Source organism: Petromyzon marinus, chromosome 63 (genome assembly GCF_048934315.1).
Source record: "Petromyzon marinus isolate PM22_M1 ecotype Great Lakes invasive population chromosome 63, UKy_Petmar_22M1.pri1.0, whole genome shotgun sequence".
Lineage (NCBI taxonomy): Eukaryota > Metazoa > Chordata > Hyperoartia > Petromyzontiformes > Petromyzontidae > Petromyzon > Petromyzon marinus.
Genome location: NC_133729.1, coordinates 6088990 through 6161078, shown reverse-complemented (window position 1 = coordinate 6161078; position 72089 = coordinate 6088990). Strand labels below are relative to the sequence as shown.

Sequence of the window (72089 nt, the reverse complement as noted above, 5' to 3'; positions counted from 1 at the left end):
CCCACGTGCTCACACACACACACACACATAGACCTATATAGCCCCACGTGCTCACACACACACACACATAGACCTATATAGCCCCACGTGCTCACACACACATAGACCTATATAGCCCCACGTGCTCACACACACATAGACCTATATAGCCCCACGTGCTCAAACACACACACACACAGACCTATATAGCCCCACGTGCTCACACACACACACATAGACCTATATAGCCCCACGTGCTCACACACACACACATAGACCTATATAGCCCCACGTGCTCACACACACACACACATAGACCTATATAGCCCCACGTGCTCACACACACACACACATAGACCTATATAGCCCCACGTGCTCACACACACATAGACATAGACCTATATAGCCCCACGTGCTCACACACACACACACAGACCTATATAGCCCCACGTGCTCACACACACCCACATAGACCTATATAGCCCCACGTGCTCACACACACACATAGACCTATATAGCCCCACGTGCTCACACACACACACACATAGACCTATATAGCCCCACGTGCTCACACACACACACATAGACCTATATAGCCCCACGTGCTCACACACACACATAGACCTATATAGCCCCACGTGCTCACACACACACACATAGACCTATATAGCCCCACGTGCTCACACACACACATAGACCTATATAGCCCCACGTGCTCACACACACACACACACATAGACCTATATAGCCCCACGTGCTCACACACACACATAGACCTATATAGCCCCACGTGCTCACACACACACACACATAGACCTATATAGCCCCACGTGCTCACACACACACACATAGACCTATATAGCCCCACGTGCTCACACACACACACACATAGACCTATATAGCCCCACGTGCTCACACACACACACATAGACCTATATAGCCCCACGTGCTCACACACACACACATAGACCTATATAGCCCCACGTGCTCACACACACACATAGACCTATATAGCCCCACGTGCTCACACACACACACACAGACCTATATAGCCCCACGTGCTCACACACACACACACATAGACCTATATAGCCCCACGTGCTCACACACACACACATAGACCTATATAGCCCCACGTGCTCACACACACACACACATAGACCTATATAGCCCCACGTGCTCACACACACACACAGACCTATATAGCCCCACGTGCTCACACACACACACATAGACCTATATAGCCCCACGTGCTCACACACACACACATAGACCTATATAGCCCCACGTGCTCACACACACACACACATAGACCTATATAGCCCCACGTGCTCACACACACACACACATAGACCTATATAGCCCCACGTGCTCACACACACATAGACATAGACCTATATAGCCCCACGTGCTCACACACACACACACACAGACCTATATAGCCCCACGTGCTCACACACACACACATAGACCTATATAGCCCCACGTGCTCACACACACACATAGACCTATATAGCCCCACGTGCTCACACACACACACACATAGACCTATATAGCCCCACGTGCTCACACACACACACATAGACCTATATAGCCCCACGTGCTCACACACACACACATAGACCTATATAGCCCCACGTGCTCACAAACACACAGACCTATATAGCCCCACGTGCTCACACACACACATAGACCTATATAGCCCCACGTGCTCACACACACACACAGACCTATATAGCCCCACGTGCTCACACACACACACAGACCTATATAGCCCCACGTGCTCACACACACACACATAGACCTATATAGCCCCACGTGCTCACACACACACACATAGACCTATATAGCCCCACGTGCTCACACACACACACATAGACCTATATAGCCCCACGTGCTCACACACACACACATAGACCTATATAGCCCCACGTGCTCACACACACACACATAGACCTATATAGCCCCACGTGCTCACACACACACACACATAGACCTATATAGCCCCACGTGCTCACACACACATATAGACCTATATAGCCCCACGTGCTCACACACACACACACATAGACCTATATAGCCCCACGTGCTCACACACACACACACATAGACCTATATAGCCCCACGTGCTCACACACACACACATAGACCTATATAGCCCCACGTGCTCACACACACACACACATAGACCTATATAGCCCCACGTGCTCACACACACACACACATAGACCTATATAGCCCCACGTGCTCACACACACACACACATAGACCTATATAGCCCCACGTGCTCACACACACACACATAGACCTATATAGCCCCACGTGCTCACACACACACACATAGACCTATATAGCCCCACGTGCTCACACACACACACAGACCTATATAGCCCCACGTGCTCACACACACACACATAGACCTATATAGCCCCACGTGCTCACACACACACATATAGACCTATATAGCCCCACGTGCTCACACACACACACATAGACCTATATAGCCCCATGTGCTCACACACACACACATAGACCTATATAGCCCCAAGTGCTCACACACACACACACATAGACCTATATAGCCCCACGTGCTCACACACACACACACATAGACCTATATAGCCCCACGTGCTCACACACACACACATAGACCTATATAGCCCCACGTGCTCACACACACACACACATAGACCTATATAGCCCCACGTGCTCACACACACACACACATAGACCTATATAGCCCCACGTGCTCACACACACACACATAGACCTATATAGCCCCACGTGCTCACACACACACACACATAGACCTATATAGCCCCACGTGCTCACATACACACACATATAGACCTATATAGCCCCACGTGCTCACACACACACACATAGAACTATATAGCCCCACGTGCTCACACACACACACATAGACCTATATAGCCCCACGTGCTCACACACACACACATAGACCTATATAGCCCCACGTGCTCACACACACACACACATAGACCTATATAGCCCCACGTGCTCACACACACACACACATAGACCTATATAGCCCCACGTGCTCACACACACACACATAGACCTATATAGCCCCACGTGCTCACACACACACACACATAGACCTATATAGCCCCACGTGCTCACACACACACACATAGACCTATATAGCCCCACGTGCTCACACACACACACACATAGACCTATATAGCCCCACGTGCTCACACACACACACACATAGACCTATATAGCCCCACGTGCTCACACACACACACATAGACCTATATAGCCCCACGTGCTCACACACACACACATAGACCTATATAGCCCCACGTGCTCACACACACACACACATAGACCTATATAGCCCCACGTGCTCACACACACACACACACAGACCTATATAGCCCCACGTGCTCACACACACACACATAGACCTATATAGCCCCACGTGCTCACACACACACACATAGACCTATATAGCCCCACGTGCTCACACACACACACATAGACCTATATAGCCCCACGTGCTCACACACACACACATAGACCTATATAGCCCCACGTGCTCACACACACACACATAGACCTATATAGCCCCACGTGCTCACACACACACACATAGACCTATATAGCCCCACGTGCTCACACACACATAGACCTATATAGCCCCACGTGCTCAGACACACACATATAGACCTATATAGCCCCACGTGCTCACACACACACACATAGACCTATATAGCCCCACGTGCTCACACACACACACATAGACCTATATAGCCCCACGTGCTCACACACACACATAGACCTATATAGCTCCACGTGCTCACACACACACACACACATAGACCTATATAGCCCCACGTGCTCACACACACACACACATAGACCTATATAGCCCCACGTGCTCACACACACATAGACCTATATAGCCCCACGTGCTCACACACACACACATAGAGCTATATAGCCCCACGTGCTCACACACACACACATAGACCTATATAGCCCCACGTGCTCACACACACACACATAGACCTATATAGCCCCACGTGCTCACACACACACATACACATAGACCTATATAGCCCCACGTGCTCACACACACATACACATAGACCTATATAGCCCCACGTGCTCACACACACACACATAGACCTATATAGCCCCACGTGCACGGCTGCCCTGTGTCACGTGGCCGCAGGCAACAACAGCAGCAGCGGCAACAGCAGCGGCGGCGGCCCTGTGGCGCGCGTCTGTGGCGACCACGTGGGAGGAGCGGCCACCCCCAGGGCCATCATCGCGTCGAGCGGCCGCGAGCTCACGGTCTCGTTGCTGCTGCTGAGCATCAACGCCACGAACCTCAACCTCAGCGTGGCCTTCAGCGCATTCACGGCCGGTACGGGGCAAGTGCCGTGCAACGTTGCCATGGTGGGGGGTGGTGGTTCATCATGCCTCGTGGTACCCGTTACGGTTTTTTTTCGCCAGCACTATCAAGAGTATGAAAGAGATGATGAGCAAAAATAACAATGATAGGCGTCAACCCTTTTCTGGCAATCACGTAGGGATGTGTTTGGTTTTAAAAGCGATTATACGACGTTACTGGCGACACGTCGTACTCAAGATTTAAAATGCTGTGGCTTGGCTCTCCAACACACAACCGGCGGTGCTGTACTAGTATACTACACTATACACTACTATACACTACACTATACACTACACTATACACTACACTATACACTACTATACACTACACTATACACTACTATACACTACTATACACTACACTATACACTACTATACACTACACTATACACTACTATACACTACTATACACTACACTATACACTACTATACACTACACTATACACTACTATACACTACACTATACACTACTATACACTACACTATACACTACTATACACTACACTATACACTACTATACACTACACTATACACTACTATACACTACACTATACACTACTATACACTACACTATACACTACTATACACTACACTATACACTACTATACACTACACTATACACTACTATACACTACACTATACACTACTATACACTACACTATACACTACTATACACTACACTATACACTACTATACACTACACTATACACTACTATACACTACACTATACACTACACTATACACTACACTATACACTACTATACACTACACTATACACTACTATACACTACACTATACACTACTATACACTACACTATACACTACTATACACTACACTATACACTACTATACACTACTACACTACACATTAGTGCTGTACCAGCGACGAATTGGCCACGTTCTGTTTACGTGACAAACCTTACTAATTGGCCGTGTCGGGTGGCGGCGGGTTTAACGACACATTTGTGCATCTACGCGATCGAACCCAAAACAAAACCCTCAAAAATGAATATATAGGTTTTTGTTTTTTTACCAGGTAAGGGGCCCAACTGAGCTATGTAGCTCTCTTTTTCAGACACCGCCAATGATAGCTCAACGAAGCTGGCGTGTCGTCGTCTTCGGCACGTGGAGATTTTATCGGGGCCGAAATGCTCGCAACGCGTACCGACTGTGACGACTCCCGTGTTCTCAGAGTCATAAGACGCTCCAGAAAGTTGAAGACGCGCCCAGAAAGTTAGTGTCCCACCCCCCCCCCCCCCGCCTCACTCCCCGGTGTCTAACACATTCCTGCGGAGGGAGCTGGTAAGAACGTTGGGTTGCTCGGTCAATGGCCAGGGTCAACGGCGGCACCACGTGGTGTATTCCGCAAATATGCCCGACTGTGAAGGCGGGCACAAGACGGCGTGAGTAGGTTAAACGTTGAGTTTTATAAGGGCACCACGGGGTGACCAGCCCCTCCCCACCCTCCCCTCCCCACCCAGCCCTTCCCTCCCCACCCTCCCCACCCAGCCCCTCCCCACCGTCCCCTCCCCACCCAGCCCCTCTCCACTCAGCCCCCCTCCACCCAGCCCCACCCCTCCCATTTTTGGATGCACGACGGACGGACAGAATAATCCCCTGTGGGCTGGTGGTGTAACCAGGAGGTTCCTACCAGTATAAAGTTAGACAAATATAAACGAACAAAAAAACTACACATTTTATTTTGCCAGGTAAGGCCCACTGAGCTGTTGGCCTCTTTTTCAGAAGCGACCTGGCTACCACAAATTACAGCTCAGCGAAGCGGCTTATCATCATCATCATCATCACCATCATCACCACCATCATCATCACCATCATCACCATCATCACCATCATCACCATCATCACATGGACAATGTTATAGCGCTAGCCAAACACCAGAAATCCAGGCGACCACGGGGGAAGGGAAGAGAGCGAGAGAGAACGAGAGACACCGCAGACTCCAAATATACAGCAGCTGGGAGGCAAAGTGCACGAATGATGTTCTAATGCAAAGAACCAACGCAAATTTTCGACAGCCGCATGCACTTCCGCAGCTCCAAAGAGAGATGAGAGAGAGAACACGCCAACTCCAAATACAAAGCAGGCATCGTCAGGGTCGTATGTACGCATGTATGTTGAACTTCTTTCGCACTGTACGTAATCGTCAGGAGTCGGGAATGGAACTCCTCACGTGAGTGATACAAATAAAAAAAACACAACTCATCGTCATTAATTGGCTGAAAACATCTTTAAAAAAGAAAAACCGAATGTATTTAAAAAAAAAAACTATCTTCATTTTATTTTACCAGGTAAGGACCCACTAAGCTATAAAACGTTTTTTTTTTCAGAAGCGATCTGGCAACCACAAACGTTAGCCCAACGAAGTGGCTCGTCCCGTGCAAAATGTATACCACTTTGATTATAAATGTGGAGGTGGAAAGCCGGAGGACACTAGCGCAAAAAATCCACGCGACCACGCGGGGAGAGAGAGACACGCAAACACCAAATACACAGCAGGCGTCAAAGGTTGGGATCGAACCCACGGACTCCTGCATACCAGGCGAGGTAGTCAACATCTCACCACGCGGAGAGAGAGAGAGAGAGACACGCAAACTCCAAATACACAGCAGGCGTCAAGGGTTGGGATCAAAACCACGACCTCCTGTGAACCAGGCGAGGTAGTCAACATCTCACCATGCGGAGAGAGAGAGAGAGAGACACGCAAACACCAAATACACAGCAGGCGTCAAAGGTTGGGATCGAACCCACGAACTCCTGCATACCAGGCGAGGTAGTCAACATCTCACCACGCGGAGAGAGAGAGAGACACGCAAACTCCAAATAAACAGCAGGCGTCAAGGGTTGGGATCGAAACCACGACCTCCTGTGAACCAGGCGAGGTAGTCAACATCTCACCACAGGGAGAGAGAGAGAGAGCGAGACACGCAAACTCCAAATACACAGCAGGCGTCAAGGGTTGGGATCGAACCCACGACCTCCCGCGAGCCAGGCGAGGTAGTCAACATCTCACCACAGGGAGAGAGAGAGCGAGACACGCAAACTCCAAATACACAGCAGGCGTCAAGGGTTGGGATCGAACCCACGACCTCCCGCGAGCCAAGCGAGGTAGTCAACATCTCACGTGTGCACGTGCATGGGTGATTCATTGCAGGCATTGGCTGCCTGGCGGATGAGTTCGCGTGCACCAACGGGCGATGCGTGAGCGTGGCGTTGCTCTGTACCGGGATCGACTTCTGCGGGGACGACTCCAACAATGGGGCGCCGGCCTGCCACGCCAATACCTCCATGGGAGGCAGCGGCAGCAGCAGCAGCACGGGTAGACGACACACGCCTAAGGCGGCGTAGCGGTGGCACGACTGCCTCAGGGCACACTATACACTACACTACTATACACTACACTACTACACTACACTATACACTACACTATACACTACACTACTATACACTACACTACTACACTACACTATACACTGCACTATAGACTACTACACACTACACTATACACTACACTACTACACACTACACTACTACACTACTACACACTACACTATACACTACACTAGACTACACAATACACTCCTATAAACTACACTATACACTACTACACTACTACACACTACACTATACACTACACTACTACACTACTACACACTACACTATACACTACACTATACACTACACTAGACTACACAATACATTCCTATAAACTACACTATACACTACTACACTCTCCACTACACTACTACACACTACACTACTACACTACTACACACTACACTATACACTACACTAGACTACACAATACACTCCTATAAACTACACTATACATTACTACACTACTACACACTACACTATACACTACACTACTACACTACACTACTACACACTACACTATACACTACACTATACACTACACTATACACTACACTAGACTACACAATACATTCCTATAAACTACACTATACACTACACTACTACACTACTACACACTACACTATACACTACACTAGACTACACAATACACTCCTATAAACTACACTATACACTACACTACTACACACTACACTACTATGCACTACACTACTATACACTACACTACTACACACTACACTACTACACTATACACTACACTAAACACTACACTATACACGACACTAGACTACACAATACACTCCTATAAACTACACTATACACTACTACACTATACACCACACACCACTACAAACTAGACTATAGTCAGTTCAACACGTGGTAGGCTTTCGCGACCAATATGATCCATCATGGAGGTTTTTAGGTTAGATCGCGTAAATATATAAATGTGTCGTTAAACCCGCCACCACCCGACACAGCAAACTAGTAAGGGTTGTCACGTAAACAGAACATACCTGTACTAGTGACGAACTGGCATGTTTCGTTTACGTCACGACCCTTACTAGTTGGCCGTGTCGGGTGGTGGCGGGTTCAAACGACACATTTATTCATGCATACGATCTGACCCAAAACCTTTATTAGAACTACACTATACACTACACTACTGCAAACTACACTACACTATTACAAGCTACACTATACACTACACACTGCACTACTTTGTGTGTGCATGTGTGTCCCCTCCACCCCCCCCCCCCCGATGGCATTCCTCCGGGTTCTCTGGTTTGCTGCTCCTACAGCTGAAACAAACCCCAATGCACTGCAACTGGCATTGGCCACAACGATGGCGATGATTAGGATGACAATTTTTGACGTGAAAAGTCGTGTGTATTATTGCTACCCAGCGAGCCTGGCCACCTATCCCAGCCACCTATCCCAGCCACCTATCCCAGCCACCTATCCCAGCCACCTATCCCAGCCACCTATCCCAGCCACCTATCCCAGCCACCTATCCCAGCCACCTATCCCAGCCACCTATCCCAGCCACCTATCCCAGCCACCTATCCCAGCCACCTATCCCAGCCACCTATCCCAGCCACCTATCCCAGCCACCTATCCCAGCCACCTATCCCAGCCACCTATCCCAGCCACCTATCCCAGCCACCTATCCCAGCCACCTATCCCAGCCACCTATCCCAGCCACCTATCCCAGCCACCTATCCCAGCCACCTATCCCAGCCACCTATCCCAGCCACCTATCCCAGCCACCTATCCCAGCCACCTATCCCAGCCACCTATCCCAGCCACCTATCCCAGCCACCTATCCCAGCCACCTATCCCAGCCACCTATCCCAGCCACCTATCCCAGCCACCTATCCCAGCCACCTATCCCAGCCACCTATCCCAGCCACCTATCCCAGCCACCTATCCCAGCCACCTATCCCAGCCACCTATCCCAGCCACCTATCCCAGCCACCTATCCCAGCCACCTATCCCAGCCACCTATCCCAGCCACCTATCCCAGCCACCTATCCCAGCCACCTATCCCAGCCACCTATCCCAGCCACCTATCCCAGCCACCTATCCCAGCCACCTATCCCAGCCACCTATCCCAGCCACCTATCCCAGCCACCTATCCCAGCCACCTATCCCAGCCACCTATCCCAGCCACCTATCCCAGCCACCTATCCCAGCCACCTATCCCAGCCACCTATCCCAGCCACCTATCCCAGCCACCTATCCCAGCCACCTATCCCAGCCACCTATCCCAGCCACCTATCCCAGCCACCTATCCCAGCCACCTATCCCAGCCACCTATCCCAGCCACCTATCCCAGCCACCTATCCCAGCCACCTATCCCAGCCACCTATCCCAGCCACCTATCCCAGCCACCTATCCCAGCCACCTATCCCAGCCACCTATCCCAGCCACCTATCCCAGCCACCTATCCCAGCCACCTATCCCAGCCACCTATCCCAGCCACCTATCCCAGCCACCTATCCCAGCCACCTATCCCAGCCACCTATCCCAGCCACCTATCCCAGCCACCTATCCCAGCCACCTATCCCAGCCACCTATCCCAGCCACCTATCCCAGCCACCTATCCCAGCCACCTATCCCAGCCACCTATCCCAGCCACCTATCCCAGCCACCTATCCCAGCCACCTATCCCAGCCACCTATCCCAGCCACCTATCCCAGCCACCTATCCCAGCCACCTATCCCAGCCACCTATCCCAGCCACCTATCCCAGCCACCTATCCCAGCCACCTATCCCAGCCACCTATCCCAGCCACCTATCCCAGCCACCTATCCCAGCCACCTATCCCAGCCACCTATCCCAGCCACCTATCCCAGCCACCTATCCCAGCCACCTATCCCAGCCACCTATCCCAGCCACCTATCCCAGCCACCTATCCCAGCCACCTATCCCAGCCACCTATCCCAGCCACCTATCCCAGCCACCTATCCCAGCCACCTATCCCAGCCACCTATCCCAGCCACCTATCCCAGCCACCTATCCCAGCCACCTATCCCAGCCACCTATCCCAGCCACCTATCCCAGCCACCTATCCCAGCCACCTATCCCAGCCACCTATCCCAGCCACCTATCCCAGCCCGGCCACCTATCTCAGCAAGCCCGGCCACCCAGCCCAGCCAGGCCAGCCAGCCCAGCCACCCAGCCCAGCCAGCCCAGCCAGCCCGGCCACCCAGCCAAACCGGCCAGCCCAGCCACCTAACCTGCCCACGTAGCTCAGCTAGCCAACCAGGACTGCCCCGGCCACCCAGCCAGCCCGGACATCCCGGCCACCCAGTCCGGTCAGCCAATCTAACCAGCCGGACGATTTGAAATAATGATAACAATAAAAACAACCACAATAACAGCACATTATAATAATAATAATATACCGCATCTCTCTGTACGAATCGCGCGAACCGCGCCGTGCATTCCGGCAGCTACCCCTGGCGCCGTGGGCTCCACCGCGACCTCCTCGAGTCTCCTGCTGCCGCTGGGCGTCACGCTCGCCCTGCTGCTGCTGGGGGTGCTGCTGCTGCTGGCCGGGCTGCTGTGCCACAACAGCAGCGGCTGTGCGGCGGCCCGCCTGTGTCGCTGCTGCTGCAGCGGCTGCGCGGCCGGCACCGCGAGCCTCTGCCTCGCCGGGCCGCTCTGCGGGGCGCGGAACCGCGCCACGAGGAGACGGAGCGTGGGCTCGGCCCGGAGCGCCGCCGGTGCTGGTGGTGGTGGGGGTGCTCGTGGTGGTGGGGGTGCTCGTGGTGGTGGGGGTGCTGGTGGTGGTGGGGGTGCTCGTGGTGGTGAGGGTGCTGGTGGTGGTGGGGGTGGTGGTGGTGGTGGTGCAACAGCGGGGCCTGCACACGTGTAGATGGAGGATGATGGCTCGTGGTTGTCGCGGGGGGGGGGGGGGGGGGTGTTGGGTTTGATTGACTCATGATGACACACATCATAATGGGTGGTGGTGGTGATGATGGTGATTGGATGATAATGTTCATGATTGGTGATGATGGTGAGGATGACTGATTAACTATGACACAGATGGAAATGGGTGGTGGTGGTTGTGGGGAGCGGTAGTGTAGTGGTTAGCGCTTCGCTGCGCTACGAACCTGGCAACCTGGGTGAATTCCCGCTCACGGCTAACACCGGTGACGATTATCTGAACCGGTCCTGGGCCTCCCCTAAGTCTACTCAGCGTTAAATGAGTACCTGGTGCGGTGTGTAAACATCGTCACTAGGGAGACAAAGGCGGCGTGGTGTTGCCCACCCACTCCCTCGTGTACCGTGCCTGCCGGCCTTCATAGGTGCTCGCTAACAGCACTTGCCCCTACAGTCTGTTATACGTCACATCAAAATGCCCAACTTTGAATAAATATAGAATTGTTATAACAACACTAATTGTTATAACAACACTAATTGTTATAACAACACTCCTACAACATCAGAGTGCAGCACCACATTAAATGACAATAGTTTAAAGCGATTTGAAGCATGTTTTATTTTCAAAATGGAAATATAGTTTTTTTTGGGGGGGCAGAGCTTTGTGACGTCATATTTGAGGGGGGGGGCTGACTTTTTGTGACGCCGTGTGACGAGGGGAGGGGGTCAAAAATCGTCCAAAAATCGCGTGACGTCATTTATGGACGGCCCCTATGAAGATGGCGACGATCATTGGTGATGGGGGTGATGATTGGTGATAATGGTGCCGACGATACGAGTGTCTGATGATGACGTACAATCAAGGATGGTGTTTGCCATGACGATTACGATGATAACGAATGGATGATTATCACTGGCGATCCCGGTGATTGATTGTGAATCATGAGCGTGGTGACCGACTCGTGAATGCCACACGTGGCAAATCGATGCATTGCGATTTGAGAGAGTGGCGGTTGGGTGCCTGACAACTCGATACTACTCTTTATTAACTCGACACAAGCTAAGCCAGCAGGCGTCGCTGTGAAACAACGCAAACCCCATTACGACCCCACCACAATTTCTTTGGTTATTTCGGTAAAGTCACGTAGAATGAGATTAAAATAATTACATTTAAAATAAAATAACACAATACAATTCTCACGACGTTTCGGCCACAACACAACGTCGTGAGAATTGTATTGTGTTATTTTATCTTCTTAATTTATTATTTTATTCTCATTCTACGTGACTTTACCGAGAGAACCAAAGAAGATGAATCCTTGCAGTCACGAAAGCTTTAAATCGAAACGCAAACCCCATTACGACCCCCCCCACAACTCCTTTGGTTCTTTCGGTAAGGCCACGTAGAATGAGAATAAAATAATAAAATAAAACAATAAAATTCTCACGACGTTTCGGCCGCAATACAAGTAGCCGTCCTCAGGTGAAGAAACAGGACTGTGACATGACATCGGGCGTCCTTAGTTCTGTCAGCTAACACGTGTTTTTTTTGTGTTGTGGCCGAAACGTCGTGAGAATTTTATTGTTTTATTTTATTATTTTATTCTCATTCTACGTGACTTTACCGAAAGAACCAATGAAGATGAATCCTTGCAGTCACGAAAGCTTTAAATCGAGACCCCCCACAACTCAGGCAGGATGACTTTCATCCGTCCCACCTCATTTGTGTTGTGGTTGTTCCCCCCCACCCCTACCCCCACCGGGTTATGCTCTTGCTTTTAGCTTTAAACGTACATTTAAAATGAAACTACGTTTTGTTTTTCCAGGTAAGGCCCACTGAGCAGTATAGCTCTTCGCAGAAGCCACCTGGCCACCGCGAATGGGAGCTCAATTTCAGTGGCATATCATCACGTGGACATTTAGAGGAGCCAAATACTCAAGAAATGTAACACGAGGTTGTTTGTCGCTCGCATAGAGATCGACGTGAGTGGAGTGGTCCCGATTTTGCGACCAAAAAAATATCTGAAAATCAGCCCTAAATGAATGAATTTAGGACGATCCTCAAACAATATCGTTTTTTATTGCTCCGAAAGCGGAAGTGACGTCACTAATATGGCCTAAGATTCATCGGACGTCCTTAGTTCTGTCAGCTAACACGTGTTTTTTTTTTTTCTCCATAAGGTAATTGATCCAAAAATCTGAATTCAACTGAAAAAATCAGTGACCTCAAATGTTTTAATCCGAAACTGGTCCCGAGTTTGTGTCCATCGCGCAGAAGTGTAAAGGAGTCTTCGGATTCGGTGTGGCTTTCCTGGATGAATACGTAATTATAATTATTATTAAAGCACTAATTGTCAAACAAAATGCTGCTTCTTGTTATTTCAGTGTGTAGCCAATCGGCGACCGGGATGATCATAGGCTGTGGTGGGGTCACTGGGTGGTTGAGTGCCTGGATGGCTGGGTGGCCAGGTGGCCGGTGGCGTGTAGTTGCGTGACTAGGTGATTGGGTGGCTTGGTGGTTGCGTGGCTGAATGGATGGGTGGTTGGGTGGCTGAGTGGATGGGTGGTTGTGTGGTTGGGTGGCTGAGTGGCTGGGTGGTTGGGTGGCTGGGTGGCTTGGTGGCTGAGTGGCTGGGTGGTTTGGTGGCTGAGTGGCTGGGTGGTTGGGTGGCTGAGTGGCTGGGTGGCTGAGTGGCTGGGTGGTTGGGTGGCTGTGTGGTTGGGTGGTTGGATGGCTTGGTGGTTGGGTGGCTGGGTGGCTGAGTGGCTGGGTGATTGGGTGGCTGAGTGGCTGGGTGGTTGGGTGGCTGAGTGGCTGGGTGGTTGGGTGGTTGGGTGGCTTGGTGGTTGGGTGGCTGAGTGGCTGGGTGGCTGAGTGGCTGGGTGATTGGGTGGCTTGGTGGCTGAGTGGCTGGGTGGTTTGGTGGCTGTGTGGTTGGGTGGTTTGGTGACTGAGTGGCTGAGTGGCTGGGTGGCTGAGTGGCTGGGTGGTTGGGTGGCTGTGTGGTTGGGTGGTTGGGTGGCTGGGTGGCTGAGTGGCTGGGTGATTGGGTGGCTTGGTGGTTGGGTGGCTGGGTGGCTGGGTAGTTGGGTGGTTGGATGGCTGGGTGGCCAAGTGGCCAGTGGTGTGTAGTTGCGTGGCTGGGTGGTTGGGTGGCTTGGTGGTTGAATGGCTGAGTGGCTGGGTGGTTGGGTGGCTGAGTGGCTGGGTGGTTGGGTGACTGAGTGGATGAGTGGTCGGTTGGCTTGGTGGTTGGGTAGCTGAGTGGCTGGGTGGTTGGGTGGCCGGTGGTGTGTAGTTGCGTGGCTGGGTGGTTGGGAGGCTTGGTGGTTGAATGGTTGAGGGGATGGGTGGTTGGGTGGCTGAATGGATGGGTGGTTGGGTGGCTTGGTGGTTGGCTGGCTGAGTGGATGGGTGGTTGGGTGGCTGAGTGGTTAGGTGGCTGAGTGGATGGGTGGTTGGGTGGCTGGGTGGTTAGGTGGCTGAGTGGATGGGTGGTTAGGTGGCTGGGTGGTTGGGTGGCTGGGTGGATGGGTGGTTGGGTGGCTGCGTGGATGGGTGGTTGGGTGGCTGGGTGGTTGGGTGGCTGCGTGGATGGGTGGTTGGGTGGCTGGGTGGCTGGGTGGCTGGGTGGTTGGGTGGTTGGGTGGCTGCGTGGATGGGTGGTTGGGTGGCTGGGTGGATGGGTGGCTGGGTGGTTGGGTGGTTGGGTGGCTGGGTGGTTGGGTGGCTAGGTGGATGGGTGGTTGGGTGGTTGGGTGGCTGGGTGGATGGGTGGCTGGGTGGTTGGGTGGTTGGGTGGCTGGGTGGTTGAGTGGCTAGGTGGATGGGTGGTTGGGTGGTTGGGTGGCTGGGTGGATGTGTGGTTGGATGGCTGGGTGGTTGGGTGGCTGAGTGGCTGGGTGGCTGGGTGGTTGGGTGGTTGGGTGGCAGGGTGGATGTGTGGTTGGGTGGCTGGGTGGTTGGGTGGCTGAGTGGCTGGGTGGCTGGGTGGTTGGGTGGATGGTCTCGGGGTCAGCCACACTGAGCCGGCACCACAGGACATCTAGGTCCGAATCCAGACAGCGGGAGCAAGTTAAGGACAGTATTGTGGAGAAGTCAACAATGGTTGTCCTATGGGGTGTCTCGCCGCCCCCGCTCCCCGCCCACCCCGCCCCCCCACGGCATTCACCACGCCTCTGCCATAGGAATGTGGAATTTCCACCACTGCCTATGCCGGACTGTAAACAAGAGGTGAGCACTAATATCGCACTGTTCATTTGAGCAAGGACATCGCTTTAATAATAATTATACACAAAAAAACGCCATCACTTTCAATAAAAATGAAATCCGTAAAACTCATTTATTTATGATTTCTTTTGCAATGCACTGGGGCGATAATTAATTTTAGTCCGAGCCTCATCCCATCCCTTGCCGTCATTTAAATGGGTTGTGAAGACACTGGAGTGCCGAGCATCGCCTCCACCTCCTCCACCAGCGCCACCGCCGATGCAACTCCCGCAGCAGCTAAGGGGCCGTCCATAAATGACGTCACGCACCTGGGGGAGGGGGGTGTCAGACATTTGTGACGATGTGTGACGAGGGGGGGGGGGGGGGTTGAGAAATGTGACGTCACATCAAAATGCGCAACTTTAAATAAATGTAGATAACACGTTCTACTTAAATTTTGATTTAAAGCTTTCGTGACTGCAGGGATTCATATTCTTGGTTCTTTCGGTAAAGTCACGTAGAAGGGAAACAATACAATTGTTTTATATTTTTATTATTTTATTGTTTCCCTTCTACGTGAATTTACCGAAAGAACCAAGAATACGTTCTACTTAATTAATAAATGTTTTCTCCTACATCAGAGTGCAGCGCCACATTAAATACGCACTACAATGACAATAGTTTAAAGCGATTTGAGGCATGTTTTATTTTTTTTTGGGGGGGGGGGGCAGAGCTTTGTGACGTCATATTTGAGGGGGTTCTGACTTTTTGTGACGCCGTGTGACGATGGGGTGGGGGGGGGATCAAAAATCGTCCAAAATCGCGTGACGTCATTTATGGACGACCCCTAAATCCGGGACGTTGAACCAACAAAGCGGGCCAGGCCAGACCGAGAGGAGGACATGGATTTTCTTGGTCGCGATTTCGGTGATTCGGCTGCTGCGTTGGCAGTGGTGAACACAAGGCGCAATTAACCACAACAACGATCAACACATCAGTCAATAATAACACCGTGTGGACTTTATGGAAAAATAATTGAATCATGTATATATATAAAGTATTTGATTATATATCATGGAGAGTCACCGCTGAGTCGTACGAATCTTGATCAGCTGTCCTGCTGCCACATGGGGCGACACGTTGGCGAGATGTTGACTACCTCACCGGGTTCACAGGAGGTCGTGGGTTCGATCCCAACCCTTGACGCCTGCTGTATATTTGGGGTCTGCGTGTCTCTCTCTCTCTCTCTCTCCGTGGTGAGATGTTGACTACCTCGCTCGGTTCACAGGAGATCGTGGCTTCGATTCCAACCCGGACGCCTGTGTGTATTTGGGGTGTGCGTGTCTCTCTCTCTCTCTCCCCGTGGTGAGATGTTGACTACCTCGCCGGGTTCACAGGAGGTCGTGGGTTCGATCCCAACCCTTGACGCCTGCTGTATATTTGGGGTGTGCGTGTCTCTCTCTCTCTCTCTCCCCGTGGTGAGATGTTGACTACCTCGCTCGGTTCACAGGAGATCGTGGCTTCGATTGCAACCCTGACGCCTGTGTGTATTTGGGGTGTGCGTGTCTCTCTCTCTCTCTCTCCCCGTGGTGAGATGTTGACTACCTCGCCGGGTTCACAGGAGGTCGTGGGTTCGATCCCAACCCTTGACGCCTGCTGTATATTTGGGGTGTGCGTGTCTCTCTCTCTCTCCCTCCCCGTGGTGAGATGTTGACTACCTCGCTCGGTTCACAGGAGATCGTGGCTTCGATTCCAACCCTGACGCCTGTGTGTATTTGGGGTGTGCGTGTCTCACTCTCCCCGTAGTCAGATGTTGACTACCTCGCCGGGTTCACAGGAGCTCGTGGCTTCGATTCCAACCCTGACGCCTGCTGTATACTTGGAGTTTGCGTGTCTCTCTCCCCGTGGTTGCGTGGATTTTTTGCTCTGGGTCCTCTCCGGTTTTTCCCTTCACATTTATAATCAAAGTGCTGTACATTTCCACGTGATACGCCACGTCGTTGGGGTAACTTTTGTGGTAGCCAGGTCGGTGTGTGATCTACCAACCCTCGCTGCTGCCTCCTCCACAGTACTGGATTGCAGGCAGTCACGTGCGTAGCCACCAACCGCCCGACGTTTCGGGCGATGGCCCTTCTTCATAGCAACATGAACAGAGAGGACCGATACCAGTTGGGACACTGTAACGTGTTGAGAATTACACACAATTACATACAATAATAACGTTTGCTATGAACAGGAATAGCATGTGTTAAGTCAGTTAAGTAAGGGAATATATATAAATATGAAGGGTCACTGCCCGAAACGTTGCCTGTTATATATTTGTACGTATGTATGTTGGACGTCTTTGGCACCGTTCGTGGTAATGTCGAGGCCACGCACACAGAGTTGTTATTGACGGTCGTGATGGGTTCTTTGTTCTCAGTCCATGATGCAGGGAGCCGAAATATTTCGCCACAGCAAGGAGGCGGCGTGCGAGTAAGGGGGTGGGGGGGTGAGGGGGTGAGGGGGGACACAGATCCCAGCGCCTCTGAGATAAGCAGGCAAAACGATTTCCTGCCCAAATAAGCACTGAGCCATTTGCGCAGAACCGGTGGTGGATATTCCACGTTCCTATGGCGGGGGGGGGGGGGGGGGGGAGCGAGATGGAGAGAGGCCACTGTTGTCCTCGCCTACATTAAGTGGTATTCATTTTTATCGACCCCTTGAAGAGATGACGATGAGCTAAGTCAAGCTCCTCCCCCCCCCCACACCACCCTAACCAGGTGTCGAACCCGCAAGCGTCCGATTGCTGCGAGCCTCTGGCTCTCCTGCCTGAGCCACTGCCTCGGCCGAGTTCAAAACCAGATCTGGATTTGACCCCTCACCGGTGACCCGGCGCAGACAGCTCAACCCCTCCCCATCCCCCCGCCCCCTAGCCCCCCCCCTCCTCGCCTCGCCCCCCCCCCACCCCTCCACCGACCGACGCAAAATCCTCTCCGCCTCTCCGCATGCGTGAGCGCAATTAAACACAGGGAATATTAATTAAGGAGCTCATTACCATAATACCCACCACTCCTGCGCCCCCTCCCCCCCGCCCTTCCGCCACCACCCAGGGCCCCCCCCCCCCCCCGACGTCATTTGGAATGCAGAGCACGTGGCGATGAAGTCGATGGCGGCGCTGAGCGATGGGCCAGAGAGCGCGCGGGGAGTGCCGTGCGAAATCTGCGGCGCGTGCGATCTTGATGTGCGTCGAGAGGAATGACGCAAATGTCGAGGGCAAATAATAAGGCTCCGGCAAACGGGTTTTGCCAGCATGGGAAGAGTGGGTCAGATGCCCTCTGATGCGAGGGTGGAGCGAAGTGCCCCAAAAGTCAGGACACGTAGGTTTGTTGTAGGTGTAGTGACCTCGATTCAGCTACGCAGCAGCATAGCGCCGGTTGCTGGCGGGGAAGGGGATGGCAGCCCTGACGTCAGCAGGCCACGTGACACACCAGAGGGGATATCTGGGGGAAAGGTTACAGAAGGGGCACGTGGGGGAAGCCCGGGAACCCGCTGGTAGGTTCTAGAGAGGGGGCGTGGCCGGGGCGGAGCGAGGCCACGCTGGGAGCATAAAAGGGGGGCCCTGGGCAAGAGCTCGGGGCTGCCGTTTGGAGTGGGATCCTCGTCGTGCTGTTGAAGATCGTCGCCATCGTCGTTGTCGCCTCGTCGCCTTCATCGCCGTCGATATTGCGCTGCTAGACGCTAGTTGGCTGTCTGGGTTCAGCGCCGTCAGTGTTAGACGGCTAGCGTTGTGTATAGGCTAGCGACACACGTAGAGTTGTGTAGAAGCGAGCGACTTAAGAGTGTGGACCAGCGTAGGGTGTGTATTGTGCAGAGGGTGCTCGGTTAAATAAAATAGATGCCTCCAATTTTTAGCTTCTACAAGTCAGTCGCTACATTAGTATACGGGGTGGCCCAAATGTCAGGACATGTAGGGTTGTTGTTATTAATATACAGGGTGGCCCAAATGTCAGGACACATAGGGTTGTTATTATTATACAGGGTGGCCCAAGAGTCCGGACACATAGGGTTATTATACAGGATGGCCAAAATGTCAGAACACATAGGGTTGTTATTATTTAGGGTGGCCTAAATGTCAGGACAAATAGGGTTGTTGTTATTATTATACAGGGTGGCCGAAAAGTCAGGACACATAGGGTTGTTGTTATTATTATGCAGGGTGGCCCAAATGTCAGGACACATAGGGTTATTGTAATTATTATGCAGGGTGGCCCAAATGTCAGGACACATATGGGTTGTTATTATTATTATTATACAGGGTGGCCCAAAAGTCAGGACACATAGGGTTATTGTAATTATTATGCACGGTGGCCCAAAATGTCCCCGGCCAGAACAACTGCAGTGGTGACAAGTGGATCAGTTGCCGGCGTTCTGGGTGCAGGGTGGAAGGGATGGGAGGCTCTGTGGTGGGGAGTTGGGGAGTGGTAGTGTTGTAGTGGTTAACTAGCGCGCTGAGCTACGAACTAGGTAGAACCCCCAGTTGGATTCCCACTCACGGCCACCAACAAAAATGAGGATTATCTGAACCGGTCCCCGGCCTCTCCTAAGTCTGCTCAGCTTCAAAATATCTAGTGCCGATGTTAAACATTTCCACAAGGGAGACAAAGGCGCTCGAGAGTGGTGCTGGGTCACCTACCCCCTCGTGTGCCGTGCTGGCCTTCGTAAGAAAATATCCTTTATTTATAAATCTGATATTCATAAATGTGCTATGAATGAAGCCCATTACCCAAAACGTCGCCTATTTCATCAGAATCAGAATATTAATTTGTAATGCAGGAGGAATCCGATGAGCTATAAAGCTTTTTTTCACAGATATCCTGTCGGGGCGGGTCAAAACGTTACAACAACACAAAAAACACGGTACGGGTGTAAAGTGTAAATGGAAGGGTTAACAAATCGCTTAAAAATATACACAGTAATAAAACAACACTTTTTTTTCCCCAGCACTTTCCCCGAAACGTCTGTGAATGCTATATGGGGGATCTTTGCCTTTAGTCGGGGGGGGGGGCGGGGGGGGGGTGGCGGTGGTGGTGGTGGTGGTTAGGCAGAGGGCTGTGTCACAGCCATCTGTGCGTGTCACTGCGATTAGGACGGCGGGGCGAGCCGTTAGGTGGACGGGAAGATCACCGGGACGTCGTCAGCTGTCGGTCGCGATCACAGCCACGCAGGGGCCACGCTCCGGGCCACGGCGCTTCCAGCCTCGTGAGCGACGGACGAGCGAGAGGGAGGCGGGGAGGGAGAGGGAGGGTGGGTGAGAGGGGGGTGAGAGGGGGGTGAGAGGGGGGTGAGAGGGGGGTAGAGAGAGAGGGGGTAGAGAGAAGGGGTCGAGAGGGAGGGGGGTAGAAAGAGAAGGGGTAGAGAGAGGGAGGTAGAGAGAGAGAGGGGGGTTGAGAGATGGGGTAGAGAGAGAGAGAGGGGGTAGAGAGAGGGGGTAGAGAGAGAGAGGGGGTAGAGAGACGGGGTAGAGAGAGAGAGGGGGTAGAGAGAGAGGGTAGAGAGATGGGGTAGGGAGAGAGGGTAGAGAGAGGGGGTAGAGATAGAGGGGGTAGAGAGAGAGAGAGGGGGTAGAGAGAGAGGGGGTAGAGAGAAGGGGTCGAGAGGGAGGGGGGTAGAAAGAGAAGGGGTCGAGAGGGAGGGGGTAGAAAGAGAAGGGGTAGAGAGAGGGAGGTAGAGAGAGAGAGGGGGGTTGAGACATGGGGTAGAGAGAGAGAGGGGGTAGAGAGAGGGGGTAGAGAGAGAGGGGGTAGAGAGAGAGGGTAGAGAGATGGGGTAGGGAGAGAGGGTAGAGAGAGGGGGTAGAGATAGAGGGGGTAGAGAGAGAGAGAGGGGGTAGAGAGATGGGGTAGAGAGAGAGAGGGGTAGAGAGAGGGGGTAGAGAGAGAGGGGGTAGAGAGAGAGGGGGTAGAGAGATGGGATAAAGAGATGGGGTAGAGAGAGAGGGGGTAGAGAGATGGGGTAGAGAGAAGGGGTAGAGAAAGAGAGGGGTAGAGAGAGAGGGGGTAGAGAGATGGGGGGTAGAGAGATGGGGTAGAGAGAGAGAGGGGGTAGAGAGATTGGGTAGAGAGAGAGGGGGGTAGAGAGAGGGGGTAGAGAGAGATAGGGTAGAGAGAGAGAGGGGGTAGAGAGAGAGAGGGGGGGAGAGAGATGGGGTAGAGAGAGAGGGGGTAGAGAGAGGGGTAGAGATAGGGTAGAGAGAGAGGGGGTAAAGAGAGGGGGTTGAGAGATGGGGTAGAGAGAGAGAGGGGGTAGAGAGAGGGGGTAGAGGAGAGAGGGGGTAGAGAGGGGGGTAGAGAGAGAGGGGGTAGAGAGAAGGGGTCGAGAGGGAGGGGTAGAGAGAGGGGGTAGAGAGAGGGAGGTAGAGAGAGAGAGGGGGTAGAGAGAGAGGGGGTAGAGAGGGGGGGTAGAGAGATGGGGTAGAGAGAGAGGGGGTAGAGAGAGGGGGTAGAGAGAGAGAGGGTACAGAGAGAGGGGTAGAGAGAGGGGGTAGAGAGAAGGGGTCGAAAGGGGGGGGTAGAAAGAGAAGGGGTAGAGAGAGGGGTTAGCGCGGGGGGGGGGGGTAGCCGGGGGGGGGTAGCCGGGGGGGGTAGAGAAAGAGGGGGTAGAGAGAGGGGGGGTAGAGAAAGATGGGGTAGAGAGAGGGGTAGAGAGATGGGGTAGAGAGAGAGGGGGTAGAGAGATGGGGTAGAGAGAGAGAGAGGGGGTAGAGAGAGAGGGGGTAGACAGAGGGGGTAGAGAGAAGGGGTAGAGAGAGAGAGGGGGTAGAGAGAGAGAGGGGGTAGAGAGATGGGGTAGAGAGAGAGGGTAGAGAGAAGGGGTAGAGAGAGGGGGTAGAGAGATGGGGTAGAGAGAGAGGGGGTAGAGAGATGGGGTAGAGAGAGAGGGGGTAGAGAGAGGGGGTTGAGAGATGGGGTAGAGAAAGAGGCGGTAGAGAGAGGGGGTAGAGAGAGATAAGGTAGAGAGAGAGAGGGGGTAAAGAGAGGGGGTAGAGAGATGAGGTAGAGAGAGAGGGTAGAGAGAGGGGGTAGAGAGAGGGGGTAGAGAGATGGGGTAGAGAGAGAGGGGGTAGAGAGAGATAGGGTAGAGAGAGAGGGGGTAAAGAGAGGGGGTTGAGAGATGGGGTAGAGAGAGAGAGAGAAGGGATAGAGAGATGGAGTAGAGAGAGGGGGTAGAGAGAGAGGGGGTAGAGAGATGGGGTAGAGAGAGAGGGGGTAGAGAGAGGGGGTAGAGAGAGAGGGGGTAGGAGAGAGGGGGTAGAGAGAGAGGGGTAGAGAGAGAGGGGATAGAGAGATAGTGAAGGGGTAAGGAGGAGGAGGCAAGAGCGTGCTTCTTCGTGTTCATGTTTGTGTCTACGAAGAAAGAAGCACAGATTGATTTTTTTTTCAAAATGGGAAAAATACGTAAAATATTTCATTAAAATAAAGGGGGCGGGCACATAAAGCAAAGCAATGGAAAAACCCGACATGACGAACGAAGCAAAGCGCCGACTAAACCGAGCATCTTCTTGTTTCCTCTGATCTCCATATATATAAAAGGCAAAGTTGTGAATGTGTGTCTGTCCAAAATTTTTAGCGTACTTCTCGACATGCAACAAACTTGAAATTTGCCATGTGGGTACTTTTCAGACTGTACACCATGCAAAAATTATTAAAATAGACTTTTTTTTTTGGGGGGGGGGGGAGCTCAATAATGCATTTATTTTTTTACACGGTGAGCTGTGACGTCAAATCTGTCACGTGACCCGCGCACGTGGAAGCGTAACGCATTGTAGTGGTAGCGGTTAGCGCTACGCCGCGCTACGAACCCGGCGACCCGAGTTCGATTCCCGCTCACGGCCACCACCGGCGACGATTATTTCAACCGGTCCTGGGCCTCTCCTAGGTCGACTCAGCCTCAAAACGAAATAACTGCTGTGGTGTGTGTGAACATCGTCACTGGGGGGACAAAAGGCGGCCGGGCGTGGTGGATCAAAGTCGCGGGTAAGTACACCTAGTCGTAAATAAAAATTAAAGAGAGGGAGGGTGAGAGAGATGGTTAGAGGCAGAGGGAAATTAAGTGGTGCTGGAGTGTGTGTGGTGGCCAGTGTAGTGAAATATAAAACTATTTCAACTCTGGAAAGCAACGTTTGCTTTATTTTAGCAGGTAAGGCCCCACTGAGCTATGTAACTCTTTTTTTTTTTCAGAAGCGACCTTGCTATCAGGAACGAGAGCTCAACGCGAGCGGCTCTCACATCGCGTGGACAATCAGAGCAGCAGACAAATCCTCGCGCGCGCGTGATGTCGATCATAAAAGCGGAGGGGAAAAACCGGAGGTGCAGGAGAAATCAGTAATATTTAAAAATACTTTAAAAAAAAAATCACGCTTTAATGAAATGTACCGTGCTAGTAATGGAAGAACTCCACGACTCCAGGAAGTGGCCCCGAAGCTTGCCACAACGTAAGGGGACCGTGGTCATTTACAGCCAACGTCAGTTGAGCGTGGACAGTTAGACCCAAGCCGAAACATAACATATAACAAATAATGTTTAAAAAATATATATTTTTTATTTTTTTATGATAGAATATAGTATTGTCATCAGTATGACACAGGTATTTCAAATTTGCAGTCGAAAGCACGTTGGAAAGTGGGTAAAATTGAGTTACAAGATTTATTTTTTGAGGATACAACAGACGGGAGTGTGGTAGTAGTTACATTGGAGAAACCAAACGCCATGTCTCGGACCGCATTCCTGAACACAAAGCAGACCTTAAACACGGTAGGACCAACACCTCGGCCGTGGCAGATCACTGTTATAATTCAGTAGGCTCACATGACATTGACTTCTCAAAGACAGAGGTTCTTTACAAGCCATCCGGCTACCATGAGAGATTCGTTCATGAGGCTATCCAGATATACAAGCACAGAGACAATTTCAACCGAGAAGATGGATTCTGGCTTAGCAATCATTGGAAAGATTTGATAAACCATTTTGGGTCTTAATTGATTGTTCACGCTTACGGTGGCTTTCAGACAGCATACATTAATTTTTCGTTCTCCCCCCTCCTCTTTCGAACATAGATGGACTCGTCCATCTAAACAAACTGCCAAAATCGCTGTCCGTGGTGCTAACGTTTAAAAATAAATAAATACAAACCGCCACTTCTTTTAAATGTTTCTTGCCGTTGGTTTTCACACCTGATGATGACTGCTTGTGTTGCAGTCGAAAAGTCGTGAGAATTTTTATTGTTTTATATATATATTTATTTGTTTATTGTTTCCCTTCAACGTGACTTTACCGAAAGAACCAACAATATAGACGGGAGTGCGTTAAAAAAAAGCGTGTAATGAGTAATAATAAAAATACATCCACGACCACCGAGAGAGAGAGAGAGACACGCAAACTTCAAACATGCAGGCATCGTCAGGGTCGGGCTCGAAGCCACCGATCCTCCTGCATACCTGGAGAGGTCGTTAACATCTCTGCCCCAATCTGGTCAGACGACCCTCGCGGCTGAATCGGCGTGGGCCAGTTCGGCATACAGCAGTGGACAAAGTCGTCACTCTTCGACATCCATACTCCTTGGTTCTTTCGGTAAAGTCACGAAGTTAGAAATGAAATACAACAAATCACGACGTTTTAGATCGCGACACAAGCGAAGGGGATGACGACCGCTTGTGTTGCGATCTAAAACGTCGTGATTTGTTTTATTTTGATAATTGTTTTTTTACCCTTTTATCTGGCAACAAAACTGACACCTTTTTTTACAAGGAGTCACGTTTACATTGACCACAATACCTGCGCCTTTTGGCGTCTTCTGGTCCAACACACCAATGTGAGACTAGGCTCTAAAGAAAGCTGTCTCGGGTGTGGACCAATCAATTTCAAGGACAGTGCCACATACATTATTAGAGTTGTTTTTTGTTTGCGTTCCGACCGCAGGTATTGTGGTCAATGTAAACATGACTCCTTGTCAAAAAAAGGTGTCAGTTTTGTTGCCAGATAAAAGGGTAAAAAACCAATTATCATATTTTGTTACCGGCAAATGAGGTTTCCAATGGTTGTTTTATTTTACTTGTAACTCCGTGACTTTACCGAAAGAATCAAAGCGTATGGATTCCTGCAGTCACGAAAGCTTCAAATCTTCTACATCTGGCGCGTTTGTCGTCTTGTTGTTCTGATGAGCCCCTCTCCCCCTCCCCTGCTGCGTCTCCGTGGCAACGGCGCTGCTGCGTCTCCGTGGCAACGGCGCTGCTGCGTCTCCGTGGCAACGGCGCTGCTGCGTCTCCGTGGCAACGGCGCTGCTGCGTCTCCGTGGCAACGGCGCTGCTGCGTCTCCGTGGCAACGGCGGCTCGGGTCGTGCGCCAGGGGCGAACGATTTCCCACTGCCGGAGACGACCCCGTGACACCGCGTGTTGGGTAGGGACTGTTGTGTTAGTGATTAATGCACTTTAATTGTTATACAATGGTAAGATACAAGAAGTATATAATTTAATTTGTATCTATTTTTAAAGTGATTTGCTTGCCTTTACTATACTTTGCGCACCTGCCGTGTTTTTGAAATTGTTTGTGTTGTTGTAAGAGTTCCGACCCCGTGCCCCATACTGGACATGTGGGAAAAAAAGAGCTTTATAGCTCATCGGATTCCTCCTGCAGTGTAAATACATCTGATTCTGATTTACAAATGTTGAGCCTCCGTGTCCTACCCATAACATTCGCTGAACGTAATAAAAAAATAAATCTATAATTATTACGATTTATGAAAGACTGGGCACGCAGATGACAAACGTGGAGTGCGTGCATTCGAAGACACGAGGGTTGATGCCGATATCATCCGAACTGCGAAGAGGAGCGATTGTGACGACATGACGCTCCCACAGCCAAGAGGAGGCGATGGGCCATGGTCGAGACTAAGAACCGAGCGGCCGCCCAGGAATGGAACGCATCCGTGAGGACTTCCGCCCGGGAGATGGAGCAGGTGGCTTGCGGTGGCTTTCATCCAGCGGTGGATTGGCCATGGCCGGTGATGAGGATGGTGGTGGTGGCGACTCTGGGAGGCCTTCATCCAGCGGTGGATTGGCCATGGCCGGTGATGAGGATGGTGGTGGTGGCTCTGGGAGGCTTCCATCCAGCAGTGGATAGGCCAAGGCTGGTGATGATGGTGGTGGTGGTGACTCAGGGAGGCTTCCATCCAGCAGTGGATAGGCCAAGGCTGGTGATGAGGATGGTGGTGATGGCTCTGGGAGGCCTTCATCCAGCAGTGGATAGGCCAAGGCTGGTGATGAGGATGGTGGTGATGGCTCTGGGAGGCCTTCATCCAGCAGTGGATAGGCCAAGGCTGGTGATGATGGTGGTGATGGCTCTGGGAGGCCTTCATCCAGCAGTGGATAGGCCAAGGCTGGTGATGAGGATGGTGGTGATGGCTCTGGGAGGCCTTCATCCAGCAGTGGATAGGCCAAGGCTGGTGATGAGGATGGTGGTGATGGCTCTGGGAGGCCTTCATCCAGCAGTGGATAGGCCAAGGCTGGTGATGAGGTTGGAAGTGCGGAGACGCAAACGGAGTTCCACGACCAGCGGCGCGTGCGTTCAATTAAAAGTGTTTATTCATATCACGTTCATTTGATTTCTTAGATTCGAGACTTTTTTTTTCCCTTCTTCGCGATCAGTTTCGCCACGATTCGAACGCTCACGATCAATCTCGTGCAGAGATTTCCCTTAAGGTTAATGGTCCGTGGTTTTTTTTTATTTGTATTCAATACATAAATGCACGTCGTCTTCCGCTGATGGAAGATGGTCTAAAATTAACAAATCGGAATGCCATACGTCTTCTTGTGCAACATCACGTAAAATGTCTCCCTCCCCACCCCCTCTCTCTGTAAGATCGTCATCGATACAATTCCAACAACCCCCCCCCCCACCAAACGTTTGGTGATTACTTATCCGCTTAATTATCTTTTCATAATTGTAACTCGTAATACAGATTTTGGGTTAGATCGTGTAAGTATACATATTGTGTCGTAACCCTCCACCACCCGACACAGCCAATTAGTAAGGGATTTGTCACGTAAACAGAACGCCAATTAATTACTAGTATGGTGTATAGTAGTGTATTGTGTAGTGTATAGTGTAGTGTATAGTAGTGTAGTGTATAGAAGTGTATAGTGTAGTGTATAGTAGTGTATAGTGTAGTGTATAGTAGTGTATAGTAGGGCACTGGTAAGGGGTTGTCAGGTATGTAGTAATGTAGTGTATAGTGTAATGTATAGTAGTGTATAGTGTAGTGTATAGTAGTGTATAGTGTCGTGTATAGTAAAGTGTATTGTAGTGTATAGTGTATAGTAGTGTAGAGTGTAGTGTATAGTAGTGTATAGTGTCGTGTACAGTAGTGTATAGTATAGTGTATTGTAGTGTATAGTATAGTGTATAGTAGTGTATAATGTATTGTATAGTAGTGTATAGTGTAGTGTATATCAATGTGTAGTGTATACTGGAGTATACTACTTCAGCCCACCGGTGTGTTGGAGACTAAATCCACATTTACAATTTGAGTAGTACGACGTTTCGCTGGCAATGACATCCAGCATCATCAGGCGATTTACCAGAATAAGGAAGCAATCCACCTGCTCAAGGTCATAAATAGCGCAGGAAGGCGTCACCCTGCTCGATTTACTCTCCAACACACCGGTGGGCTGAAGTAGTATACTACACTATACACTGATATACACTACTATACACTAAACTATACACTACACTATACTAGTAACTAATTGGCGTTTTGTTTACGTGACAAATCCCTTACCGATTGGCTGTGTCGGGTGGTGGAGGGTTACGACACAACATTTATACTTACGCTAACCCAAAAACCTCTATTATGAATAATATTGGTCACGAAAGCCTGCTTACGTGGCATAATTAAAACGACCGACGCGTGCAGCCTGCAAATTGCCTCGCTCAGCGTTTCTGCAGGGCGAAAGACCCTCCCCCCGCCAGAGGGGGCTCTAAACAGCCACTTGGCCTACTCTTCCACGCTGCTCAGACGTCTCGGAAGAGTGGTGTGTGGCGTATATTATACATCGTTATATCATGTAACGATGTATAATATACCCCACCCCCCCCCCCCCCCCCTCCATGCTGATGCATCTTTAGCCATCATGAAAAATAAGTGTTAAGATTTTTCAACACCAAATAGTAACGGGTTTTTTGTACGGAATCATATTTCTGCATTAAGTTAAACCACACACAGCACTTGCGCGGTGAACATGCGGACAAACGCGCCCTAGTAATATCTGATGCATTGTCTTTGAAACGGCTTGGTCTACACCAGAGGGCAGCCTTATTCATGGCCCAGTCTCACCGCCAGTGTCAGACCAGAGAACACAACCACAAAAAGGCGAACGGCACAAAGGCAATGCCACTATCAGAGGGCTTATAGCTCGGGGTGAGCAGCAGCTGTATCAAGAGATACCTTTTTGAAAGTATCAAAGTGTATGAAAAATAAGAATATGATTTTACCCCTTTCCTGGCTAATAAAACAAGAGGTGTTACGATGTTCAAACACCAAATTGAAACCTTTTTTTCAGGGAATCGTGTCTGCATGCTCACACCGAGCTATAAGCCCTCTGATAGCGGCATTGCCTTTGTGCCGTTCGCCTTTTTGTGGTTGTGTTCTCTGGTCTGACACTGGCGGTCAGACTGGGCCATGAAGTAGTCTCTGGTGTAGGCCAATCACTTTCAAAATACAACGCTTCATTTATCATTTCCAAATCATGTTCGCCACAGGTTACCGTGTGCGGTCAATGCAGCAACTTCATTCCTTGCAAAAGGTTCCCATTTGGTGTTTGAACATCTGAACACAACTCCGGTTTCATAGCCAAAAAGGGTTAAAACCCATTCTTATTTTTCATCATTTTTGTTTGTCACGCCGGCAAAAACAAGGTCCCGTGGATTTATTATTTCGCGTAAACGCAACCGCGCGTTTATAACGGTGTTAGCGGAGCAATACGCTAAACAAATCACCGCAAGTGCGCCGTCAAATTGCCCACGCTCGGGGCGATCACACTAGTTGGCGTTTGAACATCCGAACACTTCCCCGTGTCATTATTGCCGAAAAAAGGTTGAAAAATTATTCTCGTCTTTTTTTTTTCAAACGATGTCAGTAACCCTCCACCCCCCTCCATCGATCGGACTGTCGGGGCGAATCCCTGGTGTGGCCTACGTCCTCATGCCTGCACCAGTGCGGTCACACACCAGTGTATCTAGGTGCGTTCCATTTAAGGCCGAGTTAACCTAGGGGAGGTCCAGGACACGTTCAGATAATTCGCCACCGATGTTTGGGTTAGCCATGGCCGGGGAGAATCATAGGTGCGTTCCATTTAAGGCCGAGTTCACCTAGGGGAGGTCCAGGACAAGTTCAGATAATTCGCCACCGATGTTTGGGTTAGCCATGGCCGGGGAGAATCATAGGTGCGTTCCATTTAAGGCCGAGTTCACCTAGGGGAGGTCCAGGACACGTTCAGATAATTCGCCACCGATGTTTGGGTTAACCATGGCCGGGGAGAATCGAACTCGGGTCTCCTCCCAGGGTTCGTAGCGCAGCACGCTAACCACTGCGCTCCAACCTTCCAAAGACAAATATCCCCCACCCACGTATAGCCTTTAACAGACCGTCGGGGGCAAGTGCTGCCATTGGTCGTGTGCGGGAATCGAACTCGGGTTTCGTAGCGCAGTGCCGCTGACCACGACACTACCCTCCACTGCACACACACCACACACACACACGCACCAATAAATAAATATGCAACAGCAGAAACGACGCAACGCCGCTAACAGTCGGAGGCGTCATCGTCATCACGAACACCTGTGCCAGGCACGGTGCAAGTTTTAGCAGCTGGCACAAGCAAGGGCAGAGGGGCGGGGGGGGGTTTCCCAACTTCACTCTTCGTGACTCCCACCACCACCACCACCACGCTTCATCTTTCCTCGTTCACCAAGCTACTCCTCGCCATTCACGTACGCAGGTTCCACGCCGCACGCGCCCGATGATTGTTAAGCACGCCCCACGTGACGCGCCGAGCAATGACGTTTGTACGGCCGATTCGTATTAAGATTGAGATCTCAGTGTGCGTGTGTGTGCGTGTGTTCCGTTTGTGTGCACGTGTTCCTTGTATACATGTGTTCCGTGTGTGTGTGCGTGTTCCTTGTATACGTGTGTTCCGTGTGTGTGCGCGCGTTCCGTGTGTGTGTGTGTGTGCACGTGTTTCGTGTGTGTGTGCACGCGTTCCGTGTGTGTGTGTGCACGTTACACGTGACGAAGTCTGCGTTCACCGCTCAACGACGCGCAAACGCGTTCGACAATCATCGGGCGCGTGCAGCGTGGAACCAGTTAATTTACATTCGAGTGTGGGGAGGAGCAACTTGGCAGAGAGAGAGAGAGACGGGGCGTGGTGGTGGTGGTGGTGGTCGAGAGTCCTGGAGTTTGGAAGAAAAAAAAACCCCGATATAGTGCAACATTCAACACCGTCGGCCAAACTGCGATGGGCCGAGCCAACAACGAGGTCACGAAGGGCCTTCATTTGAATGCCCCGGCCTCTGCGCGATAAGTGCTTTGGCGTTCACGGGAACGGAAATCCTGCGCCGTGGTTGTCCCACGGGTGGGGAGGGATAAATGGTCTCCACGAGCCCAGCAACCAAACGAGAAGGCCGGTGGCTTGGAGATGTCAACTACCTCGCCTGGTACGCAGGAGTACCAGGCGAGGTAGTTAACAATCTCACCACGGGGAGAGGCAGAGAGACACGCAAACTCCAAATATACAGCAGCAGGTGTCAGGGTCGGGATCGAAACCCACGACCTCCTGTGTACCAGGCGAGGTAGTTAACAATCTCACCACGGGGAGAGGCAGAGAGACACGCAAACTCCAAATATACAGCAGCAGGCGTCGGGGTCGGGATCGAACCCCACGACCTCCTGTGTACCAGGCGAGGTAGTTAACAATCTCACCACGGACAGAGAGAGAGACACGCAAACTACAAATAAACAGCAGCAGGCATCGGGGTCGAGATCGAACCCACGACCTCCTGTGTACCAGGGGAGGTAGTTAACAATCTCACCACGGACAGAGAGAGAGACACGCAAACTCCAAATAAACAGCAGCAGGCATCGGGGTCGAGATCGAACCCCACGACCTCCTGTGTACCAGGGGAGGTAGTTAACAATCTCACCACTGCTGCTGTATATTTGGAGCTTGCGGCGTCTCTCTCTCTCCCCCCGTGGTCGCGTGGATTTTTCTCCGGCTCTTCCGGTTTTTTTCCCTCCACAATTAGAATCAACGTCACCACGCCGTTTCGAGTATTTGCCCGCGATAAATATCCACGCGATAAGCCACTTCCTTGCACTATCATACGTAATAATAGCCAGGTCGCTTCTGAAAAATAAAAAATATAGTTTAGTTCATAGTTCATTTTAATTTGTTTCTGGGTTTTAGATCCTCCACCCGCCCATCAAGAGTGTCACGTTTACAATTGTGTTATTTCTTGACTTAAAGCTTTTGTGACTGCAGAAATTCCTATTCTTTGAGTCTTTCGGTAAAGTCACGTAGATAGGTTCAAATAAAAAAAACACGTTTCGATCGCAACACAAGCGATCGTCATCCCACTCTGAACCTCTCCCCCTTTAACCGCGAACTCTGAAAACAGACGCCGCTCCTCCTCCATGCAACAGCAGCAGTGTCGAGGCCCTAATGCAGCCTCCCTCCCTCCCTCGCTCCCTCCCTCGCTCCCTCCCTCGCTCCCTCCCTCGCTCCCTCCCTCGCTCCCTCCCTCGCTCCCTCCCTCGCTCCCTCCCTCGCTCCCTCCCTCGCTCCCTCCCTCGCTCCCTCCCTCGCTCCCTCCCTCGCTCCCTCCCTCGCTCCCTCCCTCGCTCCCTCCCTCGCTCCCTCCCTCGCTCCCTCCCTCGCTCCCTCCCTCGCTCCCTCCCTCGCTCCCTCCCTCGCTCCCTCCCTCGCTCCCTCCCTCGCTCCCTCCCTCGCTCCCTCCCTCGCTCCCTCCCTCGCTCCCTCCCTCGCTCCCTCCCTCGCTCGCTCCCTCCCTCGCTCCCTCCCTCCCTCCCTCCCATCTATCCATTCCATTTCCATCATTTTCCTCCCATTCCCCATTCTTCCTCATCGCCACAGAATCAGAACATTGATTCATACCGGAAGAATCCGATGAGCCATGAAGCTCTTTTCCCTCTTCCCGTTAAATCTCTCTCTCTCTCTCTCTCTCTTCCCATCCATTAACATCCTTGCTTCTAATCCCCCCACCCACCCACCCACCCACCAAATACCCGGAGCCGTCGACCTGCGCCGGTGAAACTCAAGCCGCGTTCGCGAAACCGGCGCCAGCGAGCGAGATCCGGAGGCGCCCCTCCTCCGTCACGAGAAGAACTTCTTCAGCAGGTCCTTCTTGTTCACCTTGCCCATGGTGTTCCTGGGCAGCTCGTCCATGAGGATCATCTCCGACGGGATCGTGTAGGCCACCATCCTCTCCCTGCGCGCGCACACGGCAATCGCGATCTTTTTTTACCCATCGTGCGAGGAAATCCGATGACTTGCGGAGGGGAGGCTCTTCTGTCACGGTCGGGGGCATGATCATAACCGACGGTTTTCCAAGACTAAAACTACCAGCGTGTGTCATAACCCAAAACAAATGAAACTAAACAAACAATTATTTTTTTTTTTACACTATTTATTTTACCAGGTAAGGCCCCGCTGAGCCAGGTGGGGTTTTTTTTTATTCGTAAGCGACCTGGCCATCACAAGCGGCCGCCCCCCCAAAAAAAAGTGGCTTAACCACGCGGAAAACGCCCCGCAGCCAAATGCTCTCTAAAAGCACGTCGACTCTGAGATGCGGAGGGGGGGAAAAAAGCAGGGGGACCCGGAGAAAAATCCACGCGACCACGCGGAGACGGGACACGCACACTCCCAATATACTGGCGTATGTACGCTGAACGTCTTTTGCACCGTACGTAGCCCACAGTGCTAATCGGGGGGGGGGGGGTGCTGGGGGGGACGGACGAAGCGCCGGGGTCAATATGCGAAACCACGACCACCTGCGTACCGAGCGAGGTCGATAACATCTCGCTACCACTGCGCCCCTAATAAACGAGACCTGAGCCACGGGCAGCAGCTGACGGTAGGGATGCGATCAATCGGGGGACCGGTGAATTATTTTCAACGGCAAACAAAAATCACGCGGGAATCCGCTGCGCGCCCGGCGATAGTCCGATGGGTAGTAACAATCCTCGACATTTGACACGTAATTTTCGATTTAAAGCTTTCGTGACTGCAAGGATTCATCTCCTTTGGTTCTTTCGGTAAGGTCACGTAGAATGAGAATAAAATAATAAAATAACGCAATAAAAATTCTCACGACGTTTCGGCCACAACGCAAGCGGCCGTCTTCACCTGTCGGGCAGGTCTGTACCTTTCACCTGAAGACGGCCGCTTGCGTTGTGGCCGAAACGTCGTGATAATTTTTATTGTGTTATTTTATTATTTTATTCTCATTCTACGTGACTTTGCCGAAAGAACCGAAGAAGATTTGACACGCATTTAAGCGCTGAACGAGCCCAGGGATTCGCTGCTCGTTGGGATAGCGATTGTGGCTCATGGTATCAACGCTTCCCACAATGCAGTGCGCCAGCAACACAGAATCGAAATCTTGTATCCATGCTGGAGGAATCCGAATGGGCCGTGAAGCTCTTTTTAGCAGATGTCCAGCGATGCAAATGAGTTTATGTAGCCATAAATAATACTTTTTTGATTCTTGAAACGGGGGGTTTGTCTGTCTGTTACTCGACAGCTACTATTGAGTACCTTAGCATATATGCAAAAAAAAAAACACCGGTCATTGGAGGGACATTTTTTTTGGTTATAATTGATGTCTGGACCACCCATGGTGTGAAGTGAAGTCTCCAACTCAGAGCTTAGCAAACAAAGACAAAGTTATCCCCCCCCTCTCTATAGCCTTAACAGACTGTTGGGGCAAGTGCTGTTAGCGAGCACCTATGAAGGCCAGCACGGCACACGAGGAGGTGGGTGGGCCAGCACCACGCCCGTCCGCCTTTGTCTCCCCAGTGGCGATGTTTACGCACCGCACCAGGTTATCATTTGAGGCCGAGTCGACCTAGGGGAGGCCCCAATGGAAGCCGTCACAGCCGGTGACCCACGGCTCACGGAGCCCAGGGTCCATGCCCGCGCTGAGCCCCACTCCGGCCGAGAGCGCCGAGATTCATCCCGCGGGCACAACCACAACCGCCTCCTCGCTGCGGTGCCCGCGAGGTCTCCGGGAAGTGGACGAGGGCGGTGGTGGGTGGATGGGGAGACGACGTTCGGCTTTTGGTAGCGGCGGTGATCGCGAGGCTGCACATTGCGCTGGGGGCGGTGAGCTGTCGTGGCGGGAGGTAGGGGGGGGGCGGTGCGGTGGATAAGAGTCGGGGGCGAGGGGGGGAAGACGCAGCGGAGTGGAAAGGGTCGGGGTTGGTGGTGGTGGGGGGGGTGGTGGTCCCCGTGTCTTACAGGAGAGCGCGGGGTGGCCACGGGCGTTCTGGCAGATGGGCGGCTCGTGACGGGGGAGGGGAGTGGTCGGGTGTTGCTTGGGGGGGGGGGGGGTGGTGTTTGTTTGTTTGTGAGTTGCTTTGCCCTATTTCTTGGGATTTGGGAGTGCGATGACCCCCAGCGATTTGAAGTGACAACGGACAATAGCTGGGCCAGTGGTGGATGGTGGTGGTGGTGGTGGTGGCTACACTGCTGCTGCTGCTGCTGCTGCACGTGGCCTGCCTGTGGATCCAGCCGCGGCCGTACTTCCAATCCGAGGAAGCCACCGGAACTGTGCACTTTAACAACCGCTCGTCGTCGTCGTGTCAAAGTCTGCTGTCCTTCCCACCGCGGTTGGCTACGTGCGGTGGCACGAAAGAAGTTCAGCACAATGCGCACACGCACACGTTCAGACCAGCGGTACGGACACCCGCGCTACGCTTTCCCGACGGACGGAACCGAACACGCGGCGGCGGCGGCGGTGGCGGCGGCGCGGCAAAATCAAGACGGCAACGTCCGCCGGAATCCCTGGTGGGGACCGGCCCGCGGTGCCCCTTCCGCGTGGCGCTGGCTGCCGTGAAACGCGAGCCGAGCCGAGCCGACCGACAGCGCAAGCAAAAAAAAAAACGAAGATGATCGAGTATAAATATGAGGTCATGTTACGGAGCAAATAAATCTAATACGTAAAAGATATTTTTTTTGTTTGTTTTTGTTTTTAAATATCCCGTGAGCGTGTTCAGCGGCGCGTTTTTGAAAAATAAAAAAACACGCGTTTTTGCCGCGACGATTAAAAAACATAACTGGCGGTTAAAATGGCATTTTGGCACCGCAGCGAAAAACCAAAAAAAAATCGCACGGCAAAGTCATTAACGGAGACGCGCCCGGCCGTTCACACGCCCCACCTCTCGCCTCTCCCGTTTGGTTGTCCACAATGCACGACGGTGGTCTCCGTTTGTTTTTTTTTTTGCTTAAATTTTTTACGCCGGCCCTTCCTCTGGCTACCCCCCCCTATCCCCCTATCCCCCTACCCCCCACCACCACTGCAGCAAGGTGATAATTTACATTTTAGCACTACCGCCACCGCCGGCTCGCAAACGCCGCACGTTAATTCGAGGGCGCCGCTACGAGAGAGCGGCGCGCACATCCTCACGGATTTTAAACGTTTCATTAATTATTTAATTTGGGGCCCCCACTTTCGGCGGCCCGCCTCCGCGCGTCACCACTCGCCACCTCAACCGCCCCCCCCCACACCCGCTCCCGCCCGGCCGCCTTTGTCTCCCCAATGCCGATGATTGGGCCGCCACGGTGGCTAGGAGATGTTAACTACCTCGCCTGGTATGCAGGAGGTCGTGGGTACGATCCCGACCCCGACTCCTGCTGCTGCTGTATATTTGGAGTTTGCGTCTCTCTCTCTCCCCACGTGGTGAGATTGTTAACTACCTCGCCTGGTATGCAGGAGGTCGTGGGTACGATCCCGACCTCGACTCCTGCTGCTGCTGTATATTTGGAGTTTGCGGTGTCCCTCTCCCCGTGGTCACGTGGATTTTTTTCCCCCGGGGTCCTCCGCTTTCTTCCCCTCCGCATTTAGAATCAACGTCGGCGCGTTTTGGGAGTATTTAGTTGGCCGCTGCCGTGAATTTCCAGGCGACAATGCTGGGCCATGCCGTCACAGATCCTATCACTTGCGATGGCCAGCCCGCTCTGAAAAAGTGCTTCGTAATAGTTGAGTGGGCCTTACCTGGTGTAGTAAAAAAAAAGTTAACAAAGAGCAAATAAAAATAATTTTAAAAAATGTGTTTACCTGGCCGCTCGGTGGGCCGGCCGATTGGCCGGCCGCCTAACCGGCCAGGCGGGCACGAATCCAGCCAGCGAAACTTGCAGGGCCCGCACAGAGGAGGCGGTGGCTCAGGCTTACCTGGCCCACTCCTTGATCTGCTTGAGGGTGAGCGTCGCTCCCCGCCGCAGCACCACCAGCGCCGTCACTCGCTGGCCCCACAGCGAGTCGGGGGACCCGATCACCGCCACGTCTGTGCGGGGGGGAGTGGGAGGGTGGGTGGGTTGGTGGGTGGGTTGGTGGGTGGGTTGGTGGGTTGGTGGGTGGGTTGGTGGGCTGGTGGGCAGGCGGGTGGGTTGGTGGGTGGGTTGGTGGGTTGGTGGGTGGGTTGGTGGGCTGGTGGGCAGGCGGGTGGGTTGGTGGGTCGGCGGTTGGGTGGGTGTGCAGGTGGGTGGGTGGGTTGGTGGGTGGATGGGTGGGCGGGCGGGTGGGCTGGTGGGCAGGCGGGTCGGCGGTTGGGCGGGTGTGTGGGTGGGTGGTTGGGCGGGCGGGTGGGTGGGTGGGTGGATGGGTGGGTGGATGGGTGGGTGGGCGGGTGTGTGGGTGTGCGGGTGGGTGCGTGGGTGGGTGGGCGGGCGGGTGGGTGGGTGGGTGGGTGGCGCAGGAACACGTGGGGGCAAGTGCTGTCTTTGGCAAAGACCCTACGAAGGAACAGCGGGCACGACGCAAGGGGCGGCTGCTGGGTGGCACGGGTGCCGCCTCAATGCTCGTTGGAACAGGAACTCGATTCATTTGACTTTTTGACCATGGGGAATTTCTCACGCAGTGTTAGGCTGTTGGGGGGGGGGGGCGCAGTGGGGGGGGGGGGCGCAGTGGGGGTGATGCCGGGGAGCTACCAGTGATGTCGGGGTGAGACAGGAGATTCCACTCCACCTCCAGCGCGCTGATCTTGTATCCGCCGCTCTTGATGATGTCGGCCGATGTGCGCCCCAGCAGGCGGAACGCTCCGTCGCGGTACGCGGCCGTGTCGCCTGCACATCGCGGGGGGCAGTGGCGGGGGGGGGCGGGGGGGCCGCACAGAAACAAAGGTAAAGATCCCCCCCCCCCACCACCGCCGCCGTAGCCTACACAGACCGCAGGGGGCAAGTGCTGTTTTCGCGAGCACCTGTGGAGGCCGTCAAGGGAGCGCGACCACCGCGTCTGCCTCCCCGGCGCCGGTGTTAAACGCACCGCACCATGTGCGAACTCATTTCTTTGTCCTGCCAGGTAAGGCCCACTGTAGCGATGCAGCTCGTTTTCAGAGGCAGCCTTGCTGTAACGCATGAAAGCGCGACCAAGAGGCGTCTTGTCATCACGTGGAAACGCATAGCAGCGGGAAATGCTCGCAACGCCCGATGTCTATTCTGCGAATGTGGAGGGGGGAGAAGATACCGGGAGGGCCCGGGGGGAAAAAAAAATCCACGCGACCGCGGAGGGAGACACGCCAACAACGTCCGAGGATGCAGCAGGCGTCACACGCGCGGTGCGTTTGCGCCGATTGTTTGACGCCATAGCGCCGCTGTTTTTCAAGACGCCGTTACTCACCGCAGAGGACCGTAGCGACAAAGACCGAGCGCCCCCACTACGTTTAGCTGGCGCCAAGCTGCGCCACAACGCCCTCCCGCGTGGCCCTTGTGGGAGCCTCGGCACCGATAAAGTTTGCCCGATTTCGTTCGTGTACGTCGTGGGAAGGCGCGCAAAAGGCAACGAAGTGCCTGTAAGCACGCGGACGTCGTGCGAACGGAATCGGAAGGAAAAACTGGAACGGAAAAATTGATTTTTTTTTTTGTTTTGGACGCGAAAAACGGTTTCCGCTCGGCGGAATTGAACGGTGAAGAGATCCTGGCTATTATTTTTAGTAAAAAAAAAAAAACGCTTTCAATTTTTTTTTTGCTTTGTTTTTCATCTCTCGCGTCGCGTTAACGTTTTTCTTTTTAATTAAGGGGAGTAGGTGGGGGGGGTGGGGGAGTGTGGGTAGAGGGGGGGGGGCGGAGGGCTCCAATCGAAATGCAACGCCGCTCGACGCCAACACCGCCACGACTACCTGAAACAAATTAACTCCCTCCACCGCGGCAAAATTTGCGTTAAAATAATAATGATGATGATGGTGGTGGTGGTAGTGACGATGCCCTCGTTAGCGTTGAATCGCGAGGCCGGTGCACTAACGATGCGGGCCTAATTATCGCGGCGGGGACAACGGTTGTTTGTCGCCGGCGTGGGATTGCGCTACATGCGATGTTTTAATTAAAGCGGCGACGGTGACGGGGAACGGGAAAGCGAGGCGTGGCGTGGCGGCGGGGGGGGATGGTCGAGAGGAGACACTGGGATTTTTTTTTCATCGAGTTGCAGATGATTGGTCATAACAGCAGCAGCAGCAGCAGCTGCAGCAGGCTGGCTGGCTGCATAGACGGGCAGCAGGAGGACACTGGACGTCTGGACCGCTCTTCCTTCCGAGGCCCCGCCATCAGCGTGCCCCCCCCGAGCGTACGTAGGTGCACGAGGCGATGTCAAAAATGTTGCGCGTATTACGATTCGTCATTTCGTTGCTTTGGGCTCAGATCGTCGAGTTTGATGCAATGCCATACAGTAAAACCTTGGATTGCGAGCAACTTGGTCTGCGAGTGTTTTGCAAGACGAGCAAATTTTTTTTAAATAAATATTAATTTGATAAACGAGCGCGGGTCTTAGCAATACGAGCAGTAGTACGTGTACACTTTCTACTGCCGAGCGTCACGTGATCACACAACTGATGTAACGAGTGCTTTGGATTACAAAACACGTTTCCGGAACGAATTATGCTCGCAATCCAAGGTTTTACCGCGTATTTATTTTTTGTGACACTCCAACCCCACGCGAGAGTGGAGCCTTGTTCACGGCGACGGTGCTGGATGCGACCTCCACTCAAAACGTCCTGTTCTGGGTTTTGCTGATGAACCAAATCACGCGATTTAAAGATGCGCCGCTTCTGCGACCGTCTGGAACGCTCTTGCCCTTTTCCGATATTAGGAAGCCTCTGGGAGCTGTTAAGTTGCCTAGATTGACAAACTTCATCCTTTAGAACGGCTTCTTGCTGCGTTTCGTTTGTTGTCCTTCCCCCGCACCTCCCATTGGCGCGGTTGGCAACGTACGGAGCGAAAGAAGTTCAACAAAGACGAAGATCCCCCGCGTAGCCTGTAACAGACTGCTGGGGCAAGTGCTGTTAGTGAGCACCTAACGAAGGCCGGCACGGTAACACGAGGGGGGTGGGTGGCCAGCACCACGCCCGGCCGCCTTTGTCTCCCCAGTGGCGATGTTTTACACAGCGCACCAGGTACTCATTTGAGGCTGAGTCGACCTAGGGGAGGCCCACGACCAGTTCAGATAAACGTCACTGATGTTGGCCGGGAATGGAACTCGGCTGGCCAGGTTCGTAGCGCAGCGCGCTAACCACTACACTACCGCCCCCCACTCACTCACACAACAACAACTGCCATTCGCGACTAATTGGCGGTGACGTCACCACGACGCTTGTGCCAGGCTATGTGCACGTTGAGGCCACGTGAAGTGTCGAACGCCCGCTGCCAGGAGGTCACGGGGCAGACCCAGGTGCCACGGGTCGACTGACTGAGATGACTGGCTGATGCACCACCTGTGCCCCCTACTGCGCCAACTTGCTGTGCTTTAGCCACCCAGCGCTCGTTGTGAGCGTCGCTCATCTGACCCCTGTTCTTGTTGGATGGCGACTGCCTCCTCCACAGAGGACAATCTTGACACTGCTGGTACCAGTCATCGGCAAGTAAACTCAGCTCCACGTCCTACTGTACCACATCACTCCATCTCTTCTCCAGCCCGTGCCGCGCCTGTTTAGCCCCCTCTTTATGGACGAACAAAAGCTGTTTCGGCATGCGGTGGCTTGGCATGTGGGCTACATGACCCAGCCAATGCAGCCTTGCCTTTCCGAAGGAGCTCACCGATGGGACTTTGTCCACATCTTTCAAGGATTTGTGAGCTCCTCACACAATCCAGCTTAGTTAAACCCAGGAGTGTAGAGGGCATGACTGTGGCCGAGAAGACCTGAAGCTTCGTGCGGAGCGACAGACCAAGCAGCTTCCACACAGCGTTACGCGACCGATGAAAAGATAATGCCGCTCGACTGATTCGGAGCGAGACCTCTGCTTGTCAAACCGGAGCCGCTCACTCACACACACACACACTCGCTCATACTCTACAGAACAGGGGGAACAACACACTGACTTCACACACTCACACACACACACAAGCACTAACTCACACGCTCACCCACTCACTCACACTCTACAGAACACGGGGAAGAGAGAACGCGCAAACTCCACACACAGGAATACGCCCGAGTCGGGAGTCAAACCCAGGCCCCTGCTCGCTGCGAGGCCACGTGAGCGAGGGCTGCGAACGCACAGCCGACACCGCCGCACCACCTGCCACAACCGCACGTACCCGTCTTGAACCAGCCGTCCGAAGTGAAAGCCTCCTTGGTCTCAAGAGGCCGCCGCCAGTACTCCTTGAAAACCGAGGGGCCCGACACCTGCAACTCTCCCTCCTTGCCCTCGAAGCCCGGCGTCACCTGCGACCGGTGGCAGCGATGATAGCGATGATAGGATACGACATGACACAAAGACGCCCCCCCCCCCCCCCCCCCCCTGGAGACCGTGTGGTCAAGAGGCACGCCCCTGCCCACCTTTGTCTCCCCGTTGCCGATTCCTGCCTCAAAATATTCTGATGGGGTCCCAGGCGGGGTGCTCTCCATCTCCTCCCTCTCCTCCCTCTCCCCCCCCCCCCGCCAAAGACAAAGATCCCCCCTATAGCCTTAACAGACTGTCGGGGGCAAGTGAGCAGCACACGTAAAGGCCGACACGGGCAACACGAGGGAGGTGGGTGGCCAGCACCACGCCCGGTCGCCTTTGCATTTCCCGAGTGCCAAGTGCGTTCCATGCGCACCGCGCCAGGCACTCAGTTGAGGCCGAGTCGACCTAGGGGAGGGCCCCAGGGTCGGCGGCGGTGCATCAGCACAACCGAGAAAAAGCAAACCAGACGTGTCGCGTGCGAGTAGCAACGCTTGCGCCGTTTGTACAAAACAAATGTGTAACAGGCGACGTTTTGGAACAATGGTCCCTTTGTTCACTGCGCGCAAACACGATCAGTCCGTGCCGAGTTTTTTTTTTACACGTTATTTAAAACAACCCTGCAGATGCAGCGGTGGACATTCCACATTCCTATGGTGGGGGTGGAGGGGGGGGTGGGGGGCGAGTGTCACGTTTTGTGATTTAGGCCATGTGGGCAGCCGTGAGATTTTGTGGGAAATTTGTGTGCTGGTCACGGAGAGTGGAAACTCCGACTGAAACTATTTTTTTTTTATTATTACCCAGTAAGGTCCCACTGAGCTGCTAGGCATTTATTTTTCAGAAGCTGCCTGGCCGTCGCAAATGATGGCCCAGCCAAGTGGCTTATCATCATCATCATGATCATCACGTGGACATTTATAGCAGAGAAAAAAGTCTAGACGCGTGATGGTGATTCTAAATGTGGAGGGAAAAACCGAAGGAGACGGGGAAAAAAATCCACGCGAACACGGGGAAAAAGAGAGACGCAGACTCCAAATATACAGCAGCAGCAGCAGGTGTCAGGGTCGGGATGGAAGCCACGCCCTCCTGTACACCAGGCGAGGTAGTTAACATCTCGCCACCATGGATGAGCGAGTGAGTGCATGGTGTGCAAGGGCATGGTGAGTGAGTGAGTGCGTGGTGAGTGAGTGAGTGCATGGTGAGTGAGTGAGTGCATGGTGAGTGAGTGCATGGTGAGTGAGTGCGTGGTGAGTGAGTGCATGGTGAGTGAGTGAGTGCATGGTGAGTGAGTGAGTGAGTGTATGGTGAGTGAGTGAGTGAGTGCGTGGTGAGTGAGTGCATGGTGAGTGAGTGAGTGCATGGTGAGTGAGTGCATGGTGAGTGAGTGCATGGTGAGTGAATGCGTGGTGAGTGCGTGGTGAGTGAGTGCATGGTGAGTGAGTGCGTGGTGAGTGAGTGCATGGTGAGTGAGTGAGTGCGTGGTGAGTGAGTGCGTGGTGAGTGAGTGCGTGGTGAGTGAGTGCGTGGTGAGTGAGTGCATGGTGAGTGAGTGCGTGGTGAGTGAGTGCATGGTGAGTGAGTGCATGGTGAGTGAGTGCATGGTGAGTGAGTGCATGGTGAGTGAGTGAGTGCGTGGTGAGTGAGTGAGTGAGTGCGTGGTGAGTGAGTGCGTGGTGAGTGAGTGCGTGGTGAGTGAGTGCGTGGTGAGTGAGTGCATGGTGAGTGAGTGCGTGGTGAGTGAGTGCATGGTGAGTGAGTGAGTGCGTGGTGAGTGAGTGCGTGGTGAGTGAGTGCGTGGTGAGTGAGTGCATGGTGAGTGAGTGCGTGGTGAGTGAGTGCGTGGTGAGTGAGTGCGTGGTGAGTGAGTGCATGGTGAGTGAGTGCGTGGTGAGTGAGTGCATGGTGAGTGAGTGAGTGCGTGGTGAGTGAGTGCGTGGTGAGTGAGTGCGTGGTGAGTGAGTGCGTGGTGAGTGAGTGCATGGTGAGTGAGTGCGTGGTGAGTGAGTGCATGGTGAGTGAGTGCATGGTGAGTGAGTGCATGGTGAGTGAGTGCATGGTGAGTGAGTGAGTGCGTGGTGAGTGAGTGAGTGCGTGGTGAGTGAGTGCGTGGTGAGTGAGTGCGTGGTGAGTGAGTGCGTGGTGAGTGAGTGCATGGTGAGTGAGTGCGTGGTGAGTGAGTGCATGGTGAGTGAGTGAGTGCGTGGTGAGTGAGTGCATGGTGAGTGAGTGCATGGTGAGTGAGTGCATGGTGAGTGAGTGAGTGCATGGTGAGTGAGTGCGTGGTGAGTGAGTGCATGGTGAGTGAGTGCGTGGTGAGTGAGTGCGTGGTGAGTGAGTGCATGGTGAGTGAGTGCGTGGTGAGCGAGCGAGCGAGCGAGCGGTGAGTTGCTGAGTCACTAACCCTCGTGGACTTGCTGTCTGCCTGGACGATCGCCTTGCACGACTCGCCCCCACTCACCGCCTCCATGACGATCCTCACCTCCACGCCCGGCAGAGGTGACCCCACCGCGCCTACGGCAACAACAACCACAAAGACAAAGGTCCCCCGCCCCCCGTAGAGCCTCGAACAGACCGCAGGGGCAAGAGCTGCTGACGAGTAGCTACCCACGAAGGCCGGCACGCCGCACGAGGAGGTTGGTGGCCAGCACCACGCCCGGCCCGCCCTCTGTCTCCCAACCGGCGGCGTTCACACACCACACCAGGCGCTCATTCGAGGCCGAGTCGACCTAGGGGAGGCCCAGCTTCGGTTATTTTATTTACCAGGTCAGGCCCACCGTAGCTGCGCAGCGCTTTTGTCAGAAGCGACGTGGGCCATCACAAACGACGGCCCGTCGATTCCAAATGAGGAGGGAAAGGCCTGGAAGGGACCCGGGGAAAAAAAAAATCCACGCAACCACCGCGGGGGGGAAAAGGAAGCGGGACGCAAAACTTCTAATTTACAGCGGGCGTCGTCAGGGTCGGGATCGAACCCACGACCTCCCGCGTACCCGGCGAGGCAGTTCACATCTCCGAGCCAGCTGCCGCGGCGAGACGCGCCGAATCCTCACCGGGAATCCTCTCCCCGCGCAGGGGGTTTGAGAGCACCATGCCCAGCTCCGTCATGCCGTAGCGCTCCAGCAGACGGTGCCCCGTGATCTCCTCCCAGCGCTCCAGCACGGGCATGGGGAGCGCCGCAGAGCCCGACACCATGAGGCTGTCACGGCGGGAAGGGGAGAAGGGGGGGAGGGGGGGCGGGGGGGCGTTCACTACCCGTACAAAGACAAAGATCCCCCGTGTAGGCTTAACGGGCTGTTGGGGCGAGTGCTGTCAGCGAGCGCCTAAGAAGGGCGGCACGGCACACGGAGGGGGTGGGTGGCCGGCACCACGCCCCGCCGCCTTTGTCTCCCCAGTGGCGATGTTTTCACATCGCGCCAGGTACTCGTTTGAGGCCGAGTCGACCTAGGGGAGGCCCAGGACCGGTTCAGATAATGGTAAGCGGTGTTTGGCCGCGAGTGGGAATCGAACCCGGGTCGCCAGGTTCGGAGCGCAGCGTAGCGCTAAACCGCTAAGCTACCACTCCCCCGGACACGCATGCACACACAAAGACAAAGATCCCCCGTGTAGCCTTAACAGACTGTTGGGGCAAGTGCTGTTAGCGAGCACCTATGAAGGCCAGAACGGCGCACAAGGGGCGCGCGCACACACGCACGCACACACACACACACACGCACGCACACACACGCACACACACGCACACACACACACACGCACACACGCACACACGCACACACACACACACACGCACACACACACGCACGCACACGCACACACACACACGCGCACACACACGCACCCACGCACACACACACACGCGCACACACACGCACCCACGCACACACACACACACGCACGCACGCACACACACACACACACACGCACGCACGCACACACACACACACACACGCACGCACACACACGCACACACACGCACGCACACACGCACACACACACGCACACGCACACACACACACACACACGCGCACACCCACACACACACACCCACACACACACACGCACCGGATGTGCTCCTTGCACATGCCGCGCACGAAGTCGCGGACGCGCGGCCGCGTGTAGTGCTCGTCGTAGTAGTCGATGAGTCTCGCGTACACCGTGGGCACCGCCATGAACACGTTCACCCGCGGCGACGCCTCGCCGCTCAGCAGGTGCTCCCACACCTGGGGGGGGGGCAGGGGCGTGGGGGGGGGGGGTACGCGGGACAGAGCGACGGCGACGCGTTGGCAGTGGTGATGCACGGGCGGGGCCAACGGCAGCAGCAGCAGCAGCAGCAACTCGACACATTCTGTGTCAGTAAGAAGGCTCGCGGTCATTACCCCTTTACAGTTCTGATGACGTACGTGCAGACGGAACGGAACCGGTGAGTGGGTGAGTGGGTGGGTGGGTGGGTGGATGAGTGAATGGGCGAGTGGGTCAGTGAGTGAGTGGGTGGGTGAGTGGGTGAGCGAGTGGGTGGACGAGTGAGCGGGTGAGCGAGCGGGTGAGCGAGCGGGTGAGCGAGCGGGTGAGTGAGCGGGTGGGTGAGTGAGTGGGTGAGCGAGTGAGCGGGTGAGTGAGCGGGTGAGCGAGCGGGTGAGTGAGCGGGTGGGTGAGTGAATTCACAACTTGACTGGGTCAAGTGAATTCGTGAATGAATAGAGCGGGTGGGCGAGTGAACGGGCAGGAGTGGCGGCTCCTCCTTCCCTGCGACCGCCAACCTGCCGGGGATCGAACTCGGGCAGCATGACGCACGAGGCCCCCACGGCGAGGGGGCACAGCAGCTTGTTGACGATGCCGTGCGTGTGGTGCAGTGGCAGGGTGTGGAGGATGACGTCGTCGCAGCTCCACTCCCACGCCTCCAGCAGGCAGGAGACCTGTCGGCCGTGCACGGGGAACGGACGCGCGCCGGGAGTTTAAAAATGCAAAAAAAAAAAACGCGAAAGCTGCGAAGACGTGTTTTCAATTTGACCGGCTGAGCTCAACGGAAATTGCCCTTCCCCGTCATCCGTCGCGTTGGAGATTCACGGCGGTCGCCCAACGCTCTAAACAGGCGCCGTCGATGCTAAACGTGGGGGAAGCAAAGCGGAGGGCACGGAGAAACATTCACGCAAAAAAACGGGGAGAGAGACAGAGAGACAGAGAGAGAGAGAGACGCAAACTCCAAATATGCATCAGGCGTCAAGGTTCTGCCAGAGCCAGATGGGGGTGAGTATCACACGCTACGCGCCCCGCAATTTCAAGGGCCCCGCGCTAAACGCTTTCACGCCATCAACTCCGGATCAGTGATTCTGCACTTGCTCTACTACCATAGTACTACACCGCCTTCGACTTTTATGAACGACCGGGTGTTTAAGGCTATCGATTTGTCGTAGTATCTGGCTGCATGACAAATGAAAAAAAGGTCCCAATAACTTTAGTATGCAAGTTAAAATGTTTGTCTTTTAATATTTACGTGTTTTTACTTTAACTTTTCCATTCAGGGCCCCCTTAATAGCATCGCGCTGCGGGCCCAGCACCTAGCTTCATCCACCTGCGCGTGGAGATTCCCGTGCGTGCTCAGGACTCCCTTGGGCCTCCCCGTCGTGCCGCTGGTGTACACGACCATCGCCGGCCGCTCTCGCCAGTCGCCGATCCCGGCCGCTCCGCCGTCGCCGCCGATCCCGGTCGCTCCGCCGTCGCCGTCGCCGCCGTACACGTCGCTCCGCCGCACCGTCACGTGCGGCACGCCCATCCCGCGGGCGACCCCCGCGGCCGCCTCCGCGAACTCCTCCGTCGAGAGGACGACGCGGGCGCCGCAGTCGCCCGCCACGTACTCGAGCTCGCGCCGCGGGTGCCGGTGGTAGAGCGGCACGGCCGCGGCGCCGCGTAGCCACGCGGCCCACTGGGCCGCCACGTAGCGAGCGTCGTTGGGGCACAGGAACGCCACCGCCTCCGCCGCCCCTCCGCCGCACGAATTTGTCGCCGCCGGATTCCCTGGGAGGCGGACGGCGAGGGGAGGGGGCGAGAGGGCGGCGGAGAGGGGGGGGGTGAGGCGTGGCGAGGCGATCGTCCAGGCGGACAGCGAGTCCACCGGGGTGAGCGAGTCCACCGCTCGCTCGTTCGCCCCGCGAAGAGACGGCGGTCACCGCGTCGCGCGCTTCCGCGGCCGTCTGGAACGCTCTTCCTTCACGATATGAGGAAGTCTCGTTGGTTGACAAACCGATTTGGTTAAGAACTGCTTCTTGTTGTTGTTGTTGTTGCTTAGTCTGCTGTCCTCACCCACCGCACCTGCGATGAGCGCGGTTGGCTAAAGTATGGCGGTGCGAAAGAATTTCACCACACACGTTGAGGAAAAAGGAAAATACGGAGCAAAGCGCGGGGCGTGGGGGTTGTGGGCACCAGGCGCCTGCGATCCGTGGACAGGAAGACACAGAGAGATCACGACTCACAACTACGACACACAACGACTCACAACTACGACTCACAACATCAACTCACGACTCACAACAACGACTCACGACTCACAACATCGACTCACGACTCACAACAACGACTCACAACATCGACTCACAACGACTCACAACGACACACAACGACACACAACGACTCACAACTCACAACTACGACTCACAACATCAACTCACGACTCACAACATCGACTCACGACTCACAACAACGACTCACAATGACTCACGACTCACACCGACTCACAACGACTCACAACGACTCGCAACGACTCACAACATCAACTCACGACTCACAACATCAACTCACAACTCACAACATCGACTCACAACATCAACTCACGACTCACAACATCGACTCAGGACTCACAACATCAACTCACAACATCGACTCACAATGACTCACGACTCACAACGACACACAACGACTCACAACATCAACTCACGACTCACAACATCAACTCACGACTGACAACATCAACTCACGACTCACAACATCGACTCACGACTCACAACAACGACTCACAACATCGACTCACAACGACACACAACGACTCACAACTCACAACTACGACTCACAACTACGACTCACAACATCAACTCACGACTCACAACATCGACTCACGACTCACAACATCGACTCACGACTCACAACATCGACTCATGACTCACAACATCGACTCACGACTCACAACAACGACTGACAACATCGACTCACAATGACTCACGACTCACAACGACACACAACGACTCACAACTCACAACTACGACTCACAACATCAACTCACGACTCACAACATCAACTCACGACTCACAACATCGACTCACGACTCACAACAACGACTCATGACTCACAACGACTCACAACATCGACTCACAATGACTCACGACTCACAACGACACACAACGACTCACGACTCACAACTACGACTCACAACTACGACTCACAACATCAACTCACGACTCACAACATCAACTCACGACTCACAACATCGACTCACAACATCGACTCACGACTCACAACAACGACTCACAATGACTCACGACTCACACCGACTCACAACATCGACTCACAACATCGACTCACGACTCACAACATCGACTCACAACATCAACTCACCACTCACAACATCAACTTACGACTCACAACATCGACTCACAACATCGACTCACAACACCGACTCACGACTCACAACAACGACCCGCGATGACTCACGTCGACCCCCATCCCCCCCCCCTTACCCCCGTCATCGCCGTCGAGCGCCCGCTGGATGCGCCGGGCGACGCGCCCCGCGGCCCGCAGCAGGGCCCCGTACGTCGCCGTGCCGTGCCGGTCGACGATGGCCAGGCGCTCTCCGAACGCGGAGGCTCGCGACGACACGGGAGACAGGCATCCGGCGGCGGCGGCGGCGGAGGAGGAGGAGGCGGAGGAGGAGGAGGAGGCGGAGGAGGAGGAGGAGGCGGAGGAGGAGGAGGAGGCGGCGCGGGAGGCGGCCGACGGACGGAAGGCCCCGGCGCCGGCGGGAGAGGCGGCGACGCCCGCCGGCAGCGTCCGGCGGGCGAGGACGAGCGCCGATGTCAGCATGACAGGGTCGCGGCGCTGGTGACACGGGGGTGGGGGGGAACGGTGAGACGGGGGTGGGGGGGGGGGCGGGGATCGGCGAGCGCTCCGGTTCGGAACTCGGTTGGCCGGAGGCTCCCCACGGGTGTCTCTCCGACCACGTTGTAACGGGCCGCGCGCGTTCCAGCGTTCCAACGGCGCGCGTTCCCAGAATAACTGCGCGACAGCGAAACCGCGTGGCGAGCGGGGAACGTGGAACAACGTGACAGTCGATCGTCGGTTATCCGGCACCGCGCGATTATCCGGCTGCTTCCAGCATTGTACGGCGGTCTCGGGCCGATCCGGCGAAACCGGCGAAACTGCTCCCCCCACCCCCCCCTCCCCCCCCCCCCCCCCCGAGGCGATCGGCGCCGTGTGCATGATCTCAAGTGTCCAGCATTACATCCGGTACATTATGCACTACGTACGTACAACGTAGACAATGAAAACACCGCAACGTGTTAACACATTTTTCACGACCACTAACCAGGGCTTAATGACAACTGAAAACGTGCACGGTGCGATCCTACTATACACTCGTCGCTAGCCGGAGCGGCGGATCTGAAGGCCGCATCGGTCCGGAGGCCGTCAAGCAGAAGCGGTTGCGTGAATAAGTAACACGGTAAAACCTTGGACTGCGAGCGTAACTCGTTCCGGAAAACGTGTTTGTAATCCAAAGCACTCGTTACATCAGTGTGTGATCACGTGACGCTCGGGGAGACAAAGCGTACTACACGTACGCTGCTCGTATCGCGAGACCCTCGCTCGTTTATCAAACTAAATATTGATTTACAACTTTTTGCTCTTCTTGCAAAACACTCGCAGGCCAAGTTACTCACATTCCAAGGTTTCACTTTGTTTTTTTTTTAAACACGCTTTCATGAAATGTACCGTACTCGTAATGGAAGAACTCCAACACTCCAGGAAGTGGCCCCGAAGCTTGCCGCAACCTAAGAGGACCGTGGTGATTTACAGCCAACGTGAGTTGAGCATGGACAATTAGACCCAAGTCGAAACATAACATGTAAAAAAGATTAGACCTCCTTTGCCAGTACCAAAATGTAATAATAGGGTTTTTTCCCCTTTTTTCTGGCAACAAAACTGAAACCTTTTTTTACAAGGATTCATGTTACTGCATTAAGCACAATACCTGCAGTCAAAATGCAAACAAAAGACATTCTATGATAATATATGCATTTTTCGATTTAAAGCTTTCGTGACTGCAAGGATTCATCTTCTTTGGTTCTTTCGGCAAAGTCACGTAGAATGAGAATAAAATAATAAACTGATAAAATAAAATAACACAATAATATTCTCACGACGTTTCGGTCACAACACAAGCGGCCTTCATCAGGTGAAGGGACGAGACTGTGAAGGCCTTCACCTGATAAAGGACCGCTTATGTTGTGGCCGAAACGTCGTGAGAATTTTATTGTGTTATTTTATCAATGTATTATTTTATTCTCATTCTACGTGACTTCACCGAAAGAACCAAAGAAGAAAAATATATACATTGTCCTTGAAACTGATTGGTCCACACCAAGGGACGGCTTTCTTTTGAGCCTCGACCGCGAGCCCTCATTAGTTTGATAGTGCATTGTCTTTGAGCTGTGTGACGCCTTCTGGCATCCTCTGGTCGAGCACCAATTGGGTCGAGGCTCAAAAGAAAGCCGTCCCTTGGCGTGGACCAATCAGTTTCAAGGACAATGCATCATATATTATCATAGTATGTTTTTTGTTTGCATTTTGACTGCAGGTATTGTGGTTAAGGCAGTAACATGAATCCTTGCAAAAAGGTTTCAGTTTTGTTGCCAGAAAAAAGGGGAAAAACCCTATTATTATATTATTATAAAAAAAGATTGTTTCAAAATATTTGTTTTTCATGATAGAATATAGTATTGTAATCAGTATGACATAAGTATACCAAGTTTTCAGTCGATACCCCTCTGGGAAGTTTGTTAAACTTGAGTTACAATATTTGAGGATACAACAACACTGACAACAGACAGAGCGAGTTAAATAAAAGCGTGTAAAATAATAAGAAAGGGTTTTACCATTTCTGGCAATACAATTACTCTTTTTTTTATACTTTGATACTGGCTATAAAGATCACAAGTGGCTGTGTTAAAACAAGAGCGTAGTAGTGCTACGTACATCACCCCATGACGTAGATTCTTCGAGATTGGAGTGGTAGTGGCGGTACAGTACAATATGACAATATTATATTTGCGTCTCTTTGCATGTTGATTCATGAAAATGTCGTACAATAAACGCATTTAAAACACGAAAAAAAAAACCACACACACAACGCCTAAAAACGTGCCTTACGAGAATGTGCAAAGATAAGCTATTTCAAACGATGACGATGTCGTTATTATCTTAAAGAAGGGAGTGCACGTTTATTGAATCACGCAGCAGACTTTGAGAATGAGAACTTGGACCGATAAGCATTCACAATGTAACCGCGATGTCGCTTTGAACTGCTCTACAACAATAATACCTGGGAGTCAAAGTTCACTTTGACGATTGTTGCTGCTGCTGCTGTTGTTGATGTTTACAGGACTACTGTAAAACCCCCTGAACGACCACCCTGTTAACAACAAATCGCTTAACGATGGACCTCAATGTGAAGTGTATAGTAGTGTAGTATAGTAGTGTAGAGTGTATAGTGTAGTATATAGTAGTGTAGTGTATAGTAGTGTAGTGTATAGTAGTGTAGTATAGTAGAGTGTAGTGTATAGTGTAGTATATAGTAGTGTAGTGTAGAGTGCAGCGTATAGTAGTGTAGTGTATAGTAGTGTAATATAGTAGTGTAGAGTGTAGTGTATAGTGTAGTATATAGTAGTGTAGTGTAGAGTGCAGTGTATAGTAGTGTAGTGTATAGTGTAGTGTATAGTAGTGTAGTGTATAGTGTAGTATAGTAGTGTAGAGTGTAGTGTATAGTAGTGTAGTGTAGAGTGCAGTGTATAGTAGTGTAGTGTATAGTAGTGTAGTGTATAGTGTAGTGTATAGTGTAGTGTAGAGTGTAGTGTAGAGTGTAGTGTATAGTGTAGTATATAGTAGTGTAGTGTAGAGTGCAGTGTATAGTAGTGTAGTGTATAGTGTAGTGTATAGTAGTGTAGTGTATAGTGTAGTGTATAGTGTAGTGTATAGTGTAGTGTATAGTGTAGTATAGTAGTGTAGTATATAGTAGTGTAGAATATAGAAGTGTATAGTAGTGTAATGTATAGTAGTGTAGTGTATAGTAGTGGTGTATAGTAGTGGAGTGTATAGTATGGTAAAACAGTGTAGTGTAACGTAGTGTAGTGTATAGCAGTGTATAGTGTAGTGTATAGTAGTGTAGTGTATAGTAGTGTAGTATACAGTAGTGTAGTTTATAGTGTAATGTATAGTAGTGTAGTATACAGTAGTGTAGTGTATAGTAGTGTAGTGTATTGTATAGTGCAGTGTATAGTGTAGTGTATTGTATAGTAGTGTATAGTGTAGTGTATTGTATAGTAGTGATAGTGTAGTGTATAGTGTAGTGTAGAGTAGTGTATAGTGTAGAGTAGTGTATAGTAGTGTAGAGAAGTGTATAGTAGTGTACAGTGTATAGTGTAGAGTAGTGTATAGTGTAGTGTATAGTGTCGAGTAGTGTATAATGTAGTGTATTGTATAGTAGTGTATAGTGTAGTGTATAGTGTAGTGTATTGTATAGTAATGTATAGTGTAGTGTAGAGTAGTGTATAGTGTAGTGTATAGTGTAGAGTAGTGTCTAGTGTAGTGTATAGCAGTGTAGTGTAGAGTAGTGTATAGTAGTGTATAGTGTAGTGTAAAGTGTAGTGTATAGTGTAGTGTATAGTGTAGTTAATAGTGTAGTGTATTGTATAGTAGTGTATAGTGTGTATAGTGTAGTGTATAGTAGTGTAGTGTATAGTAGTGTATAGTGTAGTGTATTGTATACTAGTGTATAGTGTGTATAGTGTAGTGTATAGTGTAGTGTATAGTAGTATATAGTAATTGTAGTGTATAGTAGTATATAGTAGTTGTAATGTATAGTGTAGTGTATAGTGCAGTGTATAGTAGTATATAGTAGTTGTAGTGTATAGTGTAGTGTATAGTAGTATATAGTAGTTGTAGTGTATAGTGTAATGTATAGTAGTGTAGTGTATAGTAGTGTAGTGTATAGTAGTGTATAGTGTAGTGTATAGTAGTATATAGTAGTTGTAGTGTATAGTGTAGTGTATAGTGTAGTGTATAGTCTATAGTAGTATATAGTAGTTGTAGTGTATAGTGTAGAGTAGTGCCCAATGTGTTCGCTTAACCGACCATTCCCCTGTTAATGGTGGGCTGTTTTAGGTACAGTAAATATAAATTAGTATAGTGGATAATTATCCACGTTTCTTTTAATATTATGTGTTTACAATGTTGTTAGTCTCTTTATGTATTAATACCAATTGTTTAAATATCACAATGTAGTTTTTTGGGGTGATAAAGGGGGTAACTTTCGATGCTATCGGAACAAAATTGACCGTTCACCACGACCAAATCACTTAAACGACCGGTTACATGGCATTAATTTCCACACCTGTCAACCCCTCATCAGTGCCCTTACCTTATTACGGACCAATTCCAGACCTTATGGGTCACCCCGTGCCCCTTATAAATCTCAACGTTCATCCTCCAAAGCCCCATCGCAAGGGAGAATCACAAACAGACGAACATTTGTTGTTGTTGTTACTTTTGTACCCGTATTGAAACGTCTGTAAGCCGTACGGACCCGAAAAACTCAATTCCCCTGTAGAAGTAACACGGGGGGTAATTAGTGTGGGTTGACACGGTTTATGGCTTTTACCATCGTCCCACTTAAATTTTGATTTAAAGCTTTCGTGACTGCAGTAATTCATATTCTTAGCTCTTTCGGTAAAGTCACGTTGAAGGGAAACAATAAAATAATAAAAAATATAAACGGTCGAAACGTCGTGAGAATTTTTTTATTGTTTTATAATATATTTTATTATTTTATTGTTTCCCTTCAACGTGACTTTACCGAAAGAGCTAACATCGTTCCACTGTTCGGATCGACCCACGTGTTCACAACAAACGGGAACACGTGACCAGTGACATTGGGGGTAGCTGTAGGGGGGGTGGGTCACGCAATCGACGACACAGTGCAGCGGTGCCAAAGTTTAATTTATATATTGAAATAATATTTGTTTATTTTTTTTTAGATATAACACAACACGTGTCACGGATGCAGTGTAACCGCGCGCGTGTTGAGATTCCCACCGAAGGCAAAGGTCCCCCGTGTAGCCTTCAACAGACTGCCGGGGCAAGTGCTGTTGGTAGCGAGCGGCACCTATGAAGGCCGGCACGGGTTCAACACACAAAGACCCCCCCGGGTAACCTTCAACAGACTGCTGGGGGCAAGTGCTGTTGGTAGCGAGCGGCACCTACGAAAGCCGGCACGGGTTCAACACGCAAAGATCCCCCCGGGTTGCCTTCAACAGACTGCTGGGGCAAGTGCTGTTAGTAGCGAGCGGCACCTATGAAGGCCGGCACGGGTTCAACACACAAAGACCCCCCCCGGGTAACCTTCAACAGACTGCTGGGGGCAAGTGCTGTTGGTAGCGAGCGGCACCTATGAAGGCCGGCACGGGTTCAACACACAAAGACCCCCCCGGGTAACCTTCAACAGACTGCTGGGGCAAGTGCTGTTGGTAGCGAGCGGTACCTATGAAGGCCGGCACGGGTTCAACACACAAAGATCCCCCCGGGTTGCCTTCAACAGACTGCTGGGGCAAGTGCTGTTGGTAGCGAGCGGTACCTACGAAGGCCGGCACGGGTTCAACACACAAAGACCCCCCCTGTGTAACCTTCAACAGACTGATGGGGCAAGTGCTGTTAGTAGCGAGCAGCACCTACGAAGGCCGGCACGGGTTCAACACACAAAGACCCCCCCGGGTAACCTTCAACAGACTGCTGGGGGCAAGTGCTGTTAGTAGCGAGCAGCACCTACGAAGGCCGGCACGGGTTCAACACACAAAGACCCCCCCGGGTAACCTTCAACAGACTGCTGGGGCAAGTGCTGTTGGTAGCGAGCGGTACCTATGAAGGCCGGCACGGGTTCAACACACAAAGACCCCCCCGGGTAACCTTCAACAGACTGCTGGGGCAAGTGCTGTTCGTAACGAGCAGTACCTATGAAGGGCGGCACGGGTTCAACACACAAAGACCCCCCCGGGTAACCTTCAACAGACTGCTGGGGCAAGTGCTGTTGGTAGCGAGCGGTACCTACGAAGGCCGGCACGGGTTCAACACACAAAGACCCCCCCGGGTAGCCTTCAACAGACTGCTGGGGCAAGTGCTGTTAGTAGCGAGCGGTACCTATGAAGGCCGGCAAAAACCCGTACCACCACGAAGGGGTGTCGATGTGGACGATCCAGCAGCAACCACGCCCGGCCGCCTTTGTCTCCCCGGGTGGCGAAGTACACACACACACCACAGCAGCAGCAGGTCCTCGTGTCGAGGCTGAGTCGACCTAGGGGAGGCCCACGCGCGGTGTTGGCAAGGGCACGCCGCCTCGTGTGCGACTCGGGGTGACGCCCCTCCCCAACTCGGATGTCGTTGTCAGACTTCAGAGGGTTTTAGGGGCCGCCCGTTAATGACGTCACGCGATTTTTGACCCCCCCCCTCGTCACGCGGCGTCACAAAAAGTCAGACCCCCCCCTCAAAAATGACGTCACAAAAAAACATGCTTCAAATCGCTGTAATCTATTGTCATTGTAGTGCGTATTTAATGTGGCGCTGCACTCTGATGTTGTAGGAGAAAACATTTATTAAAAAGTCTATTTAATTAAGTTAGAACGTGTTATCTTTGTTTATTTAAAGTTGCGCAATTTTACGTGACGTCACATTTCTCAACCACCCCCCCTCGTCACAAATGTCTGACCCCCCCCACCCAGGTGCGTGACGTCATTTATGGACGGCCCTTTACCTCCCCCCCACCTCTCTCTCTCTCTCTCTCCCTTCGCCTCCATCTTTGTAAAACTAAACAAAAATTTTATTTTGTGTTTGTTTATACTGCAGGAGGAATCCGATGAGCTATGAAGCTCTTTGTGTGACAGGTGTCCAGCAGGGTTTCTGTTTGTTGTTTTAACCAACTCACTGACTCACCTACTCACTCACCTACTCACTTACCTACTCACTCACTCACCTACTCACTCACCTACTCACTCACCTACTCACTCACCTACTCACTTACCTACTCACTCACCTACTCACTCACTCACCTACTCACTTACCTACTCACCTACTCACTCACTCACCTACTCACTTACCTACTCACTCACCTACTCACTCACTCACCTACTCACTTACCTACTCACTCACCTACTCACTCACTTAACTACTCACTCACCTACTCACTTACCTACTCACTCACCTACTCACTCACTCACCTACTCACTCACCTACTCACTCACCTACTCACTCACCTACTCACTCACCTACTCACTCACTCACCTACTCACTTACCTACTCACTCACCTACTCACTCACTCACCTACTCACTTACCTACTCACTCACCTACTCACTCACTCACCTACTCACTTACCTACTCACTCACCTACTCACTCACTCACCTACTCACTCACCTACTCACTTACCTACTCACTCACCTACTCACTCACTCACCTACTCACTTACCTACTCACTCACCTACTCACTCACTCACCTACTCACTTACCTACTCACTCACCTACTCACTTACCTACTCACTCACCTACTCACTCACTCACCTACTCACTTACCTACTCACTCACCTACTCACTTACCTACTCACTCACCTACTCACTCACTCACCTACTCACTTACCTACTCACTCACCTACTCACTTACCTACTCACTCACCTACTCACTCACTCACCTACTCACTTACCTACTCACTCACCTACTCACTTACCTACTCACTCACCTAATTACTCACTCACCTACTCACTTACCTACTCACTCACCTACTCACTCACTCACCTACTCACTTACCTACTCACTCACCTACTCACTTACCTACTCACTCACCTACTCACTTACCTACTCACTCACCTACTCACTCACTCACCTACTCACTTACCTACTCACTCACCTACTCACTTACCTACTCACTCACCTACTCACTCACTCACCTACTCACTTACCTACTCACTCACCTACTCACCCAATCACTCACCTACTCACTCACCTACTCATCCACTCAATCACCTACTCACTTACCTACTCACTCACCTACTCACTCACCTACTCATTTACCTACTCACTCACCTACTCACCCACTCACTCACCTACTCACTCACCTACTCACTCACCAACTCACCCACTCACTCACCTACTTACTCACATACTCACTCACCTACTCACTCACTCACGCACTCACTCACTCACCAAATCACTCACCTAATAACTCACCAACTCACCCACTCACTCACCTACTTACTCACATACTCCCTCACCTACTCACTTACCTACTCACTCACTCACCTACTCACTCACTTACTCACTCACCAACTCACCCACTCACTCACCTACTCACTCACCAACTCACTCACCTACTCACTCACCCACTCACTCACCTAATCACTCACCTACTCACTCACCAACTCACCCACTCACTCACCAACTCACTCACCTATTCACTCACCAACTCACCCACTCACTCACCTACTTACTCACATACTCACTCACCCACTCACTTACCTACTCACTCACCTATTCACTCACCTAATCACTCACCAACTCACCCACTCACTCACCTACTCACTCACCTACTCACTCACGAACTCACCCACTCACCTACTCACTCACCAACTCACTAACCCACTCACTCACATACTCACTCACCTACTCACTCACCTACTCACCCACTCACTCACCTACACACTCACCTACTCACTCACCTACTCACTCACGAACTCACCCACTCACTCACCTACTCACTCACCAACTCACTAACCCACTCACTCACCTACTCACTCACCTACTCACTCACGAACTCACCCACTCACTCACCTACTCACTCACCAACTCACTAACCCACTCACTCACATACTCACTCACCTACTCACTCACCTACTCACCCACTCACTCACCTACACACTCACCTACTCACTCACCTACTCACTCACCTACTCACTCACCAACTCACCCACTCACTCACCCACGCACTCACCTACTCACTCACCTACTCACTCACCAACTCACTCACCTACTCACTCACCCACTCACTCACCTACTCACTCATCTACTCACTCACCAACTCACCCACTCACTCACCAACTCACTCACCTACTCACTCACCAACTCACCCACTCACTCACCTACTTACTCACATACTCACTCACCTACTCACTTACCTACTCACTCACCTACTCACTCACCTACTCACTCACCTACTCACTCACGAACTCACCCACTCACTCACCTACTCACTCACCAACTCACTCACCCACTCACTCACATACTCACTCACCTACTCACTCACCAGCTCACTCACCCACTCACTCACCTACACTCAACAACTCACTCACCTACTCACTCACCTACTCACTCACCTACACACTCACCTACTCACTCACCTACACACTCACCTACTCATGACTTCCTCCACTTTGCCTCGATGCCTCTACAGCGCGACTGAATGTTCAGTGGCACCCAAACACAGCACAGTATCTATATACACGTTACGTATAACATTGAAACGTTCCTTCCTGAAGTAACATATAGGGGAGCTGATTCACGATTACCGTGCCATTCTGTTCTCGATCAATTGTACAACAATGACATATTATTGTTTGGCTTGGAGGGGCCTTCATCCAGCTGTGGATAGGCCACAGATGAAATATGATGATGGTGATGATGAACCCACCATCAGCAGTCCGGCTCAGGCTTGTTGTGGTTTTCTGTATTTTTCCGTGTGGTTTATTTTTTACAAGGCAAGTAATTATAATATTAGAATTATGATATATATTGGGGGGGGGGGGGACACACACATCCCCCCCCCCCCCAATATTCAAATATGCTCAAGATGTCATCCCCTCAATATATTGCTATAAAATAGATTTCTGTTCATATAATTGTGGTTATGGTTGTTACTTTATAAATCCCTAATCTCTGCCATTACATACAATGAAACATGAGGAGGTAAAAAATAAAAACACTCTAGAAAATCAATGGGAGGGGAAGCGTTAATAATATTATTATTAATCCTACGCTACGATGTTAAATCATTCCCCTCTAACGTTTCGGCCCATTAATCTTTTCCAGCAATACTCATTACCCGAAACTGCACAGAGGTTACCCAATAAACCGTACATACGCACTTGTCCCCATAAGTCTGTGATAAAGGCGATACGGGGGTGAGTGGGAGGGGGTGGGTGGATGTTTGTCATTGTATGGTGGTGATAGTGGTGATGGTCGTAGTGATGATCGTGGTGATGGTAGTGGTGGTGATAGTGGTGATGGTCGTGGTGATGGTGGCGGTGATGGTAGCGGTGATGGTATCGGTGATGGTCGTGGTGATGGTCGTGGTGATGGTGGCAGTGATGGTAGCGGTGATGATAGCGGTGGTGGTAGCGGTGGTGGTAGCAGTGGTGGTAGTGGTGATGGTAGTGGTGGTGGTAGTGGTGATGGTGGCGGTGATGGTAGCGGTGATGGTCGTGGTGATGGTGGCGGTGATGGTATCGGTGATGGTAGTGGTGGTGGTGATGGTAGTGGTGGTGGTAGTGGTGATGGTAGCGGTGATGGTCGTGGTGATGGTCGTGGTGATGGTGGCAGTGATGGTAGCGGTGATGATAGCGGTGGTGGTAGCGGTGGTGGTAGCGGTGATGGTAGCGGTGGTGGTGGTAATGGTGATGTGGTTGGTGATGGTGATGGTAGTGGTGATGGTGGTGGTGATGGTGATGGTGGTGATGGTAGTGGTGATGATAGTAGTGATGGTAGTGGTGATGGTAGTGGTGATGGTAGTGGTGATGGTGATGATAGTGGTGATGGTGATGATAGTGGTGATGGTGATGATAGTGGTGATGGTGATGATAGTGGTGATGGTGATGGTGGTGGTGATGGTGATGGTGGTGATGGTAGTGGTGATGGTAGTGGTGATGGTGGTGGTGATGGTGATGATAGTAGTGATGGTAGTGGTGATGATAGTGGTGATGATAGTGGTGATGGTGATGATAGTGGTGATGGTGATGGTGGTGGTGATGGTGGTGGTGATGGTGATGGTGGTGATGGTAGTGGTGATGGTAGTGGTGATGGTGGTGGTGATGGTGATGATAGTAGTGATGGTAGTGGTGATGGTAGTGGTGATGGTAGTGGTGATGGTAGTGGTGATGGTGGTGGTGATGATAGTAGTGATGGTAGTGGTGATGGTAGTGGTGATGGTAGTGGTGATGGTGATGATAGTGGTGATGGTGATGGTGGTGATGGTGGAGTTATTTCCTGACTCAGCTCCTGTCGGCCGTGAGACGGATTGAACGTGACACTGAGCAGCAGCAGCAGCAGCAGCATCGCAGGGAAGTCATTCGATGTCTCGTGGAGAGAAGCGGCCTTGCCGAGCGCCGGTGGCGATTCCATTAGTGACCCCCCCCCCCCCTCAACCAGCTTGACGGTCCTCGCTAATGACGGCTGCGTCGGCGTGATTGTTGTACACACGGGCAATGCACGCGCGTGTGTGTGTGTATGTGTGTGTGTGTGAGCGTGTGTGTGTGTGTGCATGTGTGTGAGCGTGTGTGTGTGTGTGTGTATGTGTGCGTGTGTGTGTATGTGTGTGTGTGCGTGTGTATGTGTGTGTGTGAGCGTGTGTGTGTGTGTGTGTTCGTGTGTATGTGTGTGTGTGCATGTGTGTGTGTGCGTGTGTGTGTATGTGTGTGTGTGTATGTGTGTGTATGTGTGTGTGTGAGCGTGTGTGTGTGTGTGTGCGTGTGTGTGCGTGTGTGTGCGTGCGAGCGTGTGCGTGTGTGTGTGTGCGTGTGTGTGTATGTGTGTGCGTGTGTGTGCGTGTGTGTGTGTGCGCACGAGCGTGTGTGTGTGTGAGCGTGTGTGTGTGAGAGCGCGTGTGTGTGTGTGAGCGTGTGTGTGTGAGCGTGTGTGTGTGAGAGCGTGTGTGTGTGTGTGTGCGAGCGTGTGTGTGTGTGTGAGAGCGTGTGTGTGAGCGCGTGTGTGTGTGTGAGAGCGTGTGTGTGAGCGTGTGTGTGTGTGTGCGTGCGTGTGTGTGTGCGAGCGTGTGAGAGCGTGTGTGTGTGTGAGAGCGCGTGTGTGTGTGTATGTGCGTGTATGTGTGCGTGTGTGTGTGCGAGCGAGTGTGTGTATGTGCGAGCGAGTGTGTGTGTGTGTATATGTGCGTGTGTGTGAGCGTGTGTGTATGTATGTGCGAGCGTGTGTGAGCGTGTGTGTGTGTGTGTGAGCGTGTGTGTGAGCGTGTGTGTGTGCGAGCGTGTGTGTGTGTGCGAGCGGAAACGTGGTGGTATGCTGAGGGGTCGGGTGGCGGTTAGATGTAGTGAACGGGAAGAGAAATATGAAGGGGAGAGGGAATTCGAAATGAGAGGGCAAGGATGGGGAAGGAAGAGAGAGACGGGAGCGTAGGTTCAGGAGCGATGAGGATTGGGAGGAGGAGAAAGAGCAGGGGGAGGAGGAGCAGGAGAAGAGCAGGTGGAGGAGGAGCAGCAGTAGGAGGAGCAGGAAGAGAAGCAGGAGGAGCAGGAAGAGCAGCAGTAGGAGGAGCCGGAGGAGGAGCAGGAGGAGGAGCAGGAGGAGGAGCAGGAGGAGCAGGTGGAGAAAGAGCAGGAGGAGCAGGAGGAGCAGGAAGAAGAGCAGGAGAAGAGCATGGGGAGGAGGAGCAGCAGGAGGAGGAGCCGGAGGAGGAGCAGGAGGAGGAGCAGGAGGAGGAGGAACAGGAGGAGGAGGAGCAGGAGGAGGAGGAGCAGCAGTAGGAGGAGCAGGAAGAGAAGCTGGAGGAGCAGGAAGAGCAGCAGTAGGAGGAGCCGGAGGAGGAGCAGGAGGAGGAACAGGGGGAGGAGGAGCAGGAGGAGGAGGAACAGGAGGAGCAGGTGGAGGATGCGGCTACACGAGGAGGAGCGGCGTGTGTTTTCACAGGGGGTGGAGCTGGATTCAGAGTGGGGGTGACCGCACACAGAAGCTACGTGCCATGCGGTAGAATCTTCAGTTGACCTATAGACAGAGAACAAAACATACAGCGCATATACTGGGTGCTTAACTCCTTTTTATTTTACACTTCTGAGAATTTTCATACAAACACCACGCGAAAGGTGTTGCCTCCAGGCTCTGGAGACCACCTGCACAAGACTCCAGGCGCGCGTTGACAATGCTGGCGAACGAGTGGGGCACTCTTTGACCCGCTGAAGCTATGTTACATTTGTTATCATTTTGATTTGAAGCTTTCGTGACTGCAGGGATTCGTATTCTTGGTTCTATCGGTAAGGTCACGTAGAAGGGAAACAGTAAAATGAAATAAAAAATATGTAATAAATAAAATTATCACGACGTTTCGACTGCAACACAAGCAATCATCATCAGGTGTGAAAACCACAGCAAGTAAATTAGATTTTTTCAATCGCTTTATATTTTTTAATTATTTTTTTTTATTTTACTGTTTCCCTTCTACGTGACTTTACTGAAAGAACCAAGAATATTTGTTATCATGTTGCAGTGCTATTTTCCGTCCTTCTCCCATTAGAAAACGCTAGTCCCATGTAAGTGTTCAGATTTTTTGTTTGTTTTGAAGCACCCTGCAAATATATGAAATCGCCACGTGGCGAATTCACAACGTGATGGCAAAGAATTACAACCACCCCCCCCCCCCAGCCCCCCACGTAACTCACTCAGCCCACCTCACTGACATCGCAAAAAGCATCACGCGCTGCCAGTCGCAATTATTTGACGTTTGTCCGCGGGCGCAACTTTAAAATAAAAAAAACATCGCCCCGTTGGAGCCGCGCCTCCCCTGCCCACAGGAGACGACACCGCTGCATCGTTAAGATCCGCCGCGCTCATTACGAAAAAAAGAAAATAGACACAGATCCCCCGTGTAGCCTTAACAGACTGTAGGGGCAAGTGCTGTTAGCGAGCACCTATGAAGGCCGGAAGGGGACACGAGGGGGGTGGGTGGCCAGCAACCACGCCCGGCCGCCTTTGTCTACCTGGTGGCGATGTTACACATGTTTACACATCGCCACCAGGTGCTAATTTGAGGCTGAGTCGATCTAGGGGAGGCCCGGGACCGGTTCAGATAATCGTCACCGGTGTTGGCCGTGAGCGGGAATCGAACCCGGGTCGCTACGTTCATAGCGCAGCGCGCTAACCGCGACACTACCGCTCCCCATTTTACAAAGATCCCCCATATAGCCTGCCCAGTAGTGTCCTTCACGAGCCTCCTCCACAGAGGCCGATCTTGACACCGCTGGTACCAGTCATCGGCAAGTCCACTCAGCTCCACGTCCTCCTGTACCACATCACTCCATCTCTTATCTAGCCCGTGCCGCGCCGGTTTAGCCCCCTCAATCCGGCCGAACAAAAGCTGTTTCGGCATGCGGTGGCTGGGCATGCGGGCTACATGACCCAGCCATCGCAGCCTAGCCCGCCGGAGGAGCTCACCGATGGGACCTTGGCCAGATCTCTCAAGGATTTGTGAGCTCCTCACACAATCCAGTCTGGTTAAACCCAAGATGGATCGTAGGCAGGCCAGCCTAAATGTTTCTAACCGGCAAAGATGTCCCATTAGGGGGGTCCACGTTTCGCAAGCGTAGAGAAGGGAGGGAATGACCGTGGCCGTGAAGACCTGAAGCTTAGTGCGGAGCGACAGACCAGGTAGCTTCCACACAGCGTTACGCAACCGATGAAAAGATATTGCCGTTCGACTGATTCGGAGTGAGACCTCTGCTGTTAAACTGGAGCCGGTCAAAAGCACACTGCTCAGGTATGGGAAACTCTCCACTCGCACCACAACTGCCCCATCACCGATTGGGAGTTGTGGGGGTGGAGTGTCCGATGGTACAAATTACCCAGGCAGGTGCTTAGTTTTGGTGGGGCTGATGGTAAGGCCCCACCTCTTAGTGGCACGCTCCAGTCTCAGCAGCAGCGTCTCCAACTCCTCCTCTGAATGAGCAGCTATTACCAAATCATCAGCATACATAACGTGGTTGAGCAATAGGGAGCCATCCCTTGACCGCACCCGGGCATCGATCAGACACACACACACATACAGACACACACACACAGAGACACACAGACACACACACAGACACGCAGACACACACACAGAGACACACATACACACACACAAAGACACACAGACACACACACAGACACACAGACAAGACACACAGACACACAGAGACACACACACAGACACACACACAGACACACACACAGACACACGCATACACACACACACACACACAGACACACACACAGACACACACACAGACACACACATACACAGACACACAGAGACACACAGACAAGACACACAGACAAGACACACAGACAAGACACAGAGACACACAGAGACACACACACAGACACACCCACAGACACACAGACAATACACACAGACACACAGACAAGACACACAGACAAGACACACAGACACACACACAGACACACACACAGACACACACACAGACACACACATACACAGACACACAGAGACACAGACACACACACAGACACACAGATAAGACACACAGACAAGACACACAGACACACAGAGACACACACACAGACACACAGACACACCCACAGACACACAGACAATACACACAGACACACAGACAATACACACAGACACACAGACAAGACGCACAGACACACACACAGACACACACACAGACACACAGAGACACACAGACACACACACAGACAAGACACACAGACAAGACACACAGACAAGACACACAGACAAGACACACACACACACACAGACACACCCACAGACACACAGACACACAGACAAGACACACAGACACACACCCACAGACACACAGACAAGACACACAGACACACACAGACACACAGACACACACAGACACACACACATACACAGACACACAGACACACAGACACACACAGACACACATACACACATACACACACACACACAGACACACATACACACACACAGACACACACATACACAGACACACATACACACACACAGACACACACATACACACACAGACACACACAGACACACACACATACACAGACACACAGACACACAGAGACACATACACATACACACACACATACACACTTACAAACACAGACACACACACAGACACACAGAGACACACAGACACACACACACAGACACACAGACAAGACACACACACAGAGACACACACAGACACACACACACACATACACAGACATACACACACACAGACACACACACATACACAGATACACACACACACAGACACACACACACAGACACACATACACACAGACACACACACAGACACACACACACCTTGGCCTGATTTCGCCAAGAGAGCGTGATCCATCGTTGCGCGATCTTCGGCTCGTCCGCGCCAGCGGCGTCGGCTGCGGATTTTTTTTTGGCTGGGGGTCACCATGGAGTCGCGCGGCGCTTTGGGACGCGCTGCTCCTTCGGGCCGTCTGGAACGCGCTCTTCCTCCGGATATTAAGAAGCCGCCTTGAAATCACCGCGATAAAAAAACGCATTTCTTTAGAACTGTTTTTTTTTTTGCGTTCAGTTCGTTGTCCTGTCCCACGGCACCTCCGATTATATCACGGTTGGCTACGTACGGTGTGAAGGAAGTTCTACATACATACATGATGGTGGCGATGGTGATGATGTTAATGGTGGTGGTGATATTCTTGGTTCTTTTGGTAAAGTCACGTAGAAGGGAAACAATAAAATAATAAAAATCTAAAACAATAAAATTCTCAAGACGTTTCGACTGCAACACAAGCAATCATCATCAGGTGATGATGATCATCATCATCATCACGTAGAAGGGAAACAATAAAATAATAAAAATCTAAAACAATAAAATTCTCGAGACGTTTCGACTGCAACACAAGCAATCATCATCAGATGATGATGATGATCATCATCATCATCATCATCACCTGATCATCATCATCACCTGATGATGATTGCTTGTGTTGCAGTCGAAACGTCGTGAGAATTTAATTGTTTTATATACATTTTATTATTTTATTGTTTCCCTTCTACGTGGTGACTTTACCGAAAGAACCAAGAATATGAATCCCTGCAGTCACGAAAGCATCAAATCAAAAATATATTTAATTAAAAGTATATTTATTTAAAGTTGCGCACATTTTGATGTGACGTCACATTTCTCAAACACCCCCCCCTCACTCGTCACACATCGTCACAAATGTCTGACCACCCCCAACCCCCCCACCCCTAGGTGCGTGACGTCATTTATAGACGGCCGCCATGCACTTTTAAATCGTCTCGAGGAGTGAAATCGAATTTCTTCAGAACAGAGTTTTTGTTTGCGTGTTCAGCCCCTTGTCCTGTCCCCCGCAACTCCGATGAGCACGGTTGCCCACGCACGGCACATTTCGTAACGCTGCCTTTGAGCCACAATCCCTCGCTGCCGGAGGGAAGAAGTCACCGTCACCCCACAAGTGGAACGCAGCCGCGTTCAGTTTTGACGCCGGGGCGGTCGATTAGATGGAGTGGAGCAAACTTTTGAATTAACTGGAATCTCGGTTGGCCTACGATCCCCCACCCCCGCAATGTGTGAAGATACTACGGACTCAATTGTGTGTAGGTATATACACACCCTACAAGCAATACAGTCAGTAGATACTACATACAATATGGTCAGATACTACTGACTCTATTGTGTGTAGACATATACACACCCTACAAACAATACAGTAAGTAGATACTACGTACAATATGGTCAGATACTACTGACCATATTGTGTGTAGACATATACACACCCTACAGACAATACAGTCAGTAAATACTACATACAATATGGTCAGATACTACTGACCATATTGTATGTAGGGCGTGTAGGCATATTGATACTATTATAGAGTCAGTAAATACGACTTACCATACTGTATGTAGGGCGTGTAGGCATATTGATACTACTATAGAGTCAGTAGATACTACTGACCATATTGTATGTAGGGTGTGTAGGCATATTGATACTACTATAGAGTCAGTATATACTACTGACCATATGGTATGTAGGGTGTGTAGGCATATAGATACTACTATAGAGTCAGTAGATACTTCTGACCATATTGTATGTAGGGTGTGTAGGCATATTGATACTACTATAGAGTCAGTAGATACTACTGACCATATTGTATGTAGGGTGTGTAGGCATATTGATACTACTATAGAGTCAGTAGATACTACTGACCATACTGTATGTAGGGTGTGTAGGCATATAGATACTACTATAGAGTCAGTAGATACTACTGACCATATTGTATGTAGGGTGTGTAGGCATATTGATACTACTATAGAGTCAGTAGATACTACTGACCATATTGTATATAGGGTGTGTAGGCATATTTATACTACTATAGAGTCAGTAGATACTGCTGCCCATATTGTATGTATGGCGTGAAGGCATATTGATACTACTATAGAGTCAGTATATACTACTGACCATATGGTATGTAGGGTGTGTAGGCATATAGATACTACTATAGAGTCAGTAGATACTTCTGACCATATTGTATGTAGGGTGTGTAGGCATATTGATACTACTATAGAGTCAGTAGATACTACTGACCATATTGTATGTAGGGTGTGTAGGCATATTGATACTACTATAGAGTCAGTAGATACTACTGACCATACTGTATGTAGGGTGTGTAGGCATATAGATACTACTATAGAGTCAGTAGATACTACTGACCATATTGTATGTAGGGTGTGTAGGCATATTGATACTACTATAGAGTCAGTAGATACTACTGACCATATTGTATGTAGGGTGTGTAGGCATATTTATACTACTATAGAGTCAGTAGATACTGCTGACCATATTGTATGTAGGGTGTGTAGGCATATTGATACTACTATAGAGTCAGTAGATACTACTGACCATACTGTATGTAGGGTGTGTAGGCATATAGATACTACTATAGAGTCAGTAGATACTAATGACCATATTGTATGTAGGGCGTGTAGGCATATTGATACTACTATTGAGTCAGTAGATACTACTGACCATATTGTATATAGGGTGTGTAGGCATATTGATACTACTATAGAGTCAGTAGATACTAATGACCATATTGTATGTAGGGCGTGTAGGCATATTGATACTACTATAGAGTCAGTAGATACTACTGACCATATTGTATGTAGGGTGTGTAGGCATATAGATACTACTATAGAGTCAGTAGATGCTACTGACCACACTGTATGTAGGGTGTGTAGGCATATAGATACTACTATAGAGTTAGTAGATACTACTGACCATATTGTATGTAGGGCGTGTAGGCATATAGATACTACTATAGAGTCAGTAAATACTACTTACCATATTGTATGTAGGGTTTGCAGGCATATTGATACTACTATAGAGTCAGTAAATACTACTTACCATACTGTATGTAGGGTTTCCAGGCATATTGATACTACTATAGAGTCAGTAGATACTCCTGACCATATTGTATGTAGGGCGTGTAGGCATATTGATACTACTATAGAGTCAGTAGATACTACTGACCATATTGTATGTAGGGTGTGTAGGCATATAGATACTACTATAGAGTCAGTAGATACTACTGACCATATTGTATGTCGAGCGTGTAAGCATATTGATACTACTATAGAGTCAGTAGATACTACTGACCATATTGTATGTAGGGTGTGTAGGCATATAGATACTACTATAGAGTCAGTAGATACTACTTACCATATTGTATGTAGGGTGTGTAGGCATATTGATACTACTATAGAGTCAGTAGATACTACTGACCATATTGTATGTAGGGTGTGTAGGCATATAGATACTACTATAGAGTCAGTAGATACTACTGACCATATTGTATGTAGGGTGTGTAGGCATATAGATACTACTATAGAGTCAGTAGATACTACTGACCATATTGTATGTAGGGTGTGTAGGCATATTGATACTACTATAGAGTCAGTAGATACTACTGACCATATTGTATGTAGGGTGTGTAGGCATATTGATACTACTATAGAGTCAGTAGATACTACTGACCATATTGTATGTAGGGTGTGTCGTGGGAGGCCCGCGACCGTTTAGACAATCGTCACCGGTGTTGGCCGTGAGCGGGAATCGAACTCGGGTCGCCGGATGTGTCACGTATCGCGCTAAACCGCTACACTACCGCTCCTATAACGTACACAACAACAACAACAACCGCCATTCGCCACTAAGTGGCGGTGACGTCACCACGGCGCTTGTGCCAGGCTAGGTGCACGTTGAGACCGCGTGAAGTGTCGAACGCCCGCTGGCAGGAGGTCACGGGGCAGAACCCATGTGCCACGGGTCGACTGACTCAGCCGAGTGGCCGATGCACCACATGTGCCCCCTCCTGCGACAACTGTAACGTCCACACATATACACACACGCACACAACCACAGTATTTACCAGGGCGGCCACCGCCGAGGTTTTAGAAACCTCGGAACCTCTTGCAAAGGAGCGCCCGAAGCGCCCGCTAACACCCCGCCGATGAACAAGCGCATGGCAAGGGGCAGCCTCGCCACTGGGCCGCGAGAATACATGAACGCTGCACGGTGGTGGATGGGTCGTTACTTTGCATGCAGCCAGAACGCTTGATTAACTGCACAGATCAGATCATTTGTATTCCCAGACAATAGCAGCAGCGACGCTGCATCGGTAATTGACGTGAATTGTCCATTCTGAAAGGCACTGTATTAGATATATAGCATATGCTTAAGAAGTGTGTGTGTATATATAATCTGATTGCTGTGAGCATGGGAAATTTGACGGCGTATTTGCAGTGAGTCATTTAGCGTATTGCTCGAAACAGTTATAGAAACGCAATTGCGTTTATGCAAAATAATATATCTACGGGCTCTCGTGGTTTTGCCAGAATCAAAAACGATGAAAAATAAGAATGGGTAATAAAACAGGTGCTAAGATGTTCAAACACCAAATAGAAACCGTTTGCAAGGATAATAATAGGATAATAATAGGATAATAATAGGGTTTCCCCCTTTTTCTGCATTAACCACAATACTCGCAGTCAAAATGCAAACAAAAAACACACTCTGATAAGGTAAAGTCACGTAGAAGGGAAACAATAAAATAATAAAAATATAAAACAATACAATTCTCACGACGTTTCGACTGCAACACAAGCAATCATCATCAGGTGTGAAAACCACAGCAAGACAATTTCAAGAGGGAGGCATGTTTCACAAAATTTCAAATTTTCTTGCTGTGATTTTCACACCTGATGATGATTGCTTGTATTGCAGTCGAAACGTCGTGAGAATTTTATTGTTTTATATTTTTATTATTTTATTGTTTCCCTTCTACGTGACTTTACGAAAGAACCAAGAATATGAATCCCTGCAGTCACGAAAGCTTTAAATCAAAATTTACACTCTGATAATATATGATGCATTGTCCTTGAAACTGATTGATCCACACCAGAGACGGCTTTCTTTTGAGCCTCGACCCAATTTGTGCTAGACCAGAGGACGCCAAAAGGCGTACAGCTCAAAAACAATGCACTATCAAAGTAATGAGGGCTCGGGTTTAAGCATCTACATCATTGGACCTCCTTTGCCAGTACCAAAATATAATAATAGGGTTTTTTTTACCCTTTTTTCTGGCAACAAAACTGAAACCTTTTTTACAATGATTCATGTTACTGCATTAAGCACAATACCTGCAGTCAAAATGCAAGTATTGTGGTTGCCAGAAAAAAAGGGGAAAAACCCTATTATTTTATTTGACGTTTGCAAGGAATCAAGTTCGCATTAACCGCACACAGTATTTGTGGCAAAACATGCAAACAAACATGCTCCGATAATAATAATACTCTTTGGTTCTTTCGGTAAAGTCACGTAAAACAACTACATTTTAGTTGTTTTCAATTTTTGTTTAATT

The 72089-nt window shown here is 51.3% G+C and overlaps 1 protein-coding gene and 1 long non-coding RNA gene across 2 annotated transcripts; both read right to left on the bottom strand.

Moving 5' to 3' along the window:
• Window positions 1-27495: 27495 nt before the first annotated feature.
• On the bottom strand, window positions 27496-32683 carry LOC142906332 (uncharacterized). The gene is made up of 2 exons (XR_012930148.1): window positions 31682-32683; window positions 27496-31639 (listed from the first exon to the last, which is right to left on the bottom strand). It is a non-coding gene; the product is annotated as an uncharacterized LOC142906332 (long non-coding RNA).
• A 541-nt stretch (window positions 32684-33224) lies between these two features.
• LOC116956060 (malonate--CoA ligase ACSF3, mitochondrial-like) lies at window positions 33225-56590 on the bottom strand. Its single transcript, XM_076053909.1, has 11 exons — window positions 56314-56590; window positions 49590-49947; window positions 47435-47877; window positions 46623-46778; window positions 45928-46085; window positions 44919-45064; window positions 44273-44382; window positions 41747-41873; window positions 38152-38286; window positions 37397-37508; window positions 33225-33433 (listed from the first exon to the last, which is right to left on the bottom strand). The coding sequence occupies exons 2-11, from the start codon at window positions 49930-49932 to the stop codon at window positions 33319-33321; spliced, it is 1845 nt and encodes a 614-aa protein (XP_075910024.1). The 5' UTR covers window positions 49933-49947; window positions 56314-56590; the 3' UTR covers window positions 33225-33318.
• Between the last annotated feature and the right edge of the window lie 15499 nt (window positions 56591-72089).

What these genes read in the sequence shown, in the direction of transcription:
- LOC116956060 (XM_076053909.1), bottom strand. Translation starts at nt 49,932, where the DNA reads ATGCTGACATCGGCGCTCGTCCTCGCCCGCCGGACGCTGCCGGCGGGC. An exon ending in ACGGGAATCTCCACGCGCAG is followed by an intron (nt 46,779 to 47,434) that starts GTGGATGAAGCT and finishes CACGGCCGACAG; the next exon opens with GTCTCCTGCCTGCTGGAGGC. An exon ending in GGACGGCTGGTTCAAGACGG is followed by an intron (nt 38,287 to 41,746) that starts GTACGTGCGGTT and finishes CGCGATGTGCAG; the next exon opens with GCGACACGGCCGCGTACCGC.